We start from the raw sequence: 72,089 nt of genomic DNA, 5'->3' as shown, positions 1-72,089 counted from the left end.
CACTGAACCTGTCCCTTAAGATAATGCACAATGGAGAGGGAGCAGAGGTTTCGGGCAGGAGGATAACTCATCCGCCCGGGTCCCAGAACATGGCGGCGGGGGTAACTGGAAAATGAAGCTGATGATTGAATCTATCATCATCTGAGGATGAACATTGCTCCGAGCCATAAGACAATCCGACAGATCTGCGGCAGATTCCTGCTGGAGGACGAGACGCCGGATAATGCTTTATTACTGATGCAATTTCACCCAAGATAAAAATAGAAATAATTTATGGTGAAGAAAATGATTCACTTGGAGGCGCCGAGTTGTTGTACAAGTCTTCATCCGACGCTCGGAATGAGTTTGTCTATTTTCATCTTTGATTCCGAGCCCAGAATCCGAAAGAACTAGGAGCCGACATGAGAGACTGGAAGAGATGACTGCGAGCCAAGAGCCGCGATATTCTGCCTCCAAGAGCCAGGGATCACGCTTATTTTATATTTAATCCATTGGACAGTAAATAATGAAGAGTGAGGAATTAAAGCGCATGTGTGACCTCAGGTGACCTCTAGAAATAAAGTGTAGTATGACTCAGAGTGTCCTCAGCACCCTCCACTGTGTGACTCCGAGTGTCCTCAGCACCCTCCACCGTGTGACTCCGACTGTCCTCAGCACCCTCCACTGTGTGACTCCGAATGTCCTCAGCACCCTCCACTGTGTGACTCCGAGTGTCCTCAGCACCCTCCACTGTGTGACTCCGAGTGTCCTCAGCACCCTCCACCGTGTGACTCCGACTGTCCTCAGCACCCTCCACTGTGTGACTCCGAGTGTCCTCAGCACCCTCCACTGTGTGACTCCGAGTGTCCTCAGCACCCTCCACCGTGTGACTCCGAATGTCCTCAGCACCCTCCACTGTGTGACTCCGAGTGTCCTCAGCACCCTCCACTGTGTGACTCCGAGTGTCCCCAGCACCCTCCACCGTGTGACTCCGACTGTCCTCAGCACCCTCCACCGTGTGACTTCGAATGTCCTCAGCACCCTCCACCATGTGACTCCAAGTGTCCTCAGCACCCTCCACCGTGTGACTCCGAGTGTCCTCAGCACCCTCCACCGTGTGACTCCCAGTGTCCTCAGCACCCTCCACCGTGTGACTCCGAGTGTCCTCAGTACCCTCCACAGTGTGACTCCGAGTGTCCTCAGCACCCTCCACCGTGTGACTCCGACTGTCCTCAGCACCCTCCACCGTGTGACTTCGAATGTCCTCAGCACCCTCCACCGTGTGACTTTGAATGTCCTCAGCACCCTCCACCGTGTGACTCCGACTGTCCTCAGCACCCTCCACCATGTGACTCCAAGTGTCCTCAGCACCCTCCACTGTGTGACTCCGAGTGTCCTCAGCACCCTCCACTGTGTGACTCCGAGTGTCCTCAGCACCCTCCACCGTGTGACTCCGAGTGTCCTCAGCACCCTCTACCGTGTGACTCCGAGTGTCCTCAGCACCCTCCACCGTGTGACTCCAAGTGTCCTCCGCACCCTCCACTGTGTGACTCTGAGTGTCCTCAGCACCCTCCACTGTGTGACTCCGAGTGTCCTCAGCACCCTCCACTGTGTGACTCCGAGTGTCCTCAGCACCCTCCACCGTGTGACTCCGTTTGTCCTCAGCACCCTCCATCGTGTGACTCTGAGTGTCCTCAGCACCCTCCACTGTGTGACTCCGAGTGTCCTCAGCACCCTCCATCGTGTGACTCCGAGTGTCCTCAGCACCCTCCACCGTGTGACTCCGAGTGTCCTCAGCACCCTCCATTGTGTGACTCAGAGTGTCCTCATCACTCTCCACTCACCACACACAGAGTGACTGTAAGGCGGGACTACAAGTCTCACATTCACTTGTTAACCAGTGAGATGCCTGATGGCACACTACCCAACTTTCCCAAGCACCCAACACTTCTTGTACTCTGGCATACACAATGTCATGCCTCCAGCCGCGGGTCCGACCCCTACTGGGGATCGGTGCCCAGCATGCAGCTCCATATGGTCTTCCCATCCCGCTGTCTTTGCTTCCATTCGCAGTCCTGGATCCTTCTATAGCTCTCTGCCTGTGGTCTATTCTTCCAAAAGCATACGTGCACTGAACAGATCTTCCATGACCTTCCTTAGGCGACACCCGCCGCATCCTGCTGAGATTTAAAGGGCCAGTACACCTTAACCTGGAAGTGCTTCCTGGCTTATCACAGAGAGACACTGGATATATGCGGCAGCCTCCCCTTCTGGGAGGTGCCTGAGCAATGTCTTCCTGTCCCTTAGTGTGCCGTCAGGTCCCTGTCCCCTGACTTGTGGTTTAACTTTGCTGTTCCTAATCTCTGTACCTTGCCTCCACTCAGAGCCGGCCGTACACGTCTGCTGCTCCAGTCCTTACCTGGGTCCCTGCGCTCAACAGAGTCCATACCTGTCTGGCTGTGACCACTCAACTTCAGCCCACTGGATCGGATCAAGCACCGACAGAGGAGGTCCTTACCAAGTCACCTGTGTAAACATCCCCCCTACTACTGGATCCAGGTGTCACGCTGGGTGTGGGGAGAGACTCCCAGCAAGTGGACTCCTGGGAATAAAAGGAGGCTGAAACACAAAGAGGGGGGGTAACTAGGGGCTCCTGCGCTGACCCTGACACTGGGGGGGCCCTGCGCTTGCCCTCAAACCACAGGTACCTCTAAGGGTTAGGAGGTGTGGCCCGTCAATGTGCCCCTGTCTCCTAGCCAGACCATAGGACTAAAGCCTACCACCCACCAATCCACGGGGGAAAAGCAAACACAAAAATAACCAGCAAAAAGGGGAAAAAGCAAAAACCACAACTTATCTTGAGAGGGAATCTTTAGAATCTACAGCAACAGTGGTCTGAAGCCACATGCACTCCTGAGCAAGCAACTTCTCCAAGTGAAGCGTATAACCCGCACTGGAGGAGCGAGAGGCCCCACGTTATAAAGGCCCTTAGCTGGAGGAAAGGCTCCTCTAACCTGGCAGGGAAACTGAAAAAAAACCTAAATCAAGCCCTTAACACTAGAAGTCCCAGAGAGGGGTCATTTAACATTTCTACCATTGAAACCCTATGGAGCTCGAAATTCCTGGGACTTCTAGTGTTAAAAGGGACAGCGTCCATTAATGTCTGGACGATTGCCGGGTCCTTCTGCACCTGCATTTCTATCCTATAGTGATCTAACAGGTAGTTGTAACCTGAGCTGCAGCCGCTCTCTTCTGCTATAAATATCTGCTCCTCACTCCTCCCTATGCCGGCTATAGCTCATACCTATGCTGATCATGTTGAAGGAGCTTGTCTCTGCATAGCTGTGGTGTTGTTACTGTTGCAGCTGCAAAGTTTCCTACTAACGAAACCAAGGAGTGATTTTTGTTGTCTCTTTTCCCACCCATTTCTCTTATCTTTCTTGTGTTGTCTTATTGTAGTGGTGAGACTAGCATCTTGCTGGCCTTCACTATTCAGGGTGAGTTTAGGGCCTACAAGGGCCTAGACACATGGCGGCGCATGGGGGAAAGACCCGTATAAAAACATTAGGGCATGCAGGGATCAGCCTCAGGTGAGTTCTAGGAGGAAACCCCGCTCCTGTCCCTAGCGCAAGAGACAACCGTTGTGTCATTTCCCTGGTGTAGCCTCTGTGTTGCGTCGCTCGCCGGGGGTCCCCTTGAACCTGGAGTGACAATCTGTAGTCACATCGTGATATTTCTCTGGTTAGATATATTCAAAATTTCTTATATTCATTTGTACTATTAATTTATGCAAAGTTTGTTGAAACTGCAGTGATAATGTAATGAACAGATGGAAAAAAAAAAGATAAGGAATAAAATAAGTGAGAAGGGAGGAAGGAATAGATGAGTAGGGTTAGGAATGGAAGGAAGTAATGTGAAGATGGACAGGAAGGAAAAACAAGCATGGAAAGGACAGAAAGGAATAATAAGGACGGAAAGGAAGGAAAGGATAAGGAAGAAAGAAAAGAACAGAAATGATAAGGAAGAAAGGAAAGGATAAGGAAGAAAGGAAAGGATAAGGAAGAAAGGAAAGGATAAGGAAGACAGGAAAGAAAGGAATGGATAAGGAAGAAAGGAAAAGATAAGGAAGAAAGGAAAGAAAGGAAAGGATAAGGAAGAAAGGAAATTATAAGGAAGAAAAGAAAGGTTAAGGAAGAAAGGAAAGAACAGAAAAGATAAGGAAGAAAGGAAAGGATAAGGAAGAAAGGAAAGAAAGGAAAGGATAAGAAAGAAAGAGAGGAAGAGAGAAAAAGAGAAAGCAGGAAAGAGAGAAGGAAAGGAGGAAAAAAAGAAAGAAAGGAAATAATAAGGAAGAGAGAAAAGGAAAGGAAACAAAGGTTTAAAGAAAGAAGGAAAGAAAGGAGAAGCATAAAGAAAGTGAAGAGGGAGAGGGGATGGAGAGAGGAAGGTGATGGTTTACGCCGTCCTGTTCACTTGTTCCCGACGGTCTGTGGTCTTTACAGTTGAGGGGACTTTTCTCCTCTTTTCCCCACTTTCGTCTCCACTTTTTCACCTTTTTTGTCTCCTTCTTCCTTTGTCTTATGTTTACAGTTTGGTGTTTTCTTCTCGTTGAGCGGCGGTAGAGGCAGAGGAGGGAGCGGAGGGCCCGTCCACCGCCCGCCTGTCCCGGTGATGGATCTCCAGGTGTTATTGGCTCCTGATGAACATCTAATCCCATTACCTGCGGACTGTAGATGATGACGGTGGAGCTCCGATGGGTACAGTGAATGAATTCCAGCCTGTACCTGGATATTGCGTCTTCCCGGCGCCAGCTGCGTCCCGCTCCTTTCCTGCCACTTGTCGTCCTTCTTATAGATTGGTATTAGATGTGGATGAGCCGATGACCTGCAGAGAAGACGTCTCCTGCCATCCAGAGCGGTGATTTATTACTGGTCACTTGTCACAGATGGAGCCGTCGCTCCACAGACTGAGCTAATGAACTAAACCCAGGAAACCTCGGCCAGTAATGTCACCAGGCCCCGCACTGCTACTAGTAGGGAAAAACTAATACATTCAATGGAAATCAGACTTGTTGTCAATTTTAGGAATTTCTCTGAAACCAAAAAAAATGCCCTCCCACCCCCACCCACTACCCCCCCGTATTTTACTCAAAGCAGAAGATTGCAAAAGGCTGACACGATCTCACACCAAAACGTGCTGGAATCCCCATAATGCCTTGCAGCTGTCACATCACATGGTGTAATGCAGCCAATCAGGAGGGACTAAGATAGTCTGTATAAAAGCTGAGGCAGGGAATGCAGCAGCTATTTTAGGGTTAATCTGGATAGTGAAAGGACAACATATCTCAGCAATAGGATAAGGAGAGAAAATCGAGGAGGGATGGGTTTTACACTTTTTTGATTTAAAAAATGTCAACTATGTTCCCTATCTTTATTTTTACGCTATATTTATTTACTGCAGTGTCTCGTTATGATTTTATTCCAGGTTATGTATATAGCAGATTATAGTCATCAGTCACGGCCAGAAAACGTCTTCATCCCTGTAATGACCAGAGCTATGCTGCATCTTGATGTTCTGATTTTTATGGTATATTTTTTCACAAGTGTTGGAAAATGAAAGGGTTAAAGGGTTTGGTCATGATTTATACATTAGTGGTTACCAACATCAGATAAGTGGGGTCCATGACCGGCACCCCACTGACCGGCTGTTTGCAGGTCCCATACACAGTGTATACACAGGACAGCTCAGCTCTATACTCCTAATAGTGGCCGTTCTTGGTACTGCAGCTCAGATCCCATTCACTGTAATAGGAGCTGAGCTCCAGTACCGAGAACAGCCGCTATAATGTGTACAGAGCTGATTGGTAGGTGAGCTGGGACGTGGACCGTATTGATCAGATATATTGATAGATGATATTAATATCATAGCTCTGGACCACCCCTCTATGGCCCTGTCCACAAGTCCGTTGGAAAAAACGCACGTTTGGCACATTCTGTTTTGTCCATCTGTGTTACATGTGTCATCCAAGTGCCATTCCTGTGATACAAACCGGAAATAAACTCGACACTGAAATATATGATTTTAAATGTATTAAAAATGTGCAAAGATAGACAGATAAATAGATAGGTAGATAGATTTTACAGCTATTAATCAAATAAATAAAACAAAAAAATGGAGTGGGGTCCCCCGTATTTTTGATACTAGCGCAGGTAAAGCAGACAGCTAGGGGCTGGTATTATGAGGCTGGGAAAGTCCATAGTTATTTGGCCCTTCCCAGCCTAAAATTAGCAGCCCTTAAAAAGAGAGAAACAAAGACAAGACACCAACCCTCATTCGCCAATTTATTAGAAAGTAAAGTTCCCACGATGTTCCTCTATTATTGGATCACAGACTATGAAGACTCAGAACGAGACTCAGAACGAGGCTCAAAACATGACTCAGAACGAGGCTCAAAACATGACTCAGAACGAGGCTCAGAACATGACTCAGAACGAGGCTCAGAACATGACTCAGAACGAGGCTCAGAACATGACTCAGAACGAGGCTCAGAACATGACTCAGAACGAGGCTCAGAACATGACTCAGAACGAGGCTCAGAACATGACTCAGAACGAGGCTCAGAACATGACTCAGAACGAGGCTCAGAACATGACTCAGAACGAGGCTCAGAACATGACTCAGAACGAGGCTCAGAACATGACTCAGAACGAGGCTCAGAACATGACTCAGAACGAGGCTCAGAACATGACTCAGAACGAGGCTCAGAACATGACTCAGAACGAGGCTCAGAACATGACTCAGAACGAGGCTCAGAACATGACTCAGAACGAGGCTCAGAACATGACTCAGAACATGACTCAGAACGAGGCTCAGAACATGACTCAGAACGAGGCTCAGAACATGACTCAGAATGAGGCTCAGAACATGACTCAGAACGAGGCTCAGAACATGACTCAGAACGAGGCTCAGAACATGACTCAGAACGAGGCTCAGAACAAGGTTCAGAAGGAGGCTCAGAACAAGGTTCAGAACGAGGCTCAGAATGAGGCTCTAAACAAGGATTAGAATTAGGCTCAGAATGAGGATTAGAACATTGTTCAGAACGAGACTAAAAACGAGGCTCAGAACAAGGCTAAGAACAAGAGTCAGAACGAGGCTCAGAACAAGGCTCAGAACGAGACTCATAACAAGGCTCAGCACAAGGCTCAGCACGAGGCTCAGAACAAGGATTAGAATGAGGCTCAAAACAAGGATTAGAATGAGGATTAGAGCACTGTTCAGAATGAGACTAAAAACGAGGCTCAGAACAAGAATCGGAATGAGGCTCAGCACGGAACTCAGAACAAGGCTCAGAATGAGGCACAGAACAAGGCTCAGAACGAAAATCAGCACGAGGCTTAAAACGAGGCTTAGCACGAGACTCAGAACAAGGCTCAGAACGAATCTCAGAACGAATCTCAGAACGAATCTCAGAACAAGGCTCAGAACGGGGCTTTGTGCACTTTGAGCAGCAGCCACTGCTAGAGACTCACATGGAAAATTGTCATGGAGAGTTTGGATAATAATGTCTTGTGGCAAATCCTCTTCATGAATTCCGGTTTTGTTATATTTTTCTTCTCTTTGTCTCTGTCAGTATGCACTACATTTCTAGCATTAGATTCATGAACCAGGAGGTTCTGGATGAGCAGATCCACGTGTTGCTCTCATGCTGGGTTGTACTGCCGTACATGAAAGCATAGGAAAGCAAATAAATGACATCTTATGAAGTACAAGTTTTTATTTTGGCCAGGTGCTATGATGTAACCGCTATTCATGTTAATACAGTGTAAATCATTGTGACTGCAAAAATCAGTCGGCTACAATCCAAAAATCTAATAATTTTATAGAAGCCACAGAGAAAAGGCAGAAAGACCCAGCAGTAAATATCCTGTGTTTGTGCGACATATAAAGTATTGATCCGCTGTGTCGCTGACAATCTGAGATTACAATGTATTATTGCCGGCGGATGATTAGTGTTATAAAGGTCTCGCTCCAGAGCGGCAGCAGCGCCGCACCGGGGAGGAAAACCGCTCAGTTCACAACATTGCACCTGTCTGCACCGGACCGTGACTTATCAGGAGATTAAACCGCAATTATACAGAGCGAGGCCGGAAATTGTAAGAGAAATGATACAATTAATAGATAAATTGTACAATATTAGAGAACATGATATAATAATTATACACCAATCACATATAGAGCACACAAATATATTAATAGAATAAAGCAAAAACAACATAAAACAAAAGGAAGTAAATACATAATATACAAATAACAAACATATCAAAGATATAATCACACACGAATATATATATATAATCACTTGTATAATAAAACACCAATTACTGATACAGCAGAGACATAAAATAACACAAAACGAAACCAATTGGAAAAAAATATATAAAATCAGATTATGAAAATTAAACGTGACAATCCAAAAAAGTCTATTGTGGCTGCACAACTGAACACCATTTATTTAGAAGAAATAATCTACAGGATCTTATCATGTATATCTGTATACAGGGAGCTCCCACTAGTGGTGGCTGCAGACAGGATCTTATCATGTATCTCTGTATACAGGGAGCTCCCCCTAGTGGTGGCTGCAGACAGGATCTTATCATGTATCTCTGTATACAGGGAGCTCCCCCTAGTGGTGGCTGCAGACAGGATCTTATCATGTATCTCTGTATACAGGGAGCTTCCTCTAGTGGTGACTGCAGACAGGATCTTATCATGTATCTCTGTATACAGGGAGCTTCCTCTAGTGGTGGCTGCAGACAGGATCTTATCATGTATCTCTGTATACAGGAAGCTCCCCCTAGTGGTGGCTGCAGACAGGATCTTATCATGTATCTCTGTATACAGGGAGCTTCCTCTAGTGGTGGCTGCAGACAGAAGCTTATCATGTATCTCTGTATACAGGGAGCTCCCCCTAGTGGTGACTGCAGACAGGATCTTATCCAGTATCTCTGTATACAGGGAGCTCCCCCTAGTGGTGACTGCAGACAGGATCTTATCATGTATCTCTGTATACAGGGAGCTCCTCCTAGTGGTGGCTGCAGACAGGATCTTATCATGTATCTCTGTATACAGGGAGCTCCCCTAGTGGTGACTGCAGACAGGATCTTATCATGTATCTATGTATACAGGGAACTCCCCCTAGTGGTGGCTGCAAACAGGATCTTGTCACGCTCCCCGGCTCCCTTGCTAGGCTCCCCGGCTCCCCTGCCATGCTCCTCGGCTCCCCTGCCTTGCTTACCGGCTCCCCTGCCACGCTTCCCCGCTCTCAGGTCGCGCTCCGCCGCTCCCGTGCCAGGCTTCCCGGTCCCCCGCTCCACAGCCTTCCTGCTCCATCGCCTGCGGTCCCCAGGCAGCCCGGTCCCCGCTCCCGGCGCCCGTCGGCAACTCGGCCCCAGCCCGGCTCTCCTGCCTCCTGTTCACCGCTCCCTGCTCTGGCTTCTGGCACCCGGGCCTCGCGCATGCGCATTAGGGCGCGCGCGCGGTCATTGACCCTCTCTTAAAGGGCCAGTGTCCTCCAACAGGATATTGAAGAATCAGGTACAGGGTATATAGGGGAATCCTTTCCAAGTGGGCGGGGCCTGTTCTTCGTGTTTTGCTAAGCTAGGAGTCAGGTCTCCTTGTGTCTTGCGGTATACTTACCTATCTCTCTCCTAGAACCGCTCCTGCCTCGCCATCCGGTCCTGACGATTCCCGAACCCCGAACGGTGACTGTCCGCCATCCCGTCAGTCCATACCATCTCTGATCCCTGTGGTGACCCGTCTTCTCGCTCCGTCAGTTCCGGACTTTGCCTGACAACATCTCGGCCTCCGAACCTGAGCTCCGTCATCCGGACTACCTTCGGTGACTCCGTGGTCCCAGGGACTTCTACACTCCACTCCTTTGAACGGACTGTCCTGCTACCTGTAGTGCTCCGGCTACCGGACCCCTTGCCTTCAGTGAGGTGTTCGGCCCAGTGGATCCACCTCCTGGGTCTGCCCGTCCACCTGGCCCTAACAGATCTTATCATGTATCTCTGTATACAGGGAGCTCCCCCTAGTGGTGACTGCAGACAGGATCTTATCATGTATTTCTGTATACAGGGAGCTCCCCCTAGTGGTGGCTGCAGACAGAATGTTATCATGTATCGTTGTATACAGGGAGCTCCTCCTAGTGGTGGCTGCAGACAGGATCTTATCATGTATCGCTGTATACAGGGAGCTCCCCCTAGTGGTGGCTGCAGACAGGATCTTATCATGTGTCTCTGTATACAGGGAGCCCCCCCTAGTGGTGAGTGCAGACAGGATCTTATCATGTATCTCTGTATACAGGGAGCTCCCCCTAGTGGTGGCTGCAGACAGGATCTTATCATGTATCTCTGTATACAGGGAGCTCCCCCTAGTGGTGACTGCAGACAGGATCTTATCATGTATCTCTGTATACAGGGAGCTCCTCCTAGTGGTGGCTGCAGACAGCATCTTATCATGTATCGTTGTATACAGGGAGCTCCCCCTAGTGGTGGCTGCAGACAGGATCTTATCATGTATCTCTGTATACCCCGGAGAGTAAAATAAAAGTATTATAAATGAGGTTATATGATTTGCCCGGTGTTGATTTTGTAGGATAAAATAGTGTCGACTGCTTTAAAAATCATTTAAAGTGACAGTGTCCCTAGTTCTGCTTGCTTTGGTTGCTGAATCTGAAGTGCAGCAGTTCAGGGCTCGGGATCTTGCAGGGCACGGGATCTTGCAGGGCACGGGATCTTGCAGGGCTCGGGATCTTGCAGGGCTCGGCATCTTGCAGGGCTCGGCATCTTGCAGGGCTCGGCATCTTGCAGGGCTCGGCATCTTGCAGGGCTCGGCATCTTGCAGGGCTCGGCATCTTGCAGGGCTCGGCATCTTGCAGGGCTCGGCATCTTGCAGGACTCGGCATCTTGCAGGACTCGGCATCTTGCAGGACTCGGCATCTTGCAGGGCTTGGGATCTTGCAGGCCTCGGGATCTTGCAGGCCTCGGGATCTTGCAGGCATCGGGATCTTGCAGGGCTCGGCATCTTGCAGGGCTCGGCATCTTGCAGGGCTCGGCATCTTGCAGGGCTCGGGATCTTGCAGGGCTCGGGATCTTGCAGGGCTCGGGATCTTGCAGGGCTCGGGATCTTGCAGGGCTCGGGCTGCCGCTCTCTGCTCCATCCTCTGCGCTTGTCTGGATGGATATTTGCAGGGCTGTTGGTGTCGCAGCCGCCGCCGCCGTCTGGAGGAAGATCTTTTCATTTTAAATTATTAAGCAAACTAATAAACGCGTATTTATTTCTGTGTTTCGTGAATTCACACGTTCTCTGGGGGAGAGAAGATTTTAACAAGCCACTTAGAGCAGCCTCTGGGAGCGCCTCGGCGCAGAGTTCTCGTCTTTCTTCGCGGCTCCCGGAAGCAGCTGTTGTTTGCGCGCGGCGGATTGTCCAACGTGTACTCTGCTATAAAGTGATTGAAATGGAACTGCTGCGATGCAATAAGTGCTCCCCATCTGCTGACATTCTGGAAATAGACGGAGGGAAAGTTACAGAATTATTTTACAGATTGCACAAGGCATATGGTGCATTCATTTACCAACGACGACTTTCCTAAATCCCCCCCACACCGGCAACCGGCCGCAGCACACACGGAGGAACCGGCAAAACCGCAACCTCACAGAGAGGAGCAGAACCAGCTGCTGATCTGAGTCTACATCACATTCACCGCTGTTATCTGAACCCCTCCCCAGAAAAGTCACATCTCGTCTCGAGGACCCGAACCCCTGGATTCCCCCATAATCATAAAGAAAAACCTCAGCACTGATGACGCCATCCGTGCTTTATGTGAAGCGAGGGCATTTTTACTTTGTGGCTCTGTTCACACAGTGCATTGTGCTGCTCTTTCTGCAGAAAAACCTGATCTCTTGGCAGTAAAAAAGTTGTGTTTTTTGCTAATTTTTTGCTTCATTTTTGCTGTGTCATTTGTCTATAGTACATGTTTAAATAAAGTTAGTTTAATTCACCAAAATGCTTTCAATGGCAAAAAAGGTGCAAAAATGCTGAAACAATTGGTGCTGCTTGTTTCAAAAATACAGCAAAATCGCAGCAGTTTTCCATTTACAGTTAGGTCCAGAAATATTTGGACAGTGACAAGTTTTGTTATTTTAGCTGTTTACAAAAACATGTTCAGAAATACAACTCTATATATAATATGGGCTGAAAGTGCACACTCCCAGCTGCAATATGAGAGTTTTCACATCCAAATCGGAGAAAGGGTTTAGGAATCATAGCTCTGTAATGCATAGCCTCCTCTTTTTCAAGGGACCAAAAGTAATTGGACAAGGGACTTTAAGGGCTGCAATTAACTCTGAAGGCGTCTCCCTCGTTAACCTGTAATCAATGAAGTAGTTAAAAGGTCTGGGGTTGATTACAGGTGTGTGGTTTTGCATTTGGAAGCTGTTGCTGTGACCAGACAACATGCGCTCTAAGGAACTCTCAATTGAGGTGAAGCAGAACATCCTGAGGCTGAAAAAAAAGAAAAAATCCATCAGAGAGATAGCAGACATGCTTGGAGTAGCAAAATCAACAGTCGGGTACATTCTGAGAAAAAGGAATTGACTGGTGAGCTTGGGAACTCAAAAAGGCCTGGGCGTCCACGGATGACAACAGTGGTGGATGATCGCCGCATACTTTCTTTGGTGAAGAAGAACCCGTTCACAACATCAACTGAAGTCCAGAACACTCTCAGTGAAGTAGGTGTATCTGTCTCTAAGTCAACAGTAAAGAGAAGACTCCATGAAAGTAAATACAAAGGGTTCACATCTAGATGCAAACCATTCATCAATTCCAAAAATAGACAGGCCAGAGTTACATTTGCTGAAAAACACCTCATGAAGCCAGCTCAGTTCTGGAAAAGTATTCTATGGACAGATGAGACAAAGATCAACCTGTACCAGAATGATGGGAAGAAAAAAGTTTGGAGAAGAAAGGGAACGGCACATGATCCAAGGCACACCACATCCTCTGTAAACATGGTGGAGGCAACGTGATGGCATGGGCATGCATGGCTTTGAATGGCACTGGGTCACTTGTGTTTATTGATGACATAACAGCAGACAAGAGTAGCCGGATGAATTCTGAAGTGTACCGGGATATACTTTCAGCCCAGATTCAGCCAAATGCCGCAAAGTTGATCGGACGGCGCTTCATAGTACAGATCGACAATGACCCCAAGCATACAGCCAAAGCTACCCAGGAGTTCATGAGTGCAAAAAAGTGGAACATTCTGCAATGGCCAAGTCAATCACCAGATCTTAACCCAATTGAGCATGCATTTCACTTGCTCAAATCCAGACTTAAGACGGAAAGACCCACAAACAAGCAAGACCTGAAGGCTGCGGCTGTAAAGGCCTGGCAAAGCATTAAGAAGGAGGAAACCCAGCGTTTGGTGATGTCCATGGGTTCCAGACTTAAGGCAGTGATTGCCTCCAAAGGGTTCGCAACAAAATATTGAAAATAAAAATGGGTTTGGGTTTGGTTTATTTGTCCAATTACTTTTGACCTCCTAAAATGTGGAGTGTTTGTAAAGAAATGTGACAATTCCTACAATTTCTATCAGATATTTTTGTTCAAACCTTCAAATTAAACGTTACAATCTGCACTTGAATTCTGTTGTAGAGGTTTCATTTCAAATCCAATGTGGTGGCATGCAGAGCCCAACTCGCCAAAATTGTGTCACTGTCCAAAGATTTCTGGACATAACTGTAAGTCAGGGGAAAAATGGCCATTGTGTGCAGGAGATTTCTGGAATTTCAGAGGCTTTGCTGCTGCTGAAAAAAACAGCTTTTATTAGCATTTATTTGCAAAAAAACAAGGAATAAACTAAGCAAAAAAAACCCAGCAAAAACGTAAAGTATTAACATAGCGGAAAGGCAGATTATGATATTGCCGTACTGCGCTCCTCACGGTGGCGGCTGCTGCATCTGTAGAAGAAATACCATGGGAAACCGCGGAAGGATGGAGAGGAGAAGCCGAGGAGCGCAGCATCACGCTATGTGCTACAATGTTACAAGTGATATTTCAATGTAGCGATGTGATTTCCTGCATTTACTCCGGTATACTGCACAGCAACACAAACACAGTCACATAGATGGGGCTGACTTGCAAATCCACCAGGTGTGAATACCCCCTTAATCAACGCGCCCCCTCAGCAGCACGTGTATGGTAACACACAGCTGACACTTTGTTGCAGCGGCCAAGATCTGAGCCTTCTCTGATACTGGCAGTTAACCCCTTCTACAATGGCTTACCTTTAGGGATCCCAGCAGTGATGCAGATTTCAGGACATTGTGTCTTTTGGCAATTTATGATATGATGGGTTGTGTATCAGTTTGTGTATTTTCATATTTTAGCAGCGTTGCCTTGTTCATTCTGTGTATTCCTTGTCTTATCTGCAGGTTTCTTACCAATTGACTGCCTGTTGTTGAAAACGAAAACCTGCTGACATTTCCTGACTGTCCATTCCTTACTCCTCAGCTCTCCAAATACTGGAAATCACCCCCTGCAGTGCCTCTGTCTCTAGGTCTGGGAGTGGGGGGTTTGCAAGTCATCCTACCTGTCTGCTTACCCAGGGATATAGGGATTCTGCCTGAAGTACAAGGGAGAAGCAGTAAGAGTCATCCTCTGGGGGAGAAGCTGCAGCTACAGGCAGCACCCCAGAGACACTTTGATAAACTCTGATTTCCCTGGAATAGGACTGCTGGAGGATTAGTACTCATCCCTGGGACATCCCATTACTGGACTATTTTACCCTCTTTATGGTGGATCATATTATGGACCTTCTGGATTGCATGAACTAAAGGTTCTTTGGATTATCCATACATCTCTCGCTCTGTTGTGTGATATTGGAGAAGGACCCCGTGACACAGGGCATTGCAAACTCCCAATGTGTCCCAGTCAGTGACCTGCCATGGTGACCAAGTAAAGACATAAAAGAAAAAAGGGATAATTACTGTCATGATAAAAGCTACGGGAAGCACAAATACTATAGTCGAGATCCATGTTAGACCCCCTTCACACGTCAGTGATTCCGGTACGTATGACGCTATTTTCATGCGTACCGGATTCACGGATATACGCAGACCAATTAAAATCAATGAGTCTGCGCAATATCAGTGTTTTCACAAGGACCGCGTGACTGTGTATTAGGCATGAAGACAAATCCATTTTTCTTTGGCAGCACTGATGTCACAATGGTGTGATTCATGTGACATGTACCAGAGAAAACATGTGTCTTTGAAATAAAATGATTTTTCTATACTTACCTGTCTCCAGCCTTGTTGTCTTCAGCGCTGCTGTCACTTGCTTCCGGGCCCTCTCATTATGCACATTGCATATTCACTGCACCGCAGAGCCGGAAGCAGCAAGGCCGGAGACATCAGCACCACAAACAGCAGCGCTGGGGACAAGTAAGTAAAAAGTTTCTGATCTCTGTGTTCTATAAAGGATAACACACAGAGAACACACGTGTGCCAAAATCACGGCACACGGAGTGCCATATGCACATATGTGTGAAAGAGGCCTCAGAATGTATTTGGACCCTTCCAGAATACGACGATCGTAGATTGAATACAGCACAATCAGGTTCCCATACTCCTCCCCACCTCCGATTGTGCACCTTACAGCGTCTGCTGTGATTCTCTGCGGTTGTCCTCTCTTAAGATCTTGACACGTGGTCAAAATTGTCGGTACCCCTCACCCCTTGTTTAATGAAAGAAAAACCCATAATGGTAACAAAAATAACTTGAATCTGACAAAAGTAATAATAAATAAAAAATTTATGAAAATGATCAGATGACATTGCTGCTTTTCTGCTTCCACAGAATTTAAAAAAAAATTAAACTCATGTAACAGGCCTATACAGAAATGATGGCACCCCTGAAAATAATGAGACAAAAGGGACATGTCACATCAAGGTGTGTCCACTAATTAGCATCACAGGTGTCTACAATCTTGTAATCAGTCAGTGGACCTGTATATAGGGCTCTAGATACTCACTGTGCTGTGTGGTGACGTGGTGTGTACCACACTCAACATGGACCAGAGGAAGCAAAGGAAAGAGTTGTCTCAGGAGATTAGAAAGAAAATTATAGACAAGCATGTTAAAGGTAAAGGTTATAAGATCATCTCCAGCAGCTTGATGTTCCTGTAACTACAGCTGCACATATTATTCAGAAATTTAAGATCCATGGGGACTGTATCCAACCTCCCTGGACATGGATGCAGGAGGAAAATTGATGACAAAACAAAGACAGATAATACGAATGGTAACAAAAGAGACTAGAAAAACTTCTAAAGAGATTAAAGGTGAACTTCAAGCTCAAGGAACATCAGTGTCAGATCGCACCATCCATCGTTGTTTGAGCCAAAGTGAAGTTCATGGGAGACGACCAAAGAGGACATTATTGTTGAAAAAAAAATCATAAAAAAGCCAGACTGGAATTTGCCAAACCACATGATGACAAGCCACAAAGCTTCTGGGAGAATGTCCTATGGACAGATGAGACAAGAATGGAACTTTTTGGCAAGGCACATCTGCTCTATGTTCACAGACGGAAAAATGAAGCATATCAAGAAAAGAACACAGTCCCTCCTGTGAAACATGGAGGAGATTCTGCTATGTTCTGTGGCTGCTTTGCTGTGTCTGGCACTGGGTGTCTTGAATCTGTGCAGGGTACAATGAAATCTCAAGACTATCAAGGGATTCTAGAGAGAAATGTGCTGCCCAGTGTCAGAAAGCTTGGTCTCAGTCACAGGCCATGGGTCTTGCAACAGGATAATGACCCAAAACACACAGCTAAACACACCCAAGAATGGCTAAGAGGAAATTATTAGACTATTCTGAAGTGGCTTCTATGAGCCCTGACCTAAATCCTATTGAGAATCTTTGGAAAGAGATGAAATGTCTGGAAAAGGCGACCTTCAAATACCAGACACAAGGAGCAGCCTGTTCTTGAGGAGTCGCCTAAATACCTGTGAAGAGGAGGAGAAGTCTCACTGACAGTGACAGGAATGGTTTGATGGTGGTGATTGCCTCAAAAGGGTATGCAACAAAATATGAAAATAAAGGGAACCTGTCAGCAGATTTGGTCACTATAAGCTGCGGCTCCCACCAGTGGGCTGTTATATAAATATATACAGCATGTTAGAATGTATATAAGAGCTGTATAGAATGTAAAAATGACTATATTTATTTATTATGACTTACCTAAAGGGTCGGTACGGGTCAGATGGGTGGCTCTGTTCTCCGGGTGCGCGGCCTCCTCTTTCGGCCATCTTTGTCCTCCTTCTTCTGAAGCCGGGGTGCATGACGCGTCCTACAACATGCACAGTGCCGGATACGTGATGTGATACTTTTATAGTGCAGGTTGTTTATAATGTAGAATGCCAAATATCTGCATTTTTTTCAGCTACATATTGGTAACTAGAAAATGCAGCACGAAATATGTGAAATCCATAGACCAACCCCAAAATAAATGTACAAACTTGGGGGCCAGAACCTCTAAATTAAAGCGCACCAATAACCAGGATTTTCCTATATAACCTAAAGTCGGTGCTAAACTGGCACTATCAGGCTAATTCTATACATACAGTGCTATACTGGCACTATCAGGCTGATTCTATACATACAGTGCTATACTGGCACTATCAGGCTAATTCTATACATACAGTGCTATACTGGCACTATCAGGCTAATTCTATACATACAGTGCTATACTGGCACTATCAGGCTAATTCTATACATACAGTGCTATACTGGCACTATCATGCTGATTCTATACATACAGTGCTATACTGGCGCTATCAGGCTAATTCTATACATACAGTGCTATACTGGCACTATCAGGCTAATTCTATACATACAGTGCTATACTGGCACTATCAGGCTAATTCTATACATACAGTGCTATACTGGCACTATCATGCTGATTCTATACATACAGTGCTATACTGGCGCTATCAGGCTGATTCTATACATACACTGCTATACTGGCACTATCAGGCTGATTCTATACATACAGTGCTATACTGGCACTATCATGCTAATTCTATACATACAGTGCTATACTGGCACTATCAGGCTGATTCTATACATACAGTGCTATACTGGCACTATCATGCTAATTCTATACCTACAGTGCTATACTGGCACTATCAGGCTGATTCTATACATACAGTGCTATACTGGCACTATCAGGCTGAGTCTATACATACAGTGCTATACTGGCGCTATCAGGCTAATTCTATACATACAGTGCTATACTGGCGCTATCAGGCTGATTCTATACATACAGTGCTATACTGGCGCTATCAGGCTGATTCTATACCTACAGTGCTATACTGGCACTATCAGGCTGATTCTATACATACAGTGCTATACTGGCACTATCAGGCTGAGTCTATACATACAGTGCTATACTGGCGCTATCAGGCTGATTCTATACATACAGTGCTATACTGGCACTATCAGGCTGATTCTATACCTACAGTGCTATACTGGCACTATCAGGCTGAGTCTATACATACAGTGCTATACTGGCACTATCAGGCTGATTCTATACATACAGTGCTATACTGGTATTATCAGGCTGATTCTATACATACAGTGCTATACTGGCACTATCAGGCTGATTCTATACCTACAGTGCTATACTGGCACTATCAGGCTGAGTCTATACATACAGTGCTATACTGGCGCTATCAGGCTGAGTCTATACATACAGTGCTATACTGGCGCTATCAGGCTGATTCTATACATACAGTGCTATACTGGCGCTATCAGGCTGATTCTATACATACAGTGCTATACTGGCGCTATCAGGCTGATTCTATACATACAGTGCTATACTGGCACTATCAGGCTGATTCTATACCTACAGTGCTATACTGGCGCTATCAGGCTGATTCTATACATACAGTGCTATACTGGCGCTATCAGGCTGATTCTATACATACAGTGCTATACTGGCACTATCAGGCTGATTCTATACATACAGTGCTATACTGGCGCTATCAGGCTGATTCTATACATACAGTGCTATACTGGCACTATCAGGCTGATTCTATACATACAGTGCTATACTGGCACTATCAGGCTGATTCTATACATACAGTGCTATACTGGCACTATCAGGCTGAGTCTATACATACAGTGCTATACTGGCGCTATCAGGCTGATTCTATACATACAGTGCTATACTGGCGCTATCAGGCTGATTCTATACATACAGTGCTATACTGGTGGCGCTATCAGGCTGATTCTATACATACAGTGCTATACTGGCGCTATCAGGCTGAGTCTATACATATAGTGTTATACTGGCACTATCAGGCTGAGTCTATACATACAGTGCTATACTGGCACTATCAGGCTGATTCTATACATACAGTGCTATACAGTGTTTCTTGGTCAGAGGTGGTGGTTTTTCAGCCTTCCTTACCTTGGCCTGTCCCTGAGTATGGCACACCTTGTGCTTTTTGATACTCCAGTAACATTGCAGCTCTGAAATATGGACGAACTGGTGGCAAATGGCATCTTGGCAGCTTCACGCTTGATTTTCCTCAATTCATGGGCAGTTATTTTGCACCTTTTTTGCCCAGCACGCTTCTTGCGACCCTGTTGGCTATTTGCCATGAAACACTTGATTGTTCGGTGATCACACTTCAAAAGTTTGGCAATTTCAAGACTGCTGCATCCCCCTGCAAGACATCTCACAATATGGACTTTTCAGAGCCAGTCACATCTCTCTTCTGACCCATTTTGCCAAAGAAAAGGAAGTTGCCTAATAATTATATATTAATAATTAATAATAATAATAATAAAAGACCCCCTTATATAGGGTGTTGATGTCATTACATCGCACCCCTCCTCATTACAGAGGTGCACATTGTGGAGACACGGGGCTCAGTGGGTGCTCTCGTCCACTAAAACCCACCGCCTTTAGAAAGACAGCGTGGCTCAGGGCTCATCCCAACTGAACGCCGGCCTCCCTAACCGTGGGCGTAACACTACTCAGACAACACAGGGTGAGGGAACCACAATAATTAGACTTTATTGGATCCCCAAACAATTAACGGCACATAACAATAACCAGCAAAACACAAATGTAACAGGCGACAGAGTCTCACCCTTCCACTGGCTCACCAGGGATTAGAATGTCCGTGCCTCAGAGGTTCCAGGGCCGCTTATTCCAATCCAGCAGCACCCCGCTTTTGGCGGGCACCCACCGAGAAAGGAATAATGCCAGATTCAGGAAGCTGAGTGAGGTCTGCAAAGTCTGTAACAGGTGACTGAACTGTCCCAACCTGAGTGTCGTCCTTAGGTAGTCCTGTATGATGTTACAATCCTGGCAGCCGGAGTCGAAATCCCTAGGCTGTGGATATGGTGTCCAACCGGAACCGGAGTCCCTAGATTGAAGCCATAAGATATCCTGATCCTCTAGTCAGCTCCAAAGAGCTTAGACTGGATCCATCAGCATCCATCCACCTGGTGGCTTAAAGAAGTCCCTTTTTATAGCCACAGCCTTCCACTTAGATACACTGCGTCCTCATCGATTGGTTGGACAAGATCGCCTCTCCCATTGGATGAATCTCAAGCTGCATGGACAATGTTCATCCAAATGAGGTCTACAGAAAGACTGAAGATATCTACATGGAGTCTGCAAGTCACAGACTCAACAATGGCTACTAAGGTAATCACATTAGCAATACACAACTACAATACAATGGTTACTGGAAAAGTCTGGAGAACAATATGTCTGGCTTTCAGTGGCCAACACAATTACATTGAGTCAACAAGAGTCTTGTAAAAACAATGAGGGACTTCTCCCCCGTCTATAAGCAATCTATCATGCTGTCTGGCTGAATTTTAAGAAACTTTAACCCATGAGAGTCCATGTCGTCACACACATCACCGGATTTACTTAATTGGTAGTTGGCTCTCAGCCTATACAGCTTGGAGTAGGACAACATGTATAAAAAGTGTCATGTGATCACAATACTCATTTGCCTAATAATTCTGCACACAGTGTATATAATAATGTATGCAGTTTGTGCTATGAATCTGGTGATCTGTTTTCTTTTGGACACGTGTGATACAAGTTGAGATGTGCAATTGGGAGGGGGGTGAATACTTTTACAAGACCCTTTGTGTTAAGTGAGTATAGTTTCTGCTTCCTGACTCCAGAGTAATTCCCTTATTATATTAATGTGAATCTTTCACCTGATTCTTCCCGACAAGATGAAGAAATAAGTCAGCGCTGAGCAGATTCCGCATGAGATAATTGTATATTGCTGCGATTTCTTAACGTATCGCCATTCGCTGCTGCTAAAATTCTCCACAATTACATTGTCAAGTACATTTCCACAAGCTTCACCGGCCAGCAATGCCTCATTACATCTCCAAACAATCCGCTCTACCCCTGCGCATTGAGAAGTGCTGGCACCGCCGCGGTGCGCTCCGCCGAACCCTCATCTCAATGACACAGAGAACATCAGTCTCATTAGACAGAAGAACAAAACTCTACATTGTATCATCCCATCCGCAGAGCGCCACACTATATTATCATCCCGCTACCCGGGGAAAGAGCCATATACCACAGTAATTACATATAACAGTATCAAATCCATCATATAACCATGGAGGGAGGGGGGAAAGCATTACAGAGACGGAAAAAATACAACACCTGCAGTGATAGACCGCAATAATACTACCATACATATACACACTGTACAAAACTGGCAGCACAAGAGTGGTCATGTATATTCTTGTGCATGGGGACAGTATTATAGTAGTTATATTATTGTACATAGGGGCGGTATTATAGTAGTTGCATTCTTAGAGGGGGCAGTATTATAGTAGTTGCATTCTTAGAGGGGGCAGTATTATAGTAGTTATATTCTTGTACATAGGGGGTAGTATTATAGTAGTTATATTCTTGTACATAGCGGCACTATTATAGTAGTTATTTTATTGTACATAGGGGCGGTATTATAGTAGTTGCATTCTTAGAGGGGGCAGTATTATAGTAGTTATATTCTTGTACATAAGGGGTAGTATTATAGTAGTTATATTCTTGTATATAGGGGCAGTATTATAGTAGTCATATTCTTGTATATAGGGGGCAGTATTATAGTAGTTATATTCTTGTATATAGGGGCAGTATTATAGTAGTTATATTCTTGTACATAGGGGCAGTATTATAGTAGTTATATTCTTGTACATAGGGGGCAGTATTATAGTAGTTATATTCTTGTACATAGGGGGCAGTATTATAGTAGTTATATTCTTGTATATAGGGGGCAGTATTATAGTAGTTATATTCTTGTACATAGCGGCAGTATTATAGTAGTTATTTTATTGTACATAGGGGCGGTATTATAGTAGTTGCATTCTTAGAGGGGGCAGTATTATAGTAGTTATATTCCTGTACATAGGGGCATTATTATAGTAGTCATATTCTTGTACATAGGGGACAGTATTATAGTAGTTATATTCTTGTATATAGGGGCAGTATTATAGTAGTTATATTCTTGTACATAGGAGCAGTATTATAGTAGTTATATTCCTGTACATAGGGGCAGTATTATAGTAGTGATATTCTTGTACATAGGGGGCAGTATTATAGTAGTTATATTCTTGTACATAGGGGCAGTATTATAGTAGTTATATTCTTGTACATAGGGGACAGTATTATAGTAGTTATATTCTTGTACATAGGGGCAGTATTATTGTAGTCATATTCTTGTACATAGGGGGCAGTATTATAGTAGTTATATTCTTGTACATAGGAGCAGTATTATAGTAGTTATATTCCTGTACATAGGGGCAGTATTATAGTAGTGATATTCTTGTACATAGGAGCAGTATTATAGTAGTTATATTCTTGTACATAGGGGCAGTATTATAGTAGTTATATTCTTGTATATAGGGGCAGTATTATAGTAGTTATATTCTTGTACATAGGAGCAGTATTATAGTAGTTATATTCCTGTACATAGGGGCAGTATTATAGTAGTGATATTCTTGTACATAGGGGGCAGTATTATAGTAGTTATATTCTTGTACATAGGGGCAGTATTATAGTAGTTATATTCTTGTACATAGGGGACAGTATTATAGTAGTTATATTCTTGTACATAGGGGCAGTATTATTGTAGTCATATTCTTGTACATAGGGGGCAGTATTATAGTAGTTATATTCTTGTACATAGGAGAAGTATTATAGTAGTTATATTCCTGTACATAGGGGCAGTATTATAGTAGTGATATTCTTGTACATAGGGGGCAGTATTATAGTAGTTATATTCTTGTACATAGGGGCAGTATTATAGTAGTTATATTCTTGTACATAGGGGCAGTATTATAGTAGTTATATTCTTGTACATAGGGGGCAGTATTATAGTAGTTATATTCTTGTACATAGGGGCAGTATTATAGTAGTTATATTCTTGTATATAGGGGCAGTATTATAGTAGTTATATTCTTGTACATAGGGGCAATTTTTATTATAAAACAAACAAATACAATTATAAAAACACAAATCACTGCATTCTGCAGTCACATATACAAAAGCACTAAATAATCACATTACATGCATAAATAAATGATAAAGTCCACCCTTAGCAGAGAGAGGGGGAGAGAAAAAAAACAAACTCATCTCTCCTAACTGAACCTCACATTCCTCCATAATGTTGCGTTCCTCTGACTCCTTCCAATTTCTATGGCTTTTATCCACCGGAGCTCCGACATAATCTGATCGGCCGCAGCGGTGTGATTAAATGGCTCATTGTGCAGCGATACCCGGGTCCTCATGTGCCAGTGGTAGTATTTGATGACACTAATTATGATATACATGGTCTCTCTGTCGATATTACTGACATTAGAGGGGACACCGTACACTATGTCAGGATACTTTAGGGTCCGCAGTCTGGGGATTTGGAGACGATCAGACACTTCCTCCCGGATCTTCCTTCCTCGCCAGCAATCACATATAAAGTGATCCATAGTCTCCTCCTGCCGACAACCAAGGGGACAGGTCCGATCAGAGACGCTCAGAAACTTCAGATTCCCCCTGACAAAGAGCCGACTATGGAGCGAAAGCCAAGTAATATCGAACAGTTTGGAAGGAAGTCGTCTCCCGTTCAGGAACCTGAGACTGTCCTGAAGGGTGGTCGTGACACAGTCCCTCAGGGCCAGTGGGGAATGGAAGAAAGTCCCACATATCCGAGCATCCGAGTCCCACATACACGAGTCTCTTCTCGTGTTGCTCTCAATGTAAGACCTCTGCAGTCCCCACTTCCTGACACACTTCAGACCATAGTCCAGATACTGGGGGAGGTGGTCACCCGTCCATCTGCTCCTCTTGAGACTGCCGCCTCGCACCCAAGACTCTGCAGAAGGCAATATCCAGTACCGGATACTATTCACCCACAGGGAGCTACTGTTTGAGTCCATGTTCCCAAAATTCACCTTCAGAAACAAGGAGTCAAAGAAAACCCTTGGATTCAACATATCCAGCCCCCCCTCTCTCCGCTGTAAGTACGTTACTCCCCTCTTTATTAGGTTCAGCCTATTCCCCCACAAGAGCTGGAAGAACAGGCTGAAGAGCCTCGCTGAGAAAGGCTCTGGCAAAGGGAAAACGACAGAGACATACAAAATCACGGGGACCAGGTAACAACATAGTGACCCTTTCTCTGTAGGTCAGCCTCCAGTTCTTCCATCGCTGAACCTTCACATTTCCGGTTTCCAATTTCTCCTCCCAATTTAGCCTGGCATTATCATCCCTCCCGAATTTAACCCCTAGGATCTTAATATGGGTGGAGGCATTGGCAAACTGCGGCAGATCAAAGCCGGGATCAGTGTCTAATGTCCACAGAGCTTGACTCTTCTCAAGGTTGACCAGAGACCCGGAGGCCTCTGAGTAGCTTCTGATGGACGCAGATAACATCTGCACCTCATGAGGATTGGAGATCACCAACGTCACATCATCCGCATAGGCCACAACATTCAGAGGCAAGCAGTGGGGGACCGACACCCCCTGAAAATCGCACTCCTGCAGTGACCTCAGAAACGGGTCTAGGGCAAAAACATACAGGAGTGGACTCAATGGGCAGCCCTGTCTCACCCCTGCCTCAACTCCAAAAGTGTCACCCTGCCAACCATTAATCAGAGGAAAGCTCACCGCCTCTCTGTACAGTGTCTTCAGCCAATCCACAAATTTTCCCGGAATACCGTACTTTGACAAAGTCGCCCACAGATAGTCATGATCAACCCTGTCAAAGGCTTTAGCCTGGTCCAGACTCACAACATATCTCCCACACCGCTGAGCTTTACATCTCTCGAACATCTCCCATATCGAGATGACTGCTCCAGAGATGTTCCGCCCTTTTAGGCTATGTGCCCACGCTACAGGATTTACCGCGGATTTACCGTGGATTTTGCCGCGGATTTACCGCGGATTTGCCGAAAATCTGCAGCAGCACTTCCAAGCCATTTCAATGGCATTTTGGAAATGCTGTGCCCATGCTGCGGATTTTTCCGCGGCGGATTTGCCGCGGATTTTGATCCGGAAAAATCTGCAGCATGTCAATTGTTTGGTGCAGATTTGGTGCGGATTTTTGAATGGGGAAAAAAAAAAAAAATCCGCATCAAAATCCGCGGTAAATCCGCGGCAAATCCGCGGCAAATCCGCGGGTGCGGATTTGCCGCGAAAGTCGCGGATTTTCAGGCAAAAAAATCCGCAGGGACATTCTAGCGTGGGCACATAGCCTTACTGTGCCAAACTGAGAGCCTGCCAACAGTGCCGGAGACAAACAAACTAATCTAGAAAAGAGGATCTTTGCCAGAATCTTCCTGTCCACATTCAGGAGGGCAATCGGCCTCCAGTTCCTGATGTCGCTCGGCTCTTTACCTTTAGACAGCAGAATCAACGAGGAGACTCTCATGGATGGAGGCATCAGGTGAGTTTCTAGGCAATTGCTATACACATCCACAAGGATCGGAGCCAGGAGGTCTCTAAATTTCTTATAAAACTCTGCTGTAATACCATCTGGACCTGGTGCCTTCTTCAGACATAATTTATTAATAGCCTCCTTAACTTCCTCCACCGTCAATTCCACTGTCAAAGGAGAAAAGTCCAGATCATAAGTATCAGGCACTGGAGTTGCCTCCAAGAATTGAGCCATCTTATCTCTATCCAAAACCTTCCTCTGAAACAAGTCAGCATAGTAAGATCTCACCACCCCCAGGATACCCTCCCGTGAATCCTGCAATACACCCTGGGAATCAGTGAGACCTGTGACCATTTTCTTGGCCACCCTCTCCCTGCAATTCTCAAACGGATCAGGGGCCCCTAAGGACCCATAATCTCGCTCAAGAACCAGGGAGGTGTACCTACTGTACTGATACTGCCTTATCTCAGATTTCAGCCGGTTAATCCTTACTCTGTCATCCCCACCCGCCGAATACAATGACTCCAATTCTTTACGCAGTCTTAGCTACTGGCTGTACTTATTCCTCCCTTTATTAACTGACAGTCTCTGCAAGAGGGATCTGATATCCTCCTTGACGTCCTCCCACCAGTCGGTCATGTTGTCATAGAAGTCAGCCCTGTCTAGATGAAGCTCCATAAGGGAGTGGATACGACTCTGGACATAAACATCATCCAGGAGACTGGAATTAAGCCTCCACAACCCTCTACCAATGTCCGGACGGGTAGAGACTCCTAGGCACAAGCACAAAGCGAGGTGATCAGAGTAAGGCTATGTGCGCACGTTGCGTACTAGCCCTGCAGAGATTTCTGCAGCGATCTGAAGAGCACACGTGCGCTTCAGATCGCTGCAGAAAATATCCGTAGAGAAAAAAAAAAGCTGATTCAATGCGCTCTGCCTGCAGCTCCTGCCATAGACAGAGCAGGGGCTGCCGGCAAAGCGCACGGAAGAAGTGAAATGTCACTTCTTAGAACGCAGCGCTTCGGGCAGCAGCCGAAGCGCTGCGCTCTAAGACGCCACGTGCGCACGGCCCCTGCACAATCTCCATAGACTGTGCAGGGGACGCAGGACGCATGCAGTTACGCTGCGCTACAAAGCGCAGCGTAACTGCATGTATTTACGCAACGTGCGCACATAGCCTAAGGGACGACCTTCTCACTCAGGGCGCCGACAGCCTCAGTAGGACTCACAAACACAAAATCTATCCTACTGCTTCTGTTGGAACAAGAATATGTGAACTTAGGCTGCCGACCTCCCTGTGTGAAAGCGTCAGTCAGCCCTGCCTGCGTTATGATGTTCCGTAGGACCTTACCATCCCTGGTCACTGTCCTGCCTGAGGAACTGTCACCGGATGTCAGTATCGCATTAAAGTCCCCTGCCATCACCACTGGAAGAGAAGTGAAGAGGTAAGGCTTGACGTCGTTATAAAGCTGGATCCTGTCAGTCACCGTCTGTGGCCCATAGATGTTAATAAGCCGGAGTCGCCTACCATGGATAGTGACTTCCAGAACCAGACCCCTCCCCATGACCACCTCCGTCATCCTATGTACAGTCACGTCATTGGTGCTAAACAGGACAGCGACCCCGGCGTAAGGCTCCACAGCCAGTGACCAGAATGATGGACCGGACGGCCATTCCCTCTCAGCCTGCCTCATAAGCCCCAGAGATGTCAGTCGCGTCTCCTGCAGGAAGATGACATCAGTGCCCAGGTATCTGAGATGTTCATATACCGTATGTCTCGTCCTCCTCACCTTAATGCTATTCACATTACTCGAGGTTACTGTTAATGAGAACCCGGCCATCACAATGTCGCGGGCGGAGGAGGGGACGCTGCGCTCTCCCACTGCTCGGATCCGGCTGCTGCTGCTCGGTGGCTCGAGCGATGGGCCGGATCCCGGGGACACGAGCGGCACTCCTCGCCCGTGAGTGAAAGGGGGGTTGGTTTGGTTTTAGGGATATTGTCCGTGACGCCACCCACGGTTGTCGTGATTTTGTGGACACCACCGCTGCTCTGGACGGGGATCCCGGGACCGGTGACAGGGAGCAGCTTTGTTGTTAGTTCTCCCCTCCGTGGGTAGGGGGTTGGTTGTCCCGGGGCCCGGTGATGGGGTAGGGATGGATGACAGGCGGGTTGCGGGGCCTGATAAGGTGCAGGGTCGCGGGGGCAGCGCTGTGCCGCACGGCACGGTGGTACTCACTCAGCCCAATAATGAGGACACAGTTCACGGTAAAACAAGCGGCTGGATGGATGGGTCCCTCGGACGGCTGCGGTGTTGTTGCTCCCGGCAGGTTAGCGATGACTTTCTTTTCCCTGCACCTACGCTGTCTGTACGGTTCCAATGGGTTCCCACAGGTAACCCGCTCCCCGGCTTGGATATGGGCCGGAGGAGCCCCTTTTGCCCGCAGGCGCTGGCCCTGAGAAACGGTTGCCTTGGCGGTGTCTCCCTCTGTTGGTTGGACTGTTGCCTTCTGTCGGGACTTGACTGTTTGGAAACCCAGGAGGTCCCCTTCACTAACGGATTCGGCAAATTCACGGCGACTCCCAGCCTTGCCGGGATCCAAAAAGCCCCTGCCAGATGGTGCTGGCTTCTCTTCGTGTACCGGTCCGGTATCGCCGGGCCACCGCCCGTCCATGGTCCTTACGGTAGACTCCAATTGGCCACTCCTGCAGACGGTCACCACCGTCTGCCAACCTTGCTGATCTATGTGAGCAAGGATGGTTGACCTTAGGGAGATCAACATCCACCACTGCGGAGACACCATCACGTGTTTCTCAACGCAGTGATTCTAGAGCAATGCCCCCTGGGAAATATACAAAGCAAGAAGGCCTGCGGAGACACCATCACATGTTTCTCAACGCTGGCAGGAAACTAGCCAGGTCTTTCACCTGGAAGGAACAACCACGGGAAGGGCAGTCTCCAGTCAAGGAGACCACCTATGCCAAACATGGTATCCATCCACAGACAGCCGTTTCGGGGTATTTGCCCCTCATCAGTGTGGAGTAGGAATCTGGCTAGTGGGACATTGCCTAGTAAAAGACTATGTGAGCAAGGATGGTTGACCTTAGGGAGATCAACATCCACCACTGCGGAGACACCATCACGTGTTTCTCAACTCAGTGATTCTAGAGCAATGCCCCCTGGGAAATATACAAGTCTTTTACTAGGCAATGTCCCACTAGCCAGATTCCTACTCCACACTGATGAGGGGCAAATACCCTGAAACGGCTGTCTGTGGATGGATACCATGTTTGGCATAGGTGGTCTCCTTGACTGGAGACTGCCCTTCCCGTGGTTGTTCCTTCCCGGTGAAAGACCTGGCTAGTTTCCTGCCAGCGTTGAGAAACACGTGATGGTGTCTCCGCAGGCCTTCTTGCTTTGAACCTTGCTGATCTGTCCGGGCCACACACCCGGACCAACTTCAGGCTGCTTAGCTGTCACTTTTCTCCTCTCTCACTTTCACTTCTCAACTGTCCTCTCTCCTCTCCAAAACGAATCTGCCTGGTTTTCCCGCCTCCAGGACTGTGAACTCCTCGGTGGGCGGGACCAACCGCCTGGCCCACCCCCTGGTGTGATCATCAGCCCCTGGAGGAAGGCAACAAGGGTTTTGTGTCTGACTTCGGTGGACCTGCTGGGAGTGTGGGGTGTTGTGCTGTTGTTCTCTGTGGCCCCTGGCTTGTCCAGGGCGCCACAACAACACAGTATAAAAGGAGCAGAGTAACAGCCATCATCATGAATCAAAGATGTTCTGTCCACCACTGGTGTCCATGTCAGTCTCTACCTGAGGGTCTACAGAAATGGGCTTCCTTTTTGGCGGGGGATGGTCCTCTACGTCCCTGTCACATTCAGCATCAATTTTCCTCAATCATAGTCCTCATCATAGACTCTGATAACACCCCATACCTGTCGGACACGACCATCACTTCAGCAGAACCCTGGACCTTCTTGCTAGCACTCTGATCAGAGTCATATTCTGCCTCAGGTTTACGAGAGGATGCGTTTTTTTTCTTCCTCTTATTGTGCTTAACACTCCAGTCTCAGACACAAAGAGTGATGCAGAAGAGGGGTCTACCTGAGGCTGCTGGACCTGAGGGACAACCTCCATGTTCCTCTTTGTACCCTGCTGCTCCGGTGTCACATCGGTGGACTCCTGGTGGGCATCTGAGTTGGTCGATATCCCTCCTGACATTACATCCTCCTCCTCCTGTGCCTCTGCCACCAGCTCAACTACCTCCTGAGCCTCTGCCACCAGCTCAACTACCTCCTGAGCCTCTGCCACAACCTCCTGAGCCTCAGCCCCTGCCATCACATCCTCATCCGGTAACTCTCTGCAGATGTTGTGCCAGGCATCTGGACAGTCCCTGTGAGGATGGCCCATCGTACCACAGAGGTTGCACCGGACGTCCCGACAGTCTGCAGCGACATGGCCAATTTCCCCACACAGGCTGCACTTCACCACGGTACAGGCATTGGCCAGATGACCCTTTCCACCACATTTGAAGCATTTTCGGATCTGCCCGGGATAGTAACATCTCCCCTTCTCCCTCCCAATGAAGAAGGAGTTGGGTATGTGGGCAGTGATGTTGCTATATTGCCTCAGCTTCACCAGGACCTTCCACCCCATTGTCCAGATACCGTCCTCATCCCTGACCTTGGTGAGTCCAGAGACGAGGTCACAATGCCTCCGGAGCCACACCTCGATGTCCTGTGGGGGAACGGCCTCATTCCAGAATGTGACATTCACAGTGACAGTATCTGGCCTGGAAATAGGGACCAACAAGAACTTATTCCAGCCCTCGGTGTCCCTGAACTTGGGGTAATTGGCCCAGAATCTGTCCAGATCACCAACGAGCTTGAAACTGACCTCATAGCCCTGCCTGTCCTGCAGATTAGAAACCGCCAGGATCTCATGTACCACAAACCCCATCTGGTGGCACAGCAGCTCCCTCACCACATATCTGCGCTGCGGCAGATCCTCCTCGGCACCCATGTACTTAAAACGCACAACATTTATACGTTTAAATGTCTGGCCGGTATATCTGGCACTAGAGGTGAAGGATGGGGCACCGCGGTTCCAGGCATTCCTGGGGGGCACCCGCTGGGTCACACTGGGCTGACTGACAGGGAGAGGATCTGCAGCAGGGGGGGCTGTCACACCTTGTGGATCAGATGGTAAAGGGGGATAGTCACATATGTCATGTACATTAACATGAGCAGCATCATTATCAGACAGTACAACTGACTCGCCCACCCCAGGGCTATGGGACACCCGGTGCCGGGCCGGACTAGTCCGGTGGTGGTCAGTGGTGGCTGGGCCCGGCTCCGTGGCCCTGGTGGGTGTCAGTAGAATATGTGGCTGATGACTTTAAGTTTGTGTTCGTGACGCCACCTGTGTATGCGGCTATTAAGCCGCCGCTGCTGTGTAAGGCCTCCGGGGTGATGAAGTGGCAGCAATGATGGTACTGCTCCCCACAGGTGGAGCGGTGCCCCGGGACACAGTTGGTGCTTGTGGAAGTCTATGGTGTTGTGTGACTAGCACGGTGCAGGGCCGACAAGCAATGAAAGAAACAGGCACAAACAGTAGTCTCTTTACCTTCTCCTCTTTTACTCGGCAGAAGTTTAGTCCAGGGAGACCGTCACAGATGGTAAAGATGATCCGGCCGGCCTGGAAGTGCCTGGGGTGATCTTTGGCCAGTTGAGTATGAGGCCTACTCCTTAATCTTTCTTTGCTGTTTAGGACACTGCACTTTGGGTTAGCAATTGCCCTCTTGCTGCTGGGACTGGTGGTTCGTCCCTTCTTCTGTGGGGTAGACTGCGCAGGCCTCTCTGGTGCTTCACTGCTGGAGTCCACACCAGGCCCTTGAGATGCAGCTGTACCCTCAGTTTGCTTCTGGGCCAGGGGCTTGCAGCTCCCCTGCCCTCCGGATTCAGCCACCAGGGATGGATTTTATGCCCTGGCAACCACAGACTCCGATGTCCGAGTCTCCTCTGTGCCTCTCTGCACCTCTTGCTTCACTGGGCCAAGCTATTCCAGCTCTAGGCCCCAGTTCCACAAGGCAGCACTACTCTTCGTCTGTCCTCTTTCACTCCTGTCTCCAGACTAACCACTACTTCCTCCCTTCAGCCAGACTTAAGGAATGCTCCCTGAAGTTCCAGGTTCAGAGCTCCCCCTGCTGGCCGGAGGGAGAACTGTGTTGGGTGTTAACTTACTGGCCAATAGATCTCCCAATTACCTCCAGGCTCAGCATTAACCCTTTGGGAGGGCAATGCTGTTGTGGCGACCAGGTCCTGGGGCGCCACACTCCCCCTTAGTTAAATTCAGTACTCCCGGACTGTAGAAACAAACATAACATGTTAGAACATTTCATCCCATTATGGGAGGCGCATTACTTGAATGTTACAAACTTAAACATTACTATAAGAGTCCAGTGTGGCTCCCTGCCGGGTGTCCATTACACTGCTCCATGGGGGACCCGCCGCGATCAAACCCCCAACGTAGGCTCTGGGCGTGCGTCAGAGCATTGATGACCCCACTCTATGCACGCCGGACGGGTTTTTCTTCAGGGGTGTTGAACACACTAATGCTAACTATGAACAATTTAGGTGTTGGCCACCCATAGTCCAGTGGCCCAATTGTCCATTTTTGCAATCAAAGAAAAAGAAAAACATTTTGTACACAACATTACAGACATTTCGCATAACTATTTACATTCTAATAAGTACTCCCTCTCTTTCCCCTATACAGTTGACTCTCTATACCTTGGAGGGGGTTGTCCCCGAGTGCTGCGTTGAGACCTGCGTAGCTCTGGTGTTTGCCCCTGACTACTTGGTGTGTCTTCTACCTCAGCACTACAGGTAGGCCTAACCCCGATAGGTAAGCGTGATGATTGCCTATGTGGTCTAAGAGTCGCCAAGGGTATGACAGGTTCACCACTGACAGGGGGTTGATCCTCCTGTTCCACTGCTGGCGTGTCATCTCGTGTTGGAGCGGACGGCTCTTTAGGTGGATCCGGAACCTCTTCTGTTTCTGGCTCGACCAACTGCGGAAACGTCAAAACTGGTAGCACTATGGCATTGTTTATTCGGGTCCAAGTTTTGGGGAATTTTCCAAGGATTGTCTGGATCATCTCCCCTTCTTTCTCTTGACTTTGGGGACTTCCTTGTACTTCTTCCATTTCTCTTTGGATTCTGCACCGTTCGGGGCACGCTTTCAGGCGGTCTCGAGAGACTGCTTGATAGGTCTTGCCTTCATCCTTGCTTATGAGGCATACCTTACTGTTGTCAAAGTTGGAGGGGATAATGGTGTAGGGCTCGTTTTCCCACTGATCATCCAATTTGTGCATCCTCCGCTTCTTCTTGAGGACTTGTTCTCCAGGTGCTAAGGGAGTTGCTGGGGCTGTTTGATTGTAATGCTGCTCTTGTCTCGTTCTTGCTTGAGACAGGGCTCTCTACGCATTCTTGGACCTTACGGTACCGCTGCTGCCGCTCTGTATCCCAATCTTCCATTTCCTGAACCGCCTCAGGTGACACAGTCCCCATCTCAAAGTCTACAGGTAACTTTTTCAGGTCTTGCTCGCATCAGGTAAGCAGGGCTGCAGTTGGTCGAATTTACCGGGATATGGTTGTACAAGTCTACCAGATCTGGTAACTTTTCTGGCCATTGGTTTCTTTCTTCCAAAGGTAGAGTCTTGAGCATGTCAATAACCACATGGTTCATCTTCTCGCACAATCCATTGGTTTGGGGGTGGTACGGGGTGGTTCTGATCTTCTTACAACCGTACAGATTACAGAACTCTTGGAACACTTCTGCCTCGAATGCAGGACCCTGATCAGTCAGTACCATTTCAGGGTAACCGTGAGGTCGACAAAAGTAGGCCTGAAATGCTCTCGCTGCTGTTCTGGCTGTCTGGTCCTTCACGGGCACTACTACCAAGAAACGGGAGTAATGGTCCACAATGGTGAGGGCATACACATAGCCTGACCGGCTTGGTGTTAACTTCACGTGGTCCAGGGCCACCAACTCCAGGGGCTGCTTCGTGACAATTGGCTGTAGGGGAGACCTTTGGCTGGCATTGTCTTTCCGCCTCAGGTTATATGGACCACAGTCTCGGCACCACTTCTCGATCATCTTCCTCATGTGTACCCAGTAGAACCGTTCGCGGAGTAGGGTCTCCAACTTCTTCCACCCGAAGTGTCCTGCGTTATCATGATAAGCTGCTAGGACCATTGGAGCATCCCTCTGTGGGACCACTATCTGCCAGACGAGTTCATTCGTTCGCCAGTTAACATATCTCTTGCAGAGCTTGCCTTGGTAGGTGAACAGTCGTCCCCTCTCCTTCCACAGCTGCTGGGCTTCCTCTGGAGCGTCTGGGCCAAGATGGGTCTCAGCTTGCGCTAGCTTCTCTTTGACCAATCGCACGGCCGGGTCACTGTTCTGTGTCTCTTCCCAATTATGGTGGAGTAACGGGTTGACCGAGACCTCGTGCTGGCTCGAGCGCTTCACTCCCACAGCATGCTCACACTGGGAAACACCTTGGTGATGGAAAGCCGGTAACTCTATCTCTTCGAGTTCATCCAGGTCTTCTCCAGACTCGGGTAAGTGAGGCATTCTGGACAGCGCATCAGCATTGTTATTCTTCTTGCCAGCCCGATACTTGATGGTAAAGTCAAAGTTAGACAGCCGGGCCATCCATCGCTGTTCCATCGCACCTAACTTGGCTGTTGCCAGGTGTGTCAACGGATTGTTGTCCGTGAAGATGGTGAACTTGGCCGATGCCAGATAGTGCTTGAAGCGTTCAGTCACTGCCCAAACAATAGCGAGGAACTCCAGCTTGAAGGAACTGTAGTTTTCTGGATTCCTTTCTGTGGGCCGAAGCTTCCTACTGGCGTATGCTATCACCCTCTCTCTGCCTCCCTGCACCTGGGACAGAACTGCTCCCAGTCCCACGTTGCTGGCGTCTGTATACAGTACAAACGGCTGGCTGTAGTCAGGGTAGGCCAGAATTTCTTCTCCCGTGAGAGCCCCTTTCAGCCGGACAAAGGATGTTTCTAGTTGGCTGCTCCATTCAAATGGAGGGCTCTGCTTCTTAGCCTGCTTTGGCTGGCCCACCAGGAGATCTTGAAGGGGCGCTGCTATCTTGGTGAAACTATCAATGAACCTTCGGTAGTAGCCCACCAGCCCAAGGAACTGCCGCACCTCCTTTACCGTGGTGGGTCTGGGCCAGTCCTTGATTACGGTGACTTTCTCCGGATCAGGTGCCACACCTTCTGCGCTGACCACATGACCCAGGTACTGTACCTTTGGCTTCAAGAGGTGGCATTTGGACGGCTTGATCTTCAGGCCATATTTCGACAAAGACTCAAACACTTCTGCTAAGTGCTTCAGGTGGTCTTCATAAGTCTTGGAGTAGACTATGACGTCATCCAGGTACAACAGCACGGTTTCAAAGTTGTGGTGGCCCAAGCAGCACTCCATCAACCTTTGGAATGTCCCTGGGGCGTTGCAGAGCCCGAATGGCATACAATTGAACTCACAGAGGCCCATTGGTGTCGTGAATGCAGTCTTCTCCTTGTCCGCCTCTGCCACGGGAACCTGCCAATACCCACTGGTGAGATCCAAGGTGGAGAAATAGTTAGCTGACTTTAAGGCTGTTAGTGACTCCTCTATTCTGGGCAGTGGATAAGCATCTTTATGTGTAATGCGGTTAATTTGCCTGTAATCTACACACATTCTCATTGTACCATCTTTTTTCTTTACGAGCACTAGTGGAGCTGCCCAGGGGCTACAACTATCTCTGATAACCCCAGCCTCCTTCATTTCTCGTAACATTTCCTTGGCACACTGATACTGTGCGGGGGGTACAGGGCGGTATCTCTCTTTAATGGGATGATGATCACCCGTGGGGATTTGATGTTTAACCCCTTTCACCTGCCCAAAATCTAGGGGGTGTTTGCTGAAGACCCGCTCGTACTCCTGTACCACCCGGTAAACCCCATGCTTTTTGTGCGAGGGGGTGGAGTCGGTGCCTACATGTAATTTTTGGCACCAGTCTTCCAGCTGCCCCTTGGAGCCATTGTCTTCCGCCTGGTCGGACGGGATCAAGGGTTCCACTGCTTTAATGGTATTGTTGCTGACAGTGTACAGTTTTGCTACAGTGGCGTACCGGGGCAATTTGGCCTCCTCCTCCCCACAATTCAAGACACGGACGGGCACTCTCCCCTTGCGGACGTCCGCTACCCCTCTGGCTACCAGGACTCCAGGCCTACTGTCTGAATACACCGGTTCTACCAAGGCATGGTAATCCTGACCCTTGAGGCCTATTGCTGCCCGACACCATATCAACATTTCACTTCTTGGGGGTATTGCAATGGGGAGGGGGTCACTTACCCTCACACTGCCAATTTCTCCTCCGGCCAGCGCTACCTGCTGCCTCCTCATCAGGGCTCTGATCTCCCTCTGCAAGGCACGCTGCTGCCCGGAGCTGGCGGTTTCAGACGCCTGTTGCAACAAAATTATCACTTCGGCAATACAATTTTCCATCACATTTGTACCATTGGTTAGCAGTGGGTCAGATTCTTTGCGATCAATATCTACAATTATCATCCCCTGACATGGCAATTCCACCCGCCCCACTTTAATGGTTACTTCTTTGTACCCAATTTGGGGTAAGGGCTGACCATTATTGGCCACAATTGTTAAATCATCATCTGGGCCATGGTCAATGTCTGAATCAGCCCAATATCTTTTGTACAGTTTGTAGGGGATGGTTGTTACCTGGGACCCCGTATCCAGGAGGGCATTCAAAGGGATCCCATCCAGCACAATAGGAAGGACCGGTCGTCCTCCCACATACTTGCTGCGGCTGGGGGTTGAGCCGGGCTTCCTTACACCTGGGGGTCGGCTCCTGGCCCCAGGCTCGGCCCATTTAAAGGACAGCGTCGTGCAACGTGGCCCGCCTGGCTGCAGCGGCGGCAGATCGGTTGTCCTGTTGAATCATACCGGTCTGTGTCTTTTCCTCGGGTCGGCGGAATCCTCCTCTGTCGCATCCATGGGACGTCATCTGGGCTGGAGGCCAACTCGATTCTTGCAGGCGAGGGGGTCATTTGTAGAGACTGCACGGTCTTGGCCAGGGCAGCTACAGTCTTGGTCAGCTCCTGGAACTGCTGTCTGAGCTCTGCAGCGGGATCCTTATCCAGGGACTGCGCTTCAGCCCCTGCAGTGGCTCGTGTTGCAGGCACCACCCTGGGGTACGTGATAGCAAGAGGCCGGAGGGATACTGGGTCATTCGGTGTAGATTCTCTCAGTACCCGGATGGCCTGGTCCTTAAACTTTGCAAAGTCCAGAGCAGGGTTCTGCAGGACCATGATACGCAGCTGGGTCCTGTGGGCATCTGACAGGAGCCCCTCTATGAACTGCTCGGTTAGGAGTTTGTGTTTTTCACGTACACTCTCTGGGTCCACCTGTTTAATTGCTCTCAGGGCCTCCTGCAAGTTTAAGGCATAGTCCCGTATGCTGTCTGTGGCCCGCTGCTTGCACCCAAAGAATCTCATCTTTATCTCTGCTGCGGTGCGGGTGTCAAAAGTACTCTTTAGCTTGGCCAGTATCTGGGCTGCTGTCCCTTTATCTGCATCAGGCCAGGACTTCACTTCACGCTGGGCTGCGCCGGCTAGCTGCCCCATTAATATGCCCACCTTCTGGCTCTCAGTCAGCGGATACACCCGGAACAAGCTGTGCAGGCTTTCTCTGAAGTCACTCAAGGTATGGGACTCCCCGGAGTACTGCGGCAGCCATTCTGCTCCCGGTATGTACGGCATTGTGATCGGCATTACCGGCGCTGCAGCGGGGGCTGGGGCGACGGCGACTGGGATTGCTTCGGCTGGTGCTGCGGCGTCTCGGGCTATGGCAGCCACCTGCCCTCCCTCGGAGTCGGACATCTTCCTCCCCCTTAGTAAACCTTACCAGGCTCCGTTCACTTTTCAAATTTTCTTCTGGGTCACACGGGGTTAACAGCGCTCTGCTCTGATGGCGCGCTCCCTTCGCGCTCTTTGTCAGGCACGCCCCCCTTCTTCCTGCGCTCGGCGCGGCTAATGGCGGCGGCAATTTACAACCAGTACACAGTCTTTTAAGCACAATTCCTGCAGGCGCACAGTACCCGGTGGGACCGGGCACGAAATCCTGTTCGTGACGCCAAAAGTTGACTCGCCCACCCCAGGGCTATGGGACACCCGGTGCCGAGCTAGTCCGGTGGTGGTCAGTGGTGGCGGGGCCCGACTCCGTGGCCCTGGTGGGTGTCAGTAGAATATGTGGCTGATGACTAAGTTTGTGTTCGTGACGCCACCTGTGGTCTGCGGCTATTAAGCCGCCGCTGCTGTGTAAGGCCTCCGGGGTGATGAAGTGGCAGCAATGATGGTACTGCTCCCCACAGGTGGAGCGGTGCCCCGGGACACAGTTGGTGCTTGTGGAAGTCTATGGTGTTGTGTGACTAGCACGGTGCAGGGCCGACAAGCAATGAAAAAAACAGGCACAAACAGTAGTCTCTTTACCTTCTCCTCTTTTACTCGGCAGAAGTTTAGTCCAGGGAGACCGTCACAGATGGTAAAGATGGTCCAGCCGGCCTGGAAGTGCCTGGGGTGATCTTTGGCCAGTTGAGTATGAGGCCTACTCCTTAATCTTTCTTTGCTGTTTAGGACACTGCACTTTGGGTTAGCAATTGCCCTCTTGCTGCTGGGACTGGTGGTTCGTCCCTTTTTCTGTGTGGTAGACTGCGCAGGCCTCTCTGGTGCTTCTATGCTGGAGTCCACACCAGGCCCTTGAGATGCAGCTGTACCTTCAGATTGCTTCTGGGCCAGGGGCTTGCAGCTCTCCTGCCCTCCGGATTCAGCCACCAGGGATGGATTTTATGCCCTGGCAACCACAGACTCCGATGTCCGAGTCTCCTCTGTGCCTCTCTGCACCTCTTGCTTCACTGGGCCAAGCTATTCCAGCTCTAGGCCCCAGTTCCACAAGGCAGCACTACTCTCCGTCTGTCCTCTTTCACTCCTGTCTCCAGACTAACCACTACTTCCTCCCTTCAGCCAGACTTAAGGAATGCTCCCTGAAGTTCCAGGTTCAGAGCTCCCCCTGCTGGCCGGAGGGAGAACTGTGTTGGGTGTTAACTTACTGGCCAATAGATCTCCCAATTACCTCCAGGCTCAGCATTAACCCTTTGGGAGGGCAATGCTGTTGTGGCGACCAGGTCCTGGGGCGCCACACAACGTCCATCACAGATTGTGAATCCCCTCCAGCCCCCGACCCCACGGGCACAGCATCACTATGCCCAGGCTGTGCACCGGCCTCATCAGCACAATCAGTCTCACACATACTGTCCTGATCCTGTGAGGAGCATGCTGAGACTTGTGGTGCCTCTGCTGGAGTCTGAGGCATATGCTCCTGTTCAGACTCTACAGGCTGTCCCTGCGGCTGCATTGGTGCTCCCTCCTGGAAGCAGAAGCGTGCAGCCTGTACCACCGGCCGTGCCTGCTGCTGGGGGGTCTCGTCCTGAACAGTCTCTGACTTTATGTGGGGGGTCCTGGTCTCCACAGCACAGTCTTGTGTATAGGCGGCAAACCGCTCCCGATTCACGTAGGTCTCCTTCAGGGGCTCCATCGCCTCCAGACAACAGTCCATGTCCTGTACCACCCCGGCCAGCTCCACACCCAGCGCATTCAGCCTCATGTCATACGTGGCATTGTTATCAGGGTGACTGGTCTTCAGGGGCCCCATCGCCTCCAGACAACAGTCCATGTCTTGTACCACCCCGGCCAGCTCCACACCCAGCGCATTCAGCCTCATGTCATACGTGGCATTATTATCAGGGTGACTGGTCTTCAGGGGCCCCATCACCTCCACACAACAGTCCATGTCTTGTACCACCCCGGCCAGCTCCACACCCAGCGCATTCAGCCTCATGTCATACGTGGCATTATTATCAGGGTGACTGGTCTTCAGGGGCCCCATGTAAAATGATTGAAATTAATACATCAAGTTATCAAATATTTCATAGTAAGACATACAAGTCCACAGTTCTGTTTATGTTGGAGGGCATAATTTATTAATTAAGTTTTTATAAGTAATAAGTATTAAAATATCCATATTGAATATATATATGCTGAGCATGGAAGGATATATATAAATCCTTCCAGAAGCTTCCCGAGGCTTCCAGAAGGTTACGTAATATGGAACTATATTCAACTATGTTCCACTAGAACACCCTATATGGGCTGAGCAGCTGGTATATAATACACGATGGAGGGGGTTACTGGTCGCTCCCCACACTGCCTGCTGTGAGAAGACTCGAGGCTGCAAAGATGAAGACACGCTAAGAGAAGACATCCCCAGCATTGCCGTTCAGGAGCCAAAGAGAGATGGGTAAAGACTTCCCATTGTTCAGTATGGACTAAATGAACTCTTTTTTACATAAGCTATCAAAGTATATTATTATTATTATTTTTTTCCTTTCTGTAACTGAACCCTGGCAACCATTTTTAAAGAGATAAAATACATTTATTTTTTACATCTTTGGAAGTTCTTTCTTTCATGCGGCCTTTACGTATTTGACGAAAAATATATTTAAGAGTATATTTTTTAACATTTTGTGAGCCACCCATTCGTAATTTTTTACGTTTTTGTTGTTCCTTCACTTTGCATAAGGGGGGTCAAAGTCCAGTATCTCCTGCAAAGGATCAGGAATCGACAATTTATAAAAAATCACGCAGAACCTAGGAAATACGTATAAGTCAAGATTGCATGAATGTTTTTTTTAATGAACTTTAAAGTCTTTACAAAGTTACAGAAGTTAACTTTTGACATATTTTTGAGCAAGAAAGATAGAGTCAGTCCATAAGAAGTATTGGACGTGCTGAGCAAGGTGAATCAAGTTTTACAGGATCATCCATCAGATCATCTGATCATTTCAGGTAAGAAAATGGATTTTATCTCTTCATATGTTAAGCAAAGTAAACTTCAGTTCACTTATCCAGATATTTCTAATGTAGAAGAGATTTGGTTACGCTTTTATGAGGAGTGTGAACTTGAGAATTCACGTATAGAATGTATAAGGTCTTTTAATAGAGAGAAACAGAAAATCAGAAATGTCTGTCATTTAGTCTATGATTTTCACAAGTTAATCGTAGAAAAGTGTAAAAATGGTGGAAATAGACAACCTGAATTGTCAGGAGAGTCAGTGACAGAGAAATCCAAAGACTGCTTAGAACTTGGAATGTCAGTCAGTGATATTGTGAATTCTGACTGTAATGTTGTAAATGATCAGTCAGATGATTTAGACTGTAATTTTGTAAATCAGAATTTTGATAATGGCGACAGACACGTGTTACCTAATCAAGGTGCCTTTCAAGATACTGAGAAAGAAGCAGGAAATGACGTAGTGAAGCCAGAAGGGGGAGGAGCCAGAATGGGACACAGGCAGAAAGCCGTCAGAGAAGGACACGTGGAGAGAGAAAATGGCGACGATCAGTTTCTAAAAATAGAACAGGCTAAGTTAGGGATTACACTTAGAAAAAATTTATTGGACATATGCAAATTAATTCCCGCATATAATCCTAAAATACATGTTTGCAGAAATTCAGAGATATTTGAAAGTTCCGTTGAGAAGTTAAATTTAACCAATAGTGAGACGAATCAGTTATTCCGTATGTGGTTACCTCAGCATTTCTTTAGACAATTGGCTTTGAAAAAGTTTTCTGACAATGAGACATTTGATTGTTCAAATGATAACGATATCATAAGGCTGAAAAATCTCATATTCTGTACAAGGAATGAATCTGATCCAAACTATGAGATGTTGAAGGAATTACAAATTGAACAGAATGAGAGTACGTTCTCATTTATGTCCGTTTTTGAACGTTTGTATAGGGCGGTTATTCCAAATGTCGGATTGGATGGAATGATACGTTTATTCATCAAGAAATTTAATTTCCTTGACAATGCCGCCTGTGCAGTGGCATTAAATAAAAAGTCCCTATTCGAATGTACGACATTTATCGATTTTGTTAGAAATCGCCAAAGTCAATCAAAACAGAAATTAATTAATTCTGAAAAACCAATACGAAAAAGGGAGAGTTTCCGTGAAAAACCAACAGTGTCTCCCAGATCCAGATATTTCTGTGACAGGGTATATGCAATTCGGAGGAAGATGCATACGTGTTACAAACCATACAATCCACCCCAATTTCTGTCATCTAAAAGTCTTTTTCCACAGGAAAAACCCTTGTCACCAGTGACGGGATCGATCACTGGGATTGAGGATCCCAGACAAATGATGAGTAAAAGCTTTGAAAACCAGAAACAGGTGTCTTGTGGAGATCCTCTCCCTGGGATAGGATTTGATAGCCAGCAACAGCTGGGGGGTCTTTCAGAGAGGGACATTCTCTCTCATATAAGAGAAAGCCTTGAATTACATAAGTTCCGAGATTCCTATAAGTTCAAAGGGAATCTAATAAATCGAATCTTTGAAGAAAAAATTAGGTATGGTCTTCAGTTAAATAAAGTGGATTTCTGGGTAAATTAATTTTATTGTTTGACAAATGTGCTTATTCATATACAGTGAATCAATACATATATATATATATATATATATATATTAAAAGTAGTGATAGTAAATCAAGGTCATATTTTCATTTAGTCAAATGATAGTTTAATGTTATAAATAATAATTTGATCTCTGTATATGAATAATAATATTTAAAATAAAATAATAAGAGAAAGTAACGGATTTTAAGTGTTTCATTTTTATCATAAATATGATAATAATTTTATTCTTTTATTTCCCTCAGAATTTATCAGTAAAACAGATTGATGAAGTATTAACTTTTTATTTTTACATATGTTCTTGTCCTCAATCAGGTAACATATATTTTATTGGGTAAGATTAATCGCGAAAGCACGATTAATATTATTATTTCCTCAGGTACCAATTGCCAGAGAACTATTACTTTAATGTTTCTTTAATGAATATATATCTTCTTTAGAGTTATTAGAAATGTAATCTGAGCTTTGGAGTGGTATAAAACTGCTTGCTGTCTTGGAATGGTGTTCCTTGCACGTGACCAAAGCATGTGACTTGGTACTAAAGCTAAAAATAAATGTTTGTTCCATGGTCATATGTACAGTGTGTAATACATTGGAATTTGTTTTTTTCGAGAAGTACTTCAAATTAGTAACATAATCTTTGAAATGCGCATAGAATAATTGGGAATACAGGGATTTGTGTCCGTCAATGTTTTTATGTGAAAGTATATGTTACAGTCTTGTGTGCATAGATGTGTCTATGAATGATTGATTGTTTGAGCAGCTGCAAATGCTAAAGTCAGAGTACTTGGATCCGGAGTGAGAAAAAAAAAAAAAAGGGGAATTTTTATTTTAACTTCGAGGTTATAATATGTATGTATAATATTAGATAAAAAGTTATAGTACATAAGTATAAATGAAGGAATTTATACCGGATATATATATATCTTATTCTTAGACATTTCTTTAGTATAGAGATATTAGGATTTTTTATTAAGGGTTTATTCTGAAGAGTTACATTCTAGAATAAGGTTATAACGTTTTGATTTTCTTATATCTTTTGTGTTAGTCACTTCTTTTATTGGTACATAGATTGAAAATCATTTTTCTTTTCAAATATGGAAGTGATATTTATAATATGGTATTGAAGATATGCAACACAAATTTTAATTTAATTTAATCTAAACATATTAATTTTTATAATATCATATTTCATGATATTGAAAGGGAGAGGTTTGGTCTCAATCATACACATTTATATTTGATAAATATATGTGTTTACAGGATACTTTAATAATTAATATTTCAAGTACAAAGGAAGAATTGGGAATAAAAAAGTATATTTGAAGTATATCATAATGCATTTATATAAAGTATATCAGAATGCATTTATATACTAAGAGAAGTGTATTATTTGCAAGGTTACATGACTTAATTATTTTTATTGGTTACATTAAGGTTATCTGGTAACATTAAGGTTATGTATTATTAAAGACATAGGTGTTATATACATAGAAGGCCTTATTTTTATTTCAAGTTATATTTTTATTCCGATTTTCATTTTTCTTTTTATTCCTATTTTTTATATTAATTATTATTTAATATTCACATTTTTAATCAAAATCTAAATTCTACAATTTTTATTTTTTCTTCAGATTTTAAATATCTCAATTGAGAAAACACTTCAATATTTAGTTCAGTAATATCTAATATAAGAATATTACTTTATTAAATATGAATCATATTAAAAGGGAAAAGTTCCACTTTTTTGGAAGAAAAGATACTTCCTTCATCATATATACAATTGTTTACTTTCTGGTAATACATTATTTTTATATTAGTATGTTAACACAATAAGGATGAAGCATTACTTATAGTTACACATTTCCTTATAGTAGGTTATTTAATAAATAATAGACAAATCAAATAAATTAAATTAGAGTAATAAAGATGGAAGATTAAGGTACATCTAGGTTTACCTTCCTATATTTACAAATAATATATATTATATTTTTAATCAATAATAATTTATAATGGGTATTGTTGTGTTTTGATGGAATCATCCAGTCTTTTCTAAAAGGTTATTTGCTTTGGTTTATAATTTACAAATGATCTAACTAATAAGCCACATTGTTGCCTTTCATATTTATAATATGATACATGTTATAGGTACACATTATATTGTTTCATATTTTACATTATATTTTGGTCACATTCAACACATTGCCACCTATGGGTTTGGAAGGGTAATACACCAATGATAAAAAAGGTCATTACAAGAGAATACCATCGTCTATACCATTATGCAGTATTTTATCATTCTGAGTATCAATTATATTAATACTTTTACGATAATAATAATGACATGGTATTATAGTATTAGAGTTATGATACGCTGTGACATTTATTAGTGATAGTTATTTCCATATTTGGTATTTAGGTAGGGAATGAAGTCTTCAATCAAGATTATAGAAGATAAAACGACTTTATATTTTTCCTAAAGTTAAAAGGGATTCTGCAAAAAGGTCCAAAAGGTAACGTCTCAAATAAGACTGTGTAACATGCAAAATACACTTACCGTGCTTGCATCTCAGAAACATAGTGCTCCTATGGTTCCAAGATGGACAATGACACATGGTCTGAGCATTAAGACCTCCCTAAAGTTACTAAAAAGAGCAATGACGTGTTAAAGTTAACCCCTGTCGTGCTGACCAAGAACGTCTTAACATCTGTTCCTGGGTTATTTGACAACAGGCAGCATGAAAGGTGACTAGTGTAAATCACACTGCACAGACATCAAAGACTTCTGCTATTCTTCTACAAGTCATGAACTGTGGTTTATCAACATTGGCTATGGACTTTGCAATAAAAAATAAAGTTTATGGACTTTGATCTAACAATGATAAACGCAATATGGGACTGTATAAATTGGTAACCATTCATTTTTATCAAAGGATTTATTTCTAAGAGACTGTGTTTATGCCGGATTACATCGGAGATAAGAAGACATCAGCTCAGAGGACATCATATGGTGACCGGATTTGGTTTTTTGCATTTCTTTTTAGGTCTAGCGAAGTATAGTTTTATACATTTTTATATGATTGATCGGTCACAGCCTGTCATAACAGGAATCCACAATATTATATTATTGAACTTGCAACATGAATAATGCAAATTAATTATTATTCATCATTATTATTGATATTAATCCGTTATTGCCAAATAAGGAAAGAAGATTTGTTATTTTAATGATGTATTAATTAATTTTCGGGGTTGCTCCACCCACTTCAAGGGGGAATTGTAAAATGATTGAAATTAATACATCAAGTTATCAAATATTTCATAGTAAGACATACAAGTCCACAGTTCTGTTTATGTTGGAGGGCATAATTTATTAATTAAGTTTTTATAAGGAATAAGTATTAAAATATCCATATTGAATATATATATGCTGAGCATGGAAGGATATATATAAATCCTTCCAGAAGCTTCCCGAGGCTTCCAGAAGGTTACGTAATATGGAACTATATTCAACTATGTTCCACTAGAACACCCTATATGGGCTGAGCAGCTGGTATATAATACACGATGGAGGGGGTTACTGGTCGCTCCCCACACTGCCTGCTGTGAGAAGACTCGAGGCTGCAAAGATGAAGACACGCTAAGAGAAGACATCCCCTGCATTGCTGTTCAGGAGCCAAAGAGAGATGGGTAAAGACTTCCCATTGTTCAGTATGGACTAAATGAACTCTTTTTTACATAAGCTATCAAAGTATATTATTTTTTTTCCTTTCTGTAACTGAACCCTGGCAACCATTTTTAAATAGATAAAATACATTTATTTTTTACATCTTTGGAAGTTCTTTCTTTCATGCGGCCTTTACGTATTTGACGAAAAATATATTTAAGAGTATATTTTTTAACACCCCATCGCCTCCAGACAACAGTCCATGTCTTGTACCACCCCGGCCAGCTCCACACCCAGCGCATTCAGCCTCATGTCATACGTGGCATTGTTATCAGGGTGACTGGTCTTCAGGGGCCCCATCACCTCCACACAACAGTCCATGTCCTGTACCACCCCGGCCAGCTCCACACCCAGCGCATTCAGCCTCATGTCATACGTGGCATTATCATCAGGGTGACTGGTCTTCAGGGGCCCCATCACCTCCCGACAACAGTCCATGTCTTCTACCACCCCGGCCAGCTCCACACCCAGCGCATTCAGCCTCATGTCATACGTGGCATTATTATCAGGGTGACTGGTCTTCAGGGGCCCCATCGCCTCCAGACAACAGTCCATGTCCTGTACCACCCCGGCCAGCTCCACACCCAGCGCATTAAGCCTCATGTCATACGTGGCATTGTTATCAGGGTGACTGGTCTTCAGGGGCCCCATCACCTCCACACAACAGTCCATGTCCTGTACCACACCGGCCAGCTCCACACCCAGCGCATTCAGCCTCATGTCATACGTGGCATTGTTATCAGGGTGACTGCTCTTCAGGGGCCCCATCACCTCCAGACAACAGTCCATATCTTGTACCACCCCGGCCAGCTCCACGCCCAGCGCATTCAGCCTCATGTCATACGTGGCATTGTTATCAGGGTGACTGCTCTTCAGGGGCCCCATCGCCTCCAGACAACAGTCCATGTCTTGTACCACACCTGCCAGCTCCACGCCCAGCGCATTCAGCGTCATGTCATACGTGGCATTGTTATCAGGGTGACTGGTCTTCAGGGGCCCCATCACCTCCACACAACAGTCCATGTCCTGTACCACCCCGGCCAGCTCCACACCCAGCGCATTCAGCCTCATGTCATACGTGGCATTATTATCAGGGTGACTGGTCTTCAGGGGCCCCATCACCTCCAGACAACAGTCCATATCTTGTACCACACCGGCCAGCTCCACACCCAGCGTATTCAGCCTCATGTCATACGTGGCATTGTTATCAGGGTGACTGGTCTTCAGGGGCCCCATCACCTCCACACAACAGTCCATGTCTTGTACCACACCTGCCAGCTCCACACCCAGCGCATTCAGCCTCATGTCATACGTGGCATTATTATCAGGGTGACTGGTCTTCAGGGGCCCCATCACCTCCACACAACAGTCCATGTCTTGTACCACACCTGCCAGCTCCACACCCAGCGCATTCAGCCTCATGTCATACGTGGCATTGTTATCAGGGTGACTGGTCTTCAGGGGCCCCATCACCTCCAGACAACAATCCATATCTTGTACCACCCCGGCCAGCTCCACACCCAGCGCATTCAGCCTCATGTCATACGTGGCATTATCATCAGGGTGACTGGTCTTCAGGGGCCCCATCACCTCCAGACAACAGTCCATGTCTTGTACCACACCTGCCAGCTCCACACCCAGCGCATTCAGCGTCATGTCATACGTGGCATTGTTATCAGGGTGACTGGTCTTCAGGGGCCCCATCGCCTCCACACAACAGTCCATGTCTTGTACCACCCCGGCCAGCTCCACACCCAGCGCATTCAGCCTCATGTCATACGTGGCATTGTTATCAGGGTGACTGGTCTTCAGGGGCCCCATCGCCTCCACACAACAGTCCATGTCTTGTACCACCCCGGCCAGCTCCACACCCAGCGCATTCAGCCTCATGTCATACGTGGCATTATCATCAGGGTGACTGGTCTTCAGGGGCCCCATCACCTCCAGACAACAGTCCATGTCTAGTACCACACCTGCCAGCTCCACACCCAGCGCATTCAGCCTCATGTCATACGTGGCATTATTATCAGGGTGACTGGCCTTCAGGGGCCCCATCACCTCCAGACAACAATCCATATCTTGTACCACCCCGGCCAGCTCCACACCCAGCGCATTCAGCCTCATGTCATACGTGGCATTATCATCAGGGTGACTGGTCTTCAGGGGCCCCATCACCTCCAGACAACAGTCCATGTCTTGTACCACACCTGCCAGCTCCACACCCAGCGCATTCAGCCTCATGTCATACGTGGCATTGTTATCAGGGTGACTGGTCTTCAGGGGCCCCATCACCTCCAGACAACAGTCCATGTCTTGTACCACCCCGGCCAGCTCCACACCCAGCGCATTCAGCGTCATGTCATACGTGGCATTATCATCAGGGTGACTGGTCTTCAGGGGCCCCATCGCCTCCAGACAACAGTCCATGTCTTGTACCACCCCGGCCAGCTCCACACCCAGCGCATTCAGCGTCATGTCATACGTGGCATTGTTATCAGGGTGACTGGTCTTCAGGGGCCCCATCGCCTCCACACAACAGTCCATGTCTTGTACCACACCGGCCAGCTCCACACCCAGCGCATTCAGCCTCATGTCATACGTGGCATTGTTATCAGGGTGACTGGTCTTCAGGGGCCCCATCACCTCCACACAACAGTCCATGTCTTGTACCACCCCGGCCAGCTCCACACCCAGCGCATTCAGTCTCATGTCATACGTGGCATTATTATCAGGGTGACTGGTCTTCAGGGGCCCCATCACCTCCACACAACAGTCCATGTCTTGTACCACCCCGGCCAGCTCCACACCCAGTGCATTCAGCCTCATGTCATACGTGGCATTGTTATCAGGGTGACTGGTCTTCAGGGGCCCCATCACCTCCACACAACAGTCCATGTCTTGTACCACCCCGGCCAGCTCCACACCCAGTGCATTCAGCCTCATGTCATACGTGGCATTGTTATCAGGGTGACTGGTCTTCAGGGGCCCCATCACCTCCAGACAACAGTCCATGTCTTGTACCACCCCGGCCAGCTCCACACCCAGCGCATTCAGCCTCATGTCATACGTGGCATTGTTATCAGGGTGACTGGTCTTCAGGGGCCCCATCACCTCCAGACAACAGTCCATGTCTTGTACCACCCCGGCCAGCTCCACACCCAGCGCATTCAGCCTCATGTCATACGTGGCATTATTATCAGGGTGACTGGTCTTCAGGGGCCCCATCACCTCCAGACAACAGTCCATGTCCTGTACCACCCCGGCCAGCTCCACACCCAGCGCATTCAGCCTCATGTCATACGTGGCATTGTTATCAGGGTGACTGGTCTTCAGGGGCCCCATCACCTCCAGACAACAGTCCATGTCCTGTACCACCCCGGCCAGCTCCACACCCAGCGCATTCAGCCTCATGTCATACGTGGCATTGTTATCAGGGTGACTGCTCTTCAGGGGCCCCATCACCTCCACACAACAGTCCATGTCCTGTACCACCCCGGCCAGCTCCACACCCAGCGCATTCAGCCTCATGTCATACGTGGCATTGTTATCAGAGTGACTGGTCTTCAGGGGCCCCATAACCTCCAGACAACAGTCCATGTCTTGTACCACCCCGGCCAGCTCCACACCCAGCGCATTCAGCCTCATGTCATACGTGGCATTATTATCAGGGTGACTGGTCTTCAGGGGCCCCATCACCTCCAGACAACAGTCCATATCTTGTACCACCCCGGCCAGCTCCACACCCAGCGCATTCAGCCTCATGTCATACGTGGCATTGTTATCAGGGTGACTGGTCTTCAGGGGCCCCATCACCTCCAGACAACAGTCCATGTCTTGTACCACCCCGGCCAGCTCCACACCCAGCGCATTCAGCCTCATGTCATACGTGGCATTGTTATCAGGGTGACTGCTCTTCAGGGGCCCCATCGCCTCCAGACAACAGTCCATGTCTTGTACCACCCCGGCCAGCTCCACACCCAGCGCATTCAGCCTCATGTCATACGTGGCATTATTATCAGGGTGACTGGTCTTCAGGGGCCCCATCGCCTCCACACAACAGTCCATGTCCTGTACCACCCCGGCCAGCTCCACACCCAGCGCATTCAGCCTCATGTCATACGTGGCATTATTATCAGGGTGACTGGTCTTCAGGGGCCCCATCACCTCCAGACAACAGTCCATGTCTTGTACCACCCCGGCCAGCTCCACACCCAGCGCATTCAGCCTCATGTCATACGTGGCATTGTTATCAGGGTGACTGGTCTTCAGGGGCCCCATCACCTCCACACAACAGTCCATATCCTGTACCACCCCGGCCAGCTCCACACCCAGCGCATTCAGCCTCATGTCATACGTGGCATTGTTATCAGGGTCACCGCTCTTCAGGTGGTAAATACAGTCTATTTCACTTTGCAGCATTTGTTTATGCGTCTGCAGCTCACCCATCTTCCTTACCAGTCCGGGTATGTCCTCCGCCAGCTGCAGCTCGGGTACACACACCGTCTCCACAGCTTCAGGCTTGGCCACAGGTGCAGGGACCTTGAACACAGGCTTGTCACAGGCCTCCACCACAGATGATTTCATGGTGGTCTTGCTGGACCCAGGCACTGGGACTTGCTTACCGCTGGCACTGGACTGCGACCTGGTGCGGCCTGAGCTCGCCATGCCGGACACCACATGCTGCTGCTGGAGATTCTCTTGCCGGGTCTGTTTCTCCCAAGATGTCCTCTGTCTGCGGCCGGAGAGCTGAGCTGCACAGCTGATGGTGATGGTGGAGGCTGAGCTGCGGGCCGGAGAGCTGAGCTGCACAGCTGATGGTGATGGAGGCTGAGCTGCGGCCGGAGAGCTGAGCTGCACACCTGATGGTGATGGAGGCTGAGCTGCGGCTGGAGCTGTGCACTGACCGGGGCTTCTCTGCAGGAATCTCAACACCTCACACTTTGCTGCATTTTTTTACACACTTCTGGCTTCTTTACTGCACTTGGAGTTGGTTTTCCTCCCAAAACATTACACATGGATTCTTTATCTTCTCCTTTCTTGCTGGAGCTTTGTGCAACATTCACAGGTCTCACAGCGACTCTGGGGGTGGTATTCCCCAGTGTAGGCCGGGAAGCCTGGGCCTTGCCTGGGGAGCTTCCCCGCCCAGGGGGGCCCCGCCCTGGGCTTGCTCCAGACATCAGGAGAACTGCTCAACACAACCTCACAGCTTGGGGGCAGTATTATAGTAGTTATATTCTTGTACATAGGGGCAGTATTATAGTAGTTATATTCTTGTACATAGGGGCAGTATTATAGTAGTTATATTCTTGTACAGGGGGCAGTATTATAGTAGTTATATTCTTGTATATAGGATGCAGTATTATAGTAGGTTATATTCTTGTATATAGGGGGCAGTATTATGGCAGTTATATTCTTGTATATAGGGGGCAGTATTATAGTAGTTATATTCTTGTACATAGGGGGCAGTATTATAGTAGGTTATATTCTTGTACATAGGGGCAGTATTATAGTAGTTATATTCTTGTATATAAGGGCAGTATTATAGTAGTTATATTCTTGTATATAGGGGCAGTATTATAGTAGTTATATTCTTGTACATACGAGGCAGTATTATAGTAGTTATATTCTTGTATATAGGGGGCAGTATTATAGTAGGTTATATTCTTGTATATAGGGGGCAGTATTATGGCAGTTATATTCTTGTATATAGGGGGCAGTATTATAGTAGTTATATTCTTGTACATAGGGGGCAGTATTATAGTAGGTTATATTCTTGTACATAGGGGCAGTATTATAGTAGTTATATTCTTGTATATAAGGGCAGTATTATAGTAGTTATATTCTTGTATATAGGGGCAGTATTATAGTAGTTATATTCTTGTATATAAGGGCAGTATTATAGTAGTTATATTCTTGTATATAAGGGCAGTATTATAGTAGTTATATTCTTGTATATAGGGGCAGTATTATAGTAGTTATATTCTTGTATATAAGGGCAGTATTATAGTAGTTATATTCTTGTACATAGGGGCAGTATTATAGTAGTTATATTCTTGTACATAGGAGGCAGTATTATAGTAGTTATACTCTTGTACATAGGGGCAGTATTATTGTAGTTATATTCTTGTATATAGGAGCAGTATTATAGTAGTTATACTCTTGTACATAGGGGCAGTATTATAGTAGTTATATTCTTGTATATAGGGGCAGTATTATAGTAGTTATATTCTTGTATATAGGGGCAGTATTATAGTAGTTATATTCTTGTATATAGGGGCAGTATTATAGTAGTTATATTCTTGTATATAGGGGCAGTATTATAGTAGTTATATTCTTGCACATAGGGGCAGTATTATAGTAGTTATATTCTTGTATATAGGGCAGTATTATAGTAGTTATATTCTTGTATATATGAGCAGTATTATAATAGTTATACTCTTGTACATAGGGGCAGTATTATAGTAGTTATATTCTTGTACATAGGGGCAGTATTATAGTAGTTATATTCTTGTACATAGGGGCAGTATTATAGTAGATATATTCTTGTACATAGGGGCAGTATTATAGTAGTTATATTCTTGTATATAGGGGCAGTATTATAATAGTTATACTCTTGTACATAGGGGCAGTATTATAGTAGTTATATTCTTGTACATAGGGGCAGTATTATAGTAGTTATATTCTTGTACATAGGGGCAGTATTATAGTGATTATATTCTTGTACATAGGGGCAGTATTATAGTAGTTATATTCTTGTATATAAGGGCAGTATTATAGTAGTTATATTCTTGTACATAGGGGCAGTATTATAGTAGTTATATTCTTGTACATAGGAGGCAGTATTATAGTAGTTATACTCTTGTACATAGGGGCAGTATTATTGTAGTTATATTCTTGTATATAGGAGCAGTATTATAGTAGTTATACTCTTGTACATAGGGGCAGTATTATAGTAGTTATATTCTTGTATATAGGGGCAGTATTATAGTAGTTATATTCTTGTATATAGGGGCAGTATTATAGTAGTTATATTCTTGAATATAGGGGCAGTATTATAGTAGTTATATTCTTGTATATAGGGGCAGTATTATAGTAGTTATATTCTTGCACATAGGGGCAGTATTATAGTAGTTATATTCTTGTATATAGGGCAGTATTATAGTAGTTATACTCTTGTACATAGGGGCAGTATTATAGTAGTTATATTCTTGTACATAGGGGCAGTATTATAGTAGTTATATTCTTGTACATAGGGGCAGTATTATAGTAGTTATATTCTTGTACATAGGAGCAGTATTATAGTAGTTATATTCTTGTATATAGGAGCGGTATTATAGTAGTTATATTCTTGTATATAGGGGCAGTATTATAGTAGTTATATTCCTGTACATAGGAGCAGTATTATATGTTATATTTTTGGCTTTTTGTCACACTTCATTGTTGGGGTTCAGACTCCTCGCTCCTCGGTCACACATATATTTTCCTCTTCTCTTCTTACTTTCAATCACTAATTATAATTGTAGGGATAAATACTTCTGGGAATTTGCAAAAGAAAAAACAACCAATCAATGGCTCTGGCTGCCTTGAAAGCCGTGAGGAGGAGAGGTGGGATGACGATGCCGGTGGCGGGCGGCGGTGGAGGAAAGCCCTTTACTCTACATGGAGCTGTGAAGAAAGTTTAAGCCGAGCAGCGGGGGCTTCGGTGAGAGCGTGGGGGCTTCGGTGGGAGCGCGGCGGCCGGAGGAAAATAAAATTAACTTAAAACAAAAAAGCTCCGGGAAAAACAATAAAGATAATATTGGCAATCTGCTTTAAAGGCGTCCTGTGGTCCTCGCCTCCGAAGCCGCCACGCTGCGGAGAAACACACTTTGAAATCACAAATTATATTGCAAATATATGACCGCCATATAGGGGGTCGCGGGAAAAACGGCTCCTGGTGGTTTCATTAGAATTTTCCTTTCTATAACTGTAGAGATCAGTGGAATAAAGAGCTCTGCAGTAATGGAGTAACCCCCGAGAAACAGGCGCCGAGCCCTGCACACTCAACACATCCGAGCAGCCCATCACCAGCAGCACAGAGTATTTCAGGAGAGGATAGCACTGATCTTATAGGACGACACAGAGATATATAGACGAAGGAGCAGGTCCCAGCAGCACAGAGTATTTCAGGAGAGGAGAGCACTGATCTTATAGGAGGTCACAGAGATACATAGAGGAAGGAGCAGGACCCAGCAGCACAGAGTATTTCAGGAGAAGAGAGCACTGATCTTATAGGAGGTCACAGAGATACATAGAGGAAGGAGCAGGACCCAGCAGCACAGAGTATTTCAGGAGAGGAGAGCACTGATCTTATAGGAGGTCACAGAGATACATAGAGGAAGGAGCAGGACCCAGCAGCACAGAGTATTTCAGGAGAGGAGAGCGCTGATCTTATAGGAGGACACAGAGATACATAGAGAAAGACGCAGGACCCAGCAGCACAGAGTATTTCAGGATAGGAGAGCACTGATCTTATAGGTCACAGAGATACATAGAGGAAGGAGCAGGACCCAGCAGCACAGAGTATTTCAGGAGAGGAGAGCGCTGATCTTATAGGAGGTCACAGAGATACATAGAGGAAGGAGCAGGTCCCAGCAGCACAGAGTATTTCAGGAGAGGAGAGCACTGATCTTATATGAGGTCACAGAGATACATAGAGGAAGGAGCAGGACCCAGCAGCACAGAGTATTTCAGGAGAGGAGAGCACTGATCTTATAGGAGGTCACAGAGATACATAGAGGAAGGAGCAGGACCCAGCAGCACAGAGTATTTCAGGAGAAGAGAGCACTGATTTTATAGGAGGTCACAGAGATACATAGAGGAAGGAGCAGGACCCAGCAGCACAGAGTATTTCAGGAGAGGAGAGCACTGATCTTATAGGAGGTCACAGAGATACATAGAGGAAGGAGCAGGACCCAGCAGCACAGAGGATTTCAGGAGAGGAGAGCACTGATCTTATAGGAGGTCACAGAGATACATAGAGGAAGGAGCAGGACCCAGCAGCACAGAGTATTTCAGGAGAGGAGAGCACTGATCTTATAGGAGGTCACAGAGATACATAGAGGAAGGAGCAGGACCCAGCAGCACAGAGTATTTCAGGAGAGGAGAGCACTGATCTTATAGGAGGTCACAGAGATACATAGAGGAAGGAGCAGGACCCAGCAGCACAGAGTATTTCAGGAGAGGAGAGCAGTGATCTTATAGGAGGTCACAGAGATACATAGAGGAAGGAGCAGGACCCAGCAGCACAGAGATCTTGCTGATTGTTTAATAGAAACCTTCCATCTACAGTAATACATAGAGGATGTAAAAAAACAATTAGCTTAAAAGACAAGCTCACTAATAATTCCAGGCTTGAAGCTCTAGTCTTTGATACCTCCCTGATCCAAAACTCACTAGAATTTTGTTAATTTTATTTGTTGTTTAGTTATGTTTTGCAAAAAGTTAATTCATAAGTAATTGATTTGACCAACAAAATATACTGCTTGATGTATCAACACTAACAAACTGGGGGGCACAATATGTGCATTTTCTTAACCTTGCTTTACTTATCTATATGTCCTTAAATTTTGTAACGCATGATTTCAAGATTTGTTAACTACAAAACCTAATAAAAATCCTTTGAATAGAAGATAATTCGGGAGAAGAGAGATATGTGTGACAGAGTAGAGAAGGAGCTCACTGATTGTTTAGTATCAATTATTCTGCAGCCTGCGATCTACAGTAATATGTACATGCAAAAAACATTTAGCTTACAAGATAATTCGGGAGAAGAGAGATTAGCATGACAGACTAAAGAAGGAGCTCACTGATGCTTCACCAATAATTCATTCTGCAGCCTGCGATCTACAGTGATACATAGAGGATGTAAAAATCAAGTGATCATCGATCAACTTAGAATCAGGCGTAGAGAGACAAGAGTTTCAGAGAATGCGCTCACTGAAGAATCACTGTTCACTCATTCTGTAGTCTGCTATGTACAGTGATACATAAAGGATGTAGAAGACAAACATTGCAACATATATAATTAAAAATAAAGCTTTTAAGGCAAAAACTAATGTATGTAAGAAGAAGAAATGCCCCTGAGGGTCTTCGTACCCCTGAACCCCCGAGCTGTAAACACGTATTTACACTCATGGTCCGTAGCTGCACAGTCACCGGTCACAGGCAAAGAGAGCGCGGAGCACATTGTGCACCTGTGGAGACAATGCGGATCATTACTTCGGAGAGGAGCTGAGGAATCGTTATCATTACACATATTATTAATGTCACATATTTCTGGTAATTGTCGCTCTGTAATGTACAATCCCCATAGATCAGACACATCGTATTACTGATCACATTATTGGACACAATGTATCCGGCTCTTGCAGATTCAGTCCTCCTGTAATACTCTGCACTGCGGATCCCTCTGTAGCTCTAATCGCCCCATGAATAGAATACCAAAATGACAGTACATACTGACACACTGGAAGGCAATAGGGAAGATAGCCACACAGCCTCCTCACTGTAGCTGCAGTTCTCCATACGTCCTGTGCAGAGATGGGGGCAGCAGAGAGCTCCTCCCTGGCTGGTGCCAAACTGAATGGTGGGATTTACAGAATTCCCTGCATGGACCTCACTAAGCAAACCCCATGATACCGGCTCAGCTGAGCACACTGACAGCAATGGAGAAGGAAAAGGTGATGATATACATTAACCTGCGATGCGCTGGCAGAGATTGATTTGTGCTGCTGGGAGAATAATACCCATATCTTACACTGCACAGACCGCTGCGTGTGAGCACAAGCCCCCCGGAACATTGCACCCCAGAAGTGCGACATAAAGGCACATATTAACCAATCAGCTTATTGCAATTTATATATTCTGTTCACAATGTTTGGTACAAATACATATAGCATTCACACAATACACAACCAAATCATCATCATCATCATCATCATCATCCTCCTCCGGAGTCGGGAACTAGAGCAGAAGAAACACATTATAACAATCGAAATAGAGCCGTACACAAAACACTCCTTACCATTTATATATACTCTGAGATACATCTTATATTGTTTCAATTTGCCACTAAGGCAACAAATTAAGCAAATGTCTATTTCCCTGTATTTATTATGCGATTTACAGCTTTATTTATCCATCAAAAACATACAAAGTTACAGACAGCACACAAAAATAAAAAACACTGCATCAGCAGAATAGTGAATGCAGCTCTGGAGTACAGTCACTGTGCACATACATTACATTACTGATCCTGAGTTACCTCCTGTATTATCCTCCAGAGCTGCACTCACTATTCTGCTGGTGCAGTCACTGTGTACATACATTACTGATCCTGAGTTACCTCCTGTATTATACTCCAGAGCTGCACTCACTATTCTGCTGGTGCAGTCACTGTGTACATACATTACATTACTGATCCTGAGTTACCTCCTGCATTATACTCCAGAGCTGCACTCACTATTCTGCTGGTGCAGTCACTGTGTACATACATTACTGATCCTGAGTTACCCCCTGTATTATACTCCAGAGCTGCACTCACTATTCTGCTGGTGCAGTCACTGTGCACATACATTACATTACTGATCCTGAGTTACCTCCTGTATTATACTCCAGATCTGCACTCACTATTCTGCTGGTGCAGTCACTGTGTACATACATGTAACGTCCGGGTGGTGGAACCTCTGGACCGTACACCGGTTTCCCTTGAGGAGGCAGCCAGGCAGGTCACCCCGCCAGAGGGTCTGGGTGCACGGCGGCCGAAGCACTATTGGTAGCCGGACAGTCCGTATGGGAGCAGGAAAGGTGGATGGAGTTCTGGACGGTGGTCCGGGTGACGAGGCTCAGAGTCCGAGGCCAGGTGGTAAGGTCAGGCGGGATCCGGGACTTGCTGAGCGATGGAACGGGTCACCAAGCGGAGCCAGTGACTGGAGACTGGCGGAGCTGCAGAGATGGTGGAACATCCGCCGAAGTCACCGTCAGGGTACGGGAATGAGCGTGGTTCGGAGCGGCTGGCGTGGCAGGACAGGCTCTACGAGACAGGACAGGGTTAATGCAGGCAAGGTACAAGGCAAAGCAATAGGGGACCTGAACACTACTAGCTTACTAAACACGTAGAACAGGCCCTGCCCACCAGGAAAGAGAACCCTTATATACCCTGTACCTTTCTATGCAATATCCTGTTTCTGGGTGCTGGCCCTTTAAGAAAGGGTCAATGACCGCGCGCGCGCCCTAATGCGCATGCGCGAGGCCAGTGTGCCAGAAGTCAGTCCAGGAAGCGGTGAGGAGGAGGCAGGAGCGCCCGGCTGGGAGTCCCACCTCGCAGAGGAGCGCCGGGAGCGGGGAGCAGGACGCGTGGAGGCTGCAGGCGGGGACGAGGAGGACGGGACCGGAGTGGTGAGCAGGGGACGCCGCCGGGGAGCGGGAAGCGGGCCACGGGGACCGGAGAACGGGACAAGGGGACCGGGAAGCGTGACAATACATTACATTACAGATCCTGAGTTACCTCCTGTATTATCCTCCAGAGCTGCACTCACTATTCTGCTGGTGCAGTCACTGTGTACATTACATTACTGAGTCCGAGTTACCTCCCGTATTATACTCCAGAGCTGCACTCACTATTCTGCTGGTGCAGTCACTGTGTACATACATTACTGATCCTGAGTTACCTCCTGTATTATACTCCAGAGCTGCACTCACTATTCTGCTGGTGCAGTCACTGTGTACATACATTACATTACAGATCCTGAGTTACCTCCTGTATTATCCTCCAGAGCTGCACTCACTATTCTGCTAGTGCAGTCACTGTGTACATACATTACATTACTGATCCTGAGTTACCTCCCGTATTATACTCCAGAGCTGCACTCACTATTCTGCTGGTGCAGTCACTGTGTACATACATTACTGATCCTGAGTTACCTCCTGTATTATACTCCAGAGCTGCACTCACTATTCTGCTGGTGCAGTCACTGTGTACATACATTACTGATCCTGAGTTACCTCCTGTATTATACTCCAGAGCTGCACTCACTGTTCTGCTGGTGCAGTCCCCTGTACATACATCCAGTATTCTGCTGCCTGTTCTTGCAGTGACGTCTCCTCTGTGTCAGGCTGTGCAGAGATAATTTGTTCTGGATATCTAGATGATTATTTTTTTTCATCTTATTCGGATTTTCTTTTTTATGCAGACGTCGCTCAGATGACGCCGGTCACAATCCCGGTTTTCTTCTGTTTGCAGTGAGCGCAGCAGGAGCAGATCATAGCTGCTGGGAAAGGTGGAATTGACCGGCGGACACTGTGCACCTGCTGTATATACACAGAACCGTGGTTATCCGCTGCGTCATGTCACTGTATAGCAGAGCTACAGATGCACAGAATATCAGAGAAGAGAGTACACCCCTCACATTTTTGTAAATATTTTATTATATCTTTTCCTTGCACAGCACTGCAGATCTGACCCTGTGATACTATGTGCAGTGTCAGTGTGCAGCTTGTATACAATGTGGAGTGTCAGTGTGCAGCTTTTATACAATGTGCAGTGTCAGTGTGCAGCTTGTATACAATGTGCAGTGTCAGTGTGAAGCTTGTATGCAATGTGCAGTGTCAGTGTGCAGCTTGTATAGAATGTGCAGTGTCAGTGCGCAGCTTGTATACAATGTGCAGTGTCAGTGTGCAGCTTATATAACAGTATAAATAACCCATCACAGCCACTAATGTCTAAACTGCTGCAACAAAAGTGAGTACACCCCTAAGTGAAAGTTGTCAAATTGTGCTCGATCAGCCATTTTCCCTCCCCGGTGTCGTGTGACTCATTAGTGTTACAAGGTCTCCGATGTGACTGAAGGAGCCGGTGTGTTACATTCGGTATAATCGCTCACACACTCTCTCATACTGGTCACTGAAAGTTCAGCATGGCTCCTCATGGCAAAGAATTCTCTGAAGATCTGCAAAAAAAAATGTTTTGCTTTACATAAAGATGGCCAAGGCTATAACAAAACTGCCAACACCCTAAACCTCAGCTCCAGCATGGTGGCCAAGACCATACAGCGGTATAACCAGACAGGATCCACTTAGAACAGGCCTCACCATGGCCGACCACAGAAATTGTTGAGTCCCGCCTCTTGTTCCCTGGAGACCAAGTGACCTACACCCAGACCGGGGAGATTGGGGCTGCTATGCCTTGGATGTGGCACAGTGTTGTCTGGAGGCGGCGGCTGCAGCACCAACACCTGCTATGGAGGTACGTCCAGATCCAGTCCCTGCTACCAGCCAAACACCCCGTGTAACTGTCAAGCAGGACAAGGGTACTCAGACTCTGGGAGAGAGCTCTCTGAGACTGGCCGGTCAGGAGCTCCCCCATCCCCAGTAATGATGATGATTCTCTGAACAAGATTGTAAATGTTGAAAATTCTATACTACTAATGGCCAGTACTTAAAAAATGCTTTGATTACCATGTTGAAACATTAAACTGTACGGAGTTAATATGTTTGCAACGTTTATGTGATGTGCCTCGCATAAAGGGAAGAATGTGTTACCTGTTATTGCATACTAAAAATTGTGGAGTACTAATTTTGCTTGGTTGCAGCCCGGGAGTGCTGCCATATGTTGTGGGGGAATGTGGCGCCCCTGAGGCTTCAGTCGCCACAGGGTACTGCAACCTCACTTAAGGTGCAGTACCTATCCTGGATCCAGAGGAGGTCGGTACTAGTTTCACCACTTACACAACTCAAACACACAATAAGGCTGTCCTTACTAATGGGTCCGGGCTAGGGTCGGGTCTTAAAGCAGTCACCAAACATGGGGGGCAGCCACCCCCTAGTGACAGGGACCTGGGGCTGGAGCAGCCACCAGGGGGAGTCAGGAGTCTACAGAACAGTTAGGAGGTCTTTAGCAGGAGAGGACGGGAGCAGACGGTCTTACCAGTGGCACTAGTGGGACACAGGAGTCAAAATGGTTGCCAAGGGGAGAGCTTCATTGCTCCCTCGGGACCAGCACAGTTCACGGTGCAGAACCCTAGGGTGAACCATACTTCAGGTTGGGTCTCCAGAGTCTACAGGACAGGGGGATTGTAAGTCCCTCTGGCCACCACAGTTCCCGGAGCACAGTGCTACATAGGGTCTGGAGCCGTGATCTGAGTCCTGCCCCACTGCGGACCAATGGCACCTGCATACGGGACGGGAGACAAGAAGTCAAGAGCAGGGGTCCCCAAGTAGCTTCAAGCCACGGGGATCCATTTTCAACAGGCACAAGCAGGAAGGGCCCATCGACCACTGCACCGGGTCTGACCTCCAATGGATCTGGGATCGACTGGGCCCATCACAGCTGCAGCCAGTGCTTCAGGAGCAGCAGCTGGGCACCTAAAGAACTGGGAGTAACACACCTGGAACCCGCAGAGACTGTGACCGCCTGTTCTTACCAGCGTCGCTCCTCTCATCATCCTCCCCGGGGCCCGCTCCTCCTGAGGAAACATCTTGACTGCTACGACCATCTGCCCTGGAGGACAGCAACAGCAGCGACGGCTAATTCCCTGGCCGCGTACCGCAGGTGGCGTCACGAAATCAAACCTCCATCACCACCACCCCTATCCCCTTCATTGTACACCTCGGGACACGAAACCGGGCACAAGGGCCACCTCGTGACATCCCCAGACCCGACTTCACCAGACCCGGTGAGGAGTATTGAACCCCTGCCGTGAGTGGACACAGCTGCATGAGTGCTGCCGGCTGCGGGGGCTACAGCTGCATGAGAGCTGCCGGCTGCGGGGGCTACAGCTGCATGAGAGCTGCCGGCTGCGGGGGCTACAGCTGCATGAGAGCTGCCGGCTGCGGGGGCTACAGCTGCATGATTGCTGCCGGCTGCGGGGGCTACAGCTGCATGATTGCTGCCGGCTGCGGGGGCTACAGCTGCATGATTGCTGCCGGCTGCGGGGGATACAGCTGCATGAGAGCTGCCGGCTGCGGGGGCTACAGCTGCATGAGAGCTGCCGGCTGCGGGGGCTACAGCTGCATGAGAGCTGCCGGCTGCGGGGGCTACAGCTGCATGATTGCTGCCGGCTTCGGGGGCTACAGCTGCATGATTGCTGCCGGCTGCGGGGGCTACAGCTGCATGATTGTTGCCGGCTGCGGGGGCTACAGGTCATTGAGGGAACCATGAATGCCAACATGTCCTGTGACCCTGAAGCAGAGCAAGATCCCCCCGTCATATTCCAAAAAGGTGGAGGAGCGCAAGGTGCGTAACATTCACCAGCTCTGTGGTGTCGTCATGGAGAATGAAGAGGATCCAGCGGCTCCTGTAAAGCTCTAGTGACCTCCAGACCCAAGAGAGGTAAGACCGTGCTGGAAAATAATGGTGGCCATGCAAAATATTCACACCAGGGGCACAATGTGGCTATTATCACTCAGAGGTGGGTGTACTCACTTTTGTTGCAGTGTGTGGAGACACGGGGCTCAGTGGATGCTCTCCTGTGGAGACACGGGGCTCAGTGGGTGCTCTCCTGTGGAGACACGGGGGTCAGTGGATGCTCTCCTGTGGAGACACGGGGCTCAGTGGGTGCTCTCCTGTGGAGACACGGGGCTCAGTGGGTGCTCTCCTGTGGAGACACAGGACTCAGTGGGTGCTCTCGTCCGCTAAAACCCGCCGCCTTTAGAAAGACAGCGTGGCCCAGGGCTCATCCCATCTGAACGCCGGCCTCCTTACCCGTGGGTGGAACACTACTCAGACAAACAGGGTGAGGGAACCACAATAATTAGACTTTATTGGATCCCCAAACAATTAACGGCACATAACACATAACCAGCAAAACACACAAATGTAACAGGCAACAGAGTCTCACCCTTCCGCTGCTCACCAGGGATTACAATGTCCGTGCCTCAGAGCTTCCAGGGCCACTTACTCCAATCCAGCAGCACCCCGCTTTCGGCGGGCACCCACCGAGAATGGAATAATACCAGATTTAGGAAGCTGTCTGAGGACCGCAAAGCCTGTACCAGGTGACTGAACTGTCCCAACCTGAGTGTCCTCCTTAGGTAGTCCTAGTATGATGTTACAATCCTGGCAGCCGGAGTCGAAATCCCTAGACTGTGGATATGGTCTCCAACCGGAACCAAAGTCCCTAGCTTGAAGCCATAAGATATCCTGATCCCCTAGTCAGCTCTTAGGAGCTTAGACTGGATCCAGCAGCATCCATCAACCTTCATCAACCGTGGTGGCTTAAAGAAGTCCTCTCTTATAGCCACAGCCCTCCACTTGGATACACTGCGTCCTCATCGATTGGTTGGACAAGATCGCCTCTCCCATTGGATGAATCTCAAGCTGCATGGACAATGTTCATCCAAATGATGTCTACAGAAAGACTGAGGGTATACAGTGCCTACAAGTAGTATTCAACCCCCTGCAGATTTCGCAGGTTTGATAAGATGCAAATAAGTTAGAGCCTGCAAACTTCAAACAAGAGCAGGATTTATTAACAGATGCATAAATCTTACAAACCAACAAGTTTTGTTGCTCAGTTAAATTTTAATAAATTTTCAACATAAAAGTGTGGGTCAATTATTATTCAACGCCTAGGTTTAATATTTTGTGGAATAAGCCTTGTTTGCAATTACAGCTAATAATCGTCTTTTATAAGACCTGATCAGGCCGGCACAGGTCTCTGGAGTTATCTTGGCCCACTCCTCCATGCAGATCTTCTCCAAGTTATCTAGGTTCTCTGGGTGTCTCATGTGGACTTTAATCTTGAGCTCCTTCCACAAGTTTTTAATTGGGTTAAGGTCAGGAGACTGACTAGGCCACTGCAACACCTTGATTTTTTCCCTCTTGAACCAGGCCTTGGTTTTCTTGGCTGTGTGCTTTGGGTCGTTGTCTTGTTGGAAGATGAAATGACGACCCATCTTAAGATCCTTGATGGAGGAGCGGAGGTTCTTGGCCAAAATCTCCAGGTAGGCCGTGCTATCCATCTTCCCATGGATGCGGACCAGATGGCCAGGCCCCTTGGCTGAGAAACAGGCCCACAGCATGATGCTGCCACCACCATGCTTGACTGCAGGGATGGTATTCTTGGGGTCTTATGCAGTGACATCCAGTCTCCAAACGTCACGTGTGTGGTTGGCACCAAAGATCTCGATATTGGTCTCATCAGACCAGAGAACCTTGAACCAGTCTGTCTCAGAGTCCTCCAAGTGATCGTGATCATGAGCAAACTGTAGACGAGCCTTGACATGACGCTTTGAAAGTAAAGGTACCTTACTGGCTCGTCTGGAACGGAGACCATTGCGGTGGAGTACGTTACTTATGGTATTGACTGAAACCAATGTCCCCACTGCCATGAGATCTTCCCGGAGCTCCTTCCTTGTTGTCCTTGGGTTAGCCTTGGCTCTTCGGACAAGCCTGGCCTCGGCACGGGTGGAAACTTTCAAAGGCTGTCCAGGCCGTGGAAGGCTAACAGTAGTTCCATAAGCCTTCCACTTCCGGATGATGCTCCCAACAGTGGAGACAGGTAGGCCCAACTCCTTGGAAAGGGTTTTGTACCCCTTGCCAGCCTTGTGACCCTCCACGATCTTGTCTCTGATGGCCTTGGAATGCTCCTTTGTCTTTCCCATGTTGACCATGTATGAGTGCTGTTCACAAGTTTGGGGAGGGTCTTAATTAGTCAGAAAAGGCTGGAAAAAGAGATAATTAATCCAAACATTTGAAGCTCATTGTTCTTTGTGCCTGAAATACTACTTAATACTTTAGGGGAACCAAACAGAATTCTGGTGGTTTGAGGGGTTGAATAATAAATGACCTCTGAATGAACTTTTCACAATTTAAAAAAAAAAAATAAAAAAAAATAGCATTCTTTTTTGCTGCATTTCACACTTCCAGGCTGATCTACAGTCCAAATGTCACAATGCCAAGTTATTCCGAATGTGGAAACCTGCTAAATCTGCAGGGGGTTGAAGACTACTTGTAGGCACTGTACATGTAGTCTGGAATGCACAGCCTAGATAATGGCTACTAAAGTAATTACATTAGCAATACACAATTACAATACGATGATTACTGGAAGGGTCTGGAGAAACAATAGCTAAGCAAACATGACTTAGCACACATAAGAACAATATGTCTGGCTGTATGTTAAGAAACTTTAACCCATGAGAGGCATTGGGTGTCCATGTCGTCACACAGTGGTTTAGCCATTAACACTAGAACTACTGAGGTAGTCATTTTGACTACTTTGCACTATGTATTTCTATATAGGTGTCATGAGTCCAGTAGTTCTAGTGTTAATGGCTGTGATGAGTTATTTACCCTGCTACACAAGCTGCACACTGACACTGCACATTGTAAACAAGCTGCACACTGATACTGCACATTGTATACAAGCTGCACACTGACACTGCACATTGTATACCAGCTGCACACTGACACTGCACATTGTATACAAGCTGCGCATGGACACTGTACATTGTATACAAGCTGCACACTGACACTGCACATTGTATACAAGCTGCACACTGACACTGCACATTGTATACAAGCTGCACACTGACACTGCACATTGTATACAAGCTGCGACTGACACTGCACATTGTACACAAGCTGCGCACTGGCACTGTACATTGTACACAAGCTGCGCACTGACACTGTACATTGTACACAAGCTGCGCACTGACACTGCACATTGTACACCAGCTGTGCACTGACACTGTACATTGTACACTAGCTGCGCACTGACACTGCACATTGTATACAAGCTGTGCACTGACACTGCACTTTGTATACAAGCTGCACACTGACACTGCACATTGTATACAAGCTGCGCACTGACACTGCACATTGTATACAAGCTGCTCACTGACACTGCACATTGTACACAAGCTGCGCACTGACACTGCACATTGTACACAAGCTGTGCACTGACACGCCACATTGTATACAAGCTGCACACTGACTGCACATTGTACACAAGCTGCACACTGACACTGCACATTGTACACAAGCTACACACTGACACTGCACATTGTACACATGCTGCACACTGACACTGCACATTGTACACAAGCTACACACTGACACTGCACATTGTACACAAGCTGCACACTGACACTGCACATTGTATACAAGCTGCAGACTTACACTGCACATTGTATACACGATGCACACTGACACTGCACATTGTATACAAGCTGCGCACTGACATTGCACATTGTATACAAGATGCACACTGACACTGCACATTGTATCACGGGGCAGTAACAGTATTAGCTGTCAGCATTATATGGGTATTTTTATTTGGCCCTGTATGTCAGTATTATTGATGCGCGGCACGACACTATCATTTCTCACACACATTTTACCATTCTGTGTTTTGCTTTCACCCTAAGAACAAGGAATAAATGTGAAAATGCAAAACCATAAAAGCCCCAATCTGCGGTTAATTTCTGCAGCGCGTCCTGCCAAGGATGGGGCGTACGTCTTCATTAGCGAGACACCAGGCAGAATTATTGTCTGTCTGTGTATCACAAATATGAAAAATGATAAAGAGCAAAAATCCCAAAATAGAGACAGAAAATAGAAATATTATCTCCAAAGAATTCAATAACTCTGCAAATTAAACGAGTTAATATTTATTTGCCATCCAAGTGCGCCGGCTCCATAAATTATTAATGAGGAATAAGTGTTATCGTCTGAATTCATAAACACATTGCTCAGGAACAGGAGCAAAATCTGCCAAAAATATTCTATTAGGTGAAATCCATGGAGCCTGATTATGTTTATGATGGAAGGAGGCTAATGAGGAATAAACGGGTGCGTCTCCCCAAAATGGGTCCAGAAGAGCTCACACCAGGACGGAAGAGAAAATAGCAACAAAAAGGAGACAGCTGCACTCTGCAGGGCTAAGACGCGGGGAACAGAGTGCAACGGTCTCCTTTTTGTTACTATTTTGCATGCTCAGTTTGCACCTGTTCACATTAGAAATGTCGGATGTGCCATCAGTCTTTTTCGTAGATTACAGGTTCATGCCTCCTGATTGAGCTTCTGCTCTTCAGCCTCAGATGATTTTAGTTCTCCATTTGCAGGTTCCTATCCACACATAAATTGTAGGGTTTTTTTAACCCAAACAGAGGCATTAGTTTGGTTGGGATCCATGAGGTCACCTTGCCGCTGGCTGTTGGGCTCACATAAAACTGGCCATTTTTGTGTACTAAGAATTTCAATTTTTACATATTTTCCATAGCAGTAATGCATGTCTATATTCCCATATTCATTGTTCCCTATGTCTTAGCTCTGCAAGAGTGCAGCTGTCTCCTTTTTGTTACAATGTTTCATGCTCAGTTTACACCTGTTCACATTACAAAGGTAGGATGTGCCCTCAGTCTTTTTCTTAAACTAAAATGTTTTGGGTTGTGTTACACAAAAAAAGATGAAATTACAGGTGCAAAGTGCTGCCAGACAGTAAATAGCACGAAAGTATATTACAATTAACAATCCTCACTGGAAAATGGACTGTGTTATGATCCGGAACCATGAAAGATCACAATAGATCATTGGCAAAAAGAGGTGACAAGAGCATTGGCAACTAATCTGGCCGCCATCCCCTTACTAACCATCAACACTAGAAGTAGCCGAGGGGTGAACTAACATCCTATGCACCGCGAACCCAGCCGGAGAACTAACTATCCTAAAGGAAGGAAGGATGCATAACTCTCTGGCTCAGAAATAGACCGCAAAGGTATAGCAAGCCCCCCACATTCAAAGAGTACGGTGATATAGGAAAACACAATACACAGATAGATGATAGGATTAGCAAAGGTGAGGTTCCACTGACTAAATAGGAAAGGATAGGAAAGGGGCTGATGGTGGCCAGAGAAAAACCCTACAAAAATCCAAATACCTGATAGTACAAAAAGCCCTCAGATCGCTAGATCTGAACTCCATCCTATATCAGGCGCTCTTGTCATACCAATGAACAGAAAACAGGAACAATTACAGATTCAAGAAGCAACAAACACAGGGACTTATAGGAGCAATACTCCAAACAGCTGCAGGGAGCTTCCCAGCTAAGCAACTGAGAGGGAAGATTCCTGCATGCAAATAAACTGACAATAACCACAGCAAATGACAAACTCAGATAAGAACAAAAAGAACAAAACAAGAAATAAAGAGCCAAGCACTTATCTGGGGTAGATGTGGTCTGGAGCAGGATGAAGCAGGCTGGTGAACAAAGAACAACTGACATCCGGCATAGCCTGCTATCAGACCAGGGTTTAAATAAGCAGAGAGTTAGCAATGGAAACGTCCATTGCTCCAGCACACCTGGTCTCTGTACAAACCATTCCTGGCCACAAGAGGGAGCCTCACAGCAGCTAAAGCATAACTGACATTCACAACAGGACTGGTGTCAATACAGGGTTCTTTACAGTTAGAGCAGTCAGACTATATATGACGACTATAAGCAGTAGTAATGGCCGACGCTATAACAGCTGTTATACAAGCTCAAATGGCAGAGAAGGTATAACTAAAATTGGAGGAGGAAGGTTCAACTTTATTGACCTAAGTTTTTATTCAACCCATGTAACTATATAAAAGTTCATGATCTACTTTGTTCTTCAATTCTTTACAATATTCAAATTTTTTTGCTTTTAACAGAATTTTATTTTTACTAGTGAATATGAAAAAGAATCAGATGTTTGGAAAGGTGAACGAATTTAGTACAAGGTATAACTATTATAAGGCGGAATTCACATGTAGCTTTTTTGCTGCTATTTTTTTTTGCTGCTCTCTTGGTTGTAAAAATGATGCGATCAAAAATCCCATTTTGCAGCAATATTTGGGTGCAGATTCCTTTTATATACAAGAATATAACTACTATAATACTGCCCCTATGTACAGGAATATAACTACTATAATACTGCCCCTATGTACAAGAATATAACTACTATAATACTGCCCCCTATGTACAAGAATATAACTACTATAATACTGCTCCTATGTACAAGAATATAACTACTATAATACTGCCCCTATATACAAGAATATAACTGCTATAATACTGCTCCTATATACAAGAATATAACTACTATAATACTGCCCCTATGTACAAGAATATAACTATTATAATACTGCCCCTATACACAAGAATATAACTACTATAATACTGCCCCTATGTACAAGAATATAACTACTATAATACTGCCCCTATGTACAAGAATATAACTACTATAATACTGCCCCTATGTACAAGAATATAACTACTATAATACTGCCCCTATGTACAAGAATATAACTATTATAATACTGCCCCTATACACAAGAATATTACTACTATAATACTGCCCCTATGTACAAGAATATAACTACTATAATACTGCTCCTATGTACAAGAATATAACTACTATAATACTGCCCCTATGTATAAGAATATAACTACTATAATACTGCCCCTATATACAAGAATATAACTACTATAATACTGCCCCTATGTACAAGAATATAACTACTATAATACTGCCCCCTATGCACAAGATTATAACTACTATAATACTGCCCCCTATGTACAAGAATATAACTACTATAATACTGCTCCTATATACAAGAATATAACTACTATAATACTGTCCCTATGTACAGGAATATAACTACTATAATACTGCCCCTATGTACAAGAATATAACTACTATAATACTGCTCCTATGTATAAGAATATAACTACTATAATACTACTCCTGTGTACAAGAATATAACCACTATAATACTGCTCTTATATACAAGAATATAACTACTATAATACTGCTCCTATATACAAAAATATAACTACTATAATACTGCTCCTGTGTACAAGAATATAACTACTATAATACTGCCCCCTATGTATAAGAATATAACTACTATAATACTGCCCCTATGTACAATAATATAAATACTATAATACTGCCCCTGTGTACAAGAATATAACTAGTATAATACTGCCCCTATATACAAGAATATAACTACTATAATACTGCCCCCTATGTACAAGAATAGAACTACTATAATACTGTCCCCTAAGTACAAGAATGGAACTACTAAAATACTGCCCCCTATATACAAGAATATAACTACTATAATACTGCCCCTATGTACAAGAATATAACTACTATAACAATGCCCCTATATACAAGAATATAACTACTATAATACTGCCCCTATGTACAAGAATATAACTACTATATTACTGCCCCTATGTACAAGAATAGAACTACTATAATACTGTCCCCTATGTACAAGAATGGAACTACTATAATACTGCCCCCTATATACAAGAATATAACTACTATAATACTGCCCCTATGTACAAGAATATAACTACTATAATAATGCCCTTATGTACAAGAATATAACTACTATATTACTGCCTCTATGTACAAGAATATAACTACTGTAATACTGCCCCTATGTACAAGAATATAACTACTATATTACTGCCCCTATGTACAAGAATATAACTACTATAATACTGCCCCTATGTACAATGTACAAGAATATAACTACTATAATACTGCCCCTATGTACAAGAATATAACTACTATAATAATGCCCTTATGTACAAGAATATAACTACTATAATACTGCCCCTATGTACAAGAATATAACTACTATAATACTGCCCCTATGTACAAGAATATAACTACTATAATACTGCCCCTATGTACAAGAATATAACTACTATAATACTGCCCCCTATATACAAGAATATAACTACTATAATACTGCCCCTATGTACAAGAATATAACTACTATAATACTGCCCCTATGTACAAGAATATAACTACTATAATACTGCCCCTATGTACAAGAATATAACTACTATAATACTGCCCCTATGTACAATGTACAAGAATATAACTACTATAATACTGCTCCTATATACAAGAATATAACTGCTATAATACTGCCCCCTATATACAAGAATATAACTACTATAATACTGCTCCTATGTACAAGAATATAACTACTATAATACTGCTCCTATGTACAAGAATATAACTACTATAATACTGCCCCCTATATACAAGAATATAACTACTATAATACTGCCCCTATGTACAAGAATATAACTACTATAATACTGCCACTACATACAAGAATATAACTACTATAATACTGCCCCTATGTACAAGAATATAACTACTATAATACCGCCCCCTATGTACAAGAATATAACTACTATAATACTGCCCCTATACACAAGAATATAACTACTATAATACCGCCCCCTATGTACAAGAATATAACTACTATAATACTGCTCCTATGTACAAGAATATAACTACTATAATACTGCCCCATGTACAAGAATATAACTACTATAATACTGCTCCCTATATACAAGAATATAACTGCTATAATACTGCTCCTATGTACAAGAATATAACTACTATAATACCGCATCTATGTACATGTTTATAATATATCTACCATATTAGCGGCGCCCTCTTATACGTCCCTGGAGATCACTCTGTGTGTAAATACACCTTGGATCCATGTTGTTAATGCTGGGAGATATGTGATGATTTCCGCGGTATAATTTGGTATAATCTGTATTTATTGGAGCCGTTTTCTGCTTCGTCCCTGAGAGGTTGTTATCTGCGTGTAGCTCTCGGCCTCTTATCTGGTGACTGCGGCTGTAAACGCTTCATCCTC

Source organism: Anomaloglossus baeobatrachus, chromosome 3 (assembly GCF_048569485.1).
Source record: "Anomaloglossus baeobatrachus isolate aAnoBae1 chromosome 3, aAnoBae1.hap1, whole genome shotgun sequence".
NCBI lineage: Eukaryota > Metazoa > Chordata > Amphibia > Anura > Aromobatidae > Anomaloglossus > Anomaloglossus baeobatrachus.
The sequence above is the reverse complement of the archived record's forward strand: the minus strand, read 5'-3'. Positions refer to the sequence as shown.